The 62,839-nt window shown below is 36.1% G+C and overlaps 4 protein-coding genes across 7 annotated transcripts in view; 1 reads left to right on the top strand and 3 right to left on the bottom strand.

Annotated features, from left to right (window-relative positions):
- Positions 1-13,366: 13,366 nt before the first annotated feature.
- EMB2804 (tubulin folding cofactor B) lies at positions 13,367-18,226 on the top strand. Its single transcript, XM_086653487.1, has 8 exons — positions 13,367-13,958; positions 14,053-14,204; positions 14,715-14,833; positions 15,060-15,121; positions 15,578-15,619; positions 16,529-16,662; positions 17,075-17,144; positions 17,747-18,226. The coding sequence occupies exons 1-8, from the start codon at positions 13,857-13,859 to the stop codon at positions 17,792-17,794; spliced, it is 729 nt and encodes a 242-aa protein (XP_086509613.1). The 5' UTR covers positions 13,367-13,856; the 3' UTR covers positions 17,795-18,226.
- A 695-nt stretch (positions 18,227-18,921) lies between these two features.
- On the bottom strand, positions 18,922-24,912 carry LOC147566912 (SNF2 domain-containing protein / helicase domain-containing protein / F-box family protein). Its single transcript, XM_086653482.1, has 9 exons — positions 24,140-24,912; positions 20,917-23,457; positions 20,625-20,838; positions 20,346-20,537; positions 20,185-20,244; positions 19,980-20,110; positions 19,715-19,829; positions 19,347-19,498; positions 18,922-19,233 (listed from the first exon to the last, which is right to left on the bottom strand). Exons 1-8 carry the CDS (start codon positions 24,733-24,735, stop codon positions 19,349-19,351), a joined length of 3,999 nt encoding a protein of 1,332 aa, XP_086509608.1. The 5' UTR covers positions 24,736-24,912; the 3' UTR covers positions 18,922-19,233; positions 19,347-19,348.
- A 4,119-nt stretch (positions 24,913-29,031) lies between these two features.
- Positions 29,032-37,890, bottom strand: LOC147566911 (binding protein). Its single transcript, XM_086653481.1, has 16 exons — positions 37,404-37,890; positions 36,936-37,261; positions 36,655-36,815; positions 35,388-36,561; positions 35,072-35,263; positions 32,969-33,619; positions 32,579-32,755; positions 32,402-32,469; positions 32,067-32,289; positions 31,895-31,994; positions 31,689-31,804; positions 31,559-31,616; positions 30,992-31,143; positions 30,694-30,892; positions 29,457-29,739; positions 29,032-29,267 (listed from the first exon to the last, which is right to left on the bottom strand). The coding sequence occupies exons 1-16, from the start codon at positions 37,537-37,539 to the stop codon at positions 29,264-29,266; spliced, it is 4,020 nt and encodes a 1,339-aa protein (XP_086509607.1). The 5' UTR covers positions 37,540-37,890; the 3' UTR covers positions 29,032-29,263.
- Positions 37,891-52,437: 14,547 nt separating this feature from the next.
- Positions 52,438-62,839, bottom strand: part of LOC147566910 (glycoside hydrolase family 2 protein) — a 16,301-nt gene continuing 5,899 nt past the window's right edge. For all 4 annotated transcript variants that reach the window (XM_086653484.1, XM_086653486.1, XM_086653483.1 and 1 more), the window contains 14 exons: positions 62,278-62,356; positions 61,064-61,247; positions 58,642-58,707; positions 57,622-57,861; positions 57,085-57,291; positions 56,662-56,965; positions 56,423-56,582; positions 55,774-55,882; positions 55,336-55,471; positions 55,177-55,232; positions 54,748-55,047; positions 54,535-54,657; positions 53,654-54,340; positions 52,438-52,927 (listed from right to left, as the gene is read on the bottom strand). In XM_086653484.1, the coding sequence (XP_086509610.1) occupies positions 52,754-52,927; positions 53,654-54,340; positions 54,535-54,657; positions 54,748-55,047; positions 55,177-55,232; positions 55,336-55,471; positions 55,774-55,882; positions 56,423-56,582; positions 56,662-56,965; positions 57,085-57,291; positions 57,622-57,861; positions 58,642-58,707; positions 61,064-61,247; positions 62,278-62,356 (2,825 nt within the window). In that variant the 3' untranslated portion in view covers positions 52,438-52,753. The remainder of the gene's footprint in view (positions 52,928-53,653; positions 54,341-54,534; positions 54,658-54,747; positions 55,048-55,176; positions 55,233-55,335; positions 55,472-55,773; positions 55,883-56,422; positions 56,583-56,661; positions 56,966-57,084; positions 57,292-57,621; positions 57,862-58,641; positions 58,708-61,063; positions 61,248-62,277; positions 62,357-62,839) is intronic.

The raw sequence follows: 62,839 nt of genomic DNA, 5'->3' as shown, positions 1-62,839 counted from the left end.
TTTTTTTAAGAAAAACATTGATATCCTCGCTTTAAGAATAAGAACAACAAAACCACGCACGGTGCAACAATCTATCATTGAAAAAAAAACGAGAATATGGTAAAAGAAGAAATTTAATCCATTGAGCATCATGTTCTTCTAGGTTTTCTCCCGATGAAGACTAAAAAACTTAGATGAATGTTCGCTGTGATTTCTCTTGATTTTATCTCGGTGAACTAAAGAAGAGAGAGTTATATTGATTTTATTTGGGTCAAAAGATTAGGGAAACATTCCTTTAAACTGAAAAGACAACTTTTTGTAAGGATGAAAACTTCTTATTGAGGAATTATTTTCTTGAAACTGAAAAGATTATTTATATCTTCTAATCGGGCCGGTGTGGTAGGGGTGCGGGTCGTGCGCCCTCACTGGGCCTCCTACCACAAGGGACCTATTTCTTACCTACATCTTGTATAGGGAACACTCTTAATAATTTTACGGTTCCATTCTTGACAATGAATTATCAGTGGTGTAGTGGTTAATAGTCTCGGTTTCAGGCCATTGGTAATGGTAATGGGTCTCGCATGGTAATGGGTTCGAGACCACCAGATCTACCCATATCTTTTTTGTCTTTTTTTCTCAAAAGCTTGGTAAATAATTAGGTTTTTGTCGCAAATTTTTACTCTTTTTCTCACAAATCTGTCTATCTAGTTTCCCTCTCTCGATATATATATATATATATCAACTATCAATATATTTTAATTTAATAATTGATTGCAAAAGTGTTATATTTTCCTAATGAAGATACGCGGTTCGAACCTTACTATTTTCAAAGAAATTATATAGGAAGAGCCAAGTCTTTGGACAACATCTAACGGAGAAGATAAAAAATTTATATTCCAAAAACCTTACCAATACTAAATTTGATTTCTCATAAAAATATCTCTCATTGTGTAAAAACTTTCTTTCGACACATTTTAGTACAAAAAAGCCCCGACAAAAGTTTGCCACTGGGCCTCTAGATTGTCAGCCACGACCCTGTTTCTAATATCGGTAATTTTATTTAACCTGAGATAGGTTAGGTAGTAGTAGAGAAAAGAGAGGTTAGACGTGTAAATTACTCTTAATGGATTTATTTTCTATTTAATACTCCCTCCGTCCCATTTTGTTTGTTTGTTATTCCTTTAATGGATGTCCCAAAATATTTGTTCACTTTCCTTTTATAACATTCATTTAATTATTAAAATAATGAAACTTCCAAAACTACCCTTTAGTTTGAATACCATTCAAAGGTTCTAATTGATTCTACATTTCTACTAACGTTGTATTTAATGAAATACTCTATATTAAATGAGGCTAGTCTAGGAAAAGTCTTTATACTTGTCAACAATAAATAACATTCCTTAATAAGTTGAATTCCGCAAACCTACAAACAAAATGGGACGGAGTCACGGAGAGAGTATTATCTTTGGACTCTAAACCCATTGACCCTGTGATTTTGGACCTAAAACCCATCCCCTCATTTAGGTATTTAAATTTAAAAACTAAAACTCACCTAAAAATTTGAAAAAACTTGCCTAAAAAATTTTTGTATGAAACAACATACATAGATTGATTTTGCAAAAACTTGGCTAAAAATTTGTATGACAACTTACCTAAAAAAATATGAATTAAAAATCTAAACTATAAAGATATTTGATAACCGAAAACAATACTATGAAGGCAACCACTGTACAATTTTCTTTGCAAATTAACAATGTAATTTAACTGTTGGTATGACTTGTATTTGCTCGGATGCGTCACCTGACATTCTTATCACTCGAATCTTGAAGGTCAAATAGTTATATAAATTCTTCACAATGGTCTCGAAATTCTGTGCTAATAATTGGAGCATGATCTGCTGGACATGTATGTATGTGAGTATGTCGATTCGACATTTCATCCAACTACTTCAATCACCTTGGATTGATTGTCTTCATCTTGTGACCTTGTAATATGGTCATGGACAACTGAAAAAAGTAAAATACTATCATTGATGCTTGCAACTTACTAGCAATTTGACAAAATAAAGATTAAAAAGGAGAACGTGAAGCTGGACTGCTAAATCATGCAAGATTTCGAACACTTAATAGCGTTAACCTGCACAACTGAAAAAAAAAATGTTACTATTGATTGAAACTTCTTAGCATTTTGACAAAATAAAACTACAGATTAAAAAGGAGAACATGAAGCTGAACTGCTAAATCATGCAAGATTTCGAGCACTTAAAAACGTTAACCTAAATCAAGTTGAAAGAATTTATGAATTTAAGAATGGTCGGAACGTCTAGAATTTATGCATAAATGGTGTACAATAGTACCTATATATATATATTAGGCATAACCCGTGCCTCCGGCACGGTCGATTTTGCTGAGTATTTTATACATTACAAAGTAGTTGATTACCTCGTTTGCAAAAATAGACATCAGTATTGCTTCACAATTATTAGATCTCCTTTAAGCAGAGACAACCAAACTAATTAGAAAGTAAATCTTCGTAACAAATTCTTGTACACAAACAAATCTAATTTACCCAATTAAAATAATTTGTATAGGTAAACAGGAAATAGAATTTACGTTTCTATATGATAAACTAAAATTTGCTACACATTTTACGATTATATTATTTTCTTCACTGATTTCAATTCAAAATTATATCTTTTTCATACAAATCAAATTAACGTCGGTCCCAAGTTCAGATTCTGGTTCCAACTGTGCATCCATATATTCTCGTGTTCTCTCTCTTATCACTTAATTTTTCCTGTCTAGGTTACACCTTTTCTACAACATTTTGCAATTTACATCGAGTATCACATTTCATTATTTTATTTAGGAGAGAGAGAGCTGAGATATTCGTTGTTGAGAGATGTTAGAAGAATATGCAACCATTGTACTCTGTTATTTTTATTTTATGGAACTACACATGGTTAGATGTACAAAACAATATTTTCACCATTTAAATCAAAGTACCCTTTTAACCCAAACATAAATGCTCAAAAAAATTCATTATTTTGAACTTACAAATGGTTACAGGTAAGAAACTTACTTTGATCTAAAATTGGTATTCTCCATCTCTTTGGTTTATTTATGGTATTTCATGAGTGAAGTTGATTTGCAGCGTCCTAGACTATGGATGGTGCACAAAAAAAGATGACGACGAAACTGGTAATAACTTCGCCACCCATACTCATCTTTTCTAAAATCCATGCAATATATAGTTAAATAAAAGTTTCAGCAACGACTACCCGCTTTCACCTGGGTCAATTTGTTTTCAGAGGTCAATTCATAAGAAACACAACTTAATCAACTGAATTAGATGGTTTTTATAAGGCTGAAAGGAATTCAAGAACTATGTCTACATTCTTGTAAATAATTGTAAGAATTTATTTCAAAAATCAGATTTCACACAAAAATCTTCGTAATAAGAATATATTTGTTGGTCAAGAACTACAACTCTTAGATACCTTTGTAAGTCCAAGAGTTTGTAGTCATGAGTTCTGGCTACGTAGAATTTCTGATTAGGTTAGTACTTACTCTTCAAGAATCTAAAAAATACTTTGGGTTCTATATTAGGTTTCAAGGTAGTAAAATTAAAGAAACAAACACATGAAGGTTGTAAACTCCATTTTACCCTTAGCATGTGATCACCACCTACTATGACTTTACACTACGAATATGTTCACCATCATCAAGAAGCTTAAATCTTCCACTACTGGTTGTTATTGGAAGTCCATGCACAACAAACTACTGATGAAATTCTGAGGTTGATCCAGTCTGTTTACAAGAAGCCTAACCAGCTGATTGCATCAAAATCAAGAAATTCTGAGGTTGCTTGAATCTTCTAGCTGAAGTTCATTCCATGAAAATCGAGAAAAAACTGAAAATGATCTCATTCTAAAAAAAATATACTTGTTGAATAATTGATCTTACCAATAAGTGGAACTCTCTTTGGCTTGACAAATGAAAGAGTGGTGTGAAGACTTGGCCTCCGCAGATAAGTTCCTAACAAATGATAAAATGATAAAGAGTTATAAGCACCAAACACAAATGAGTTAAAGATGAGAAACTATTAAAACTTGACAAATCATTTATCTAAGGATACAACAGTGTTTGAAATTGAAAATGGTTTGATAATCACTTGGAACCATAACTACGATACGCTCTTAGAACTTGTGTCAACTTTGAAGCGAAGTACATAATCTTACTACTTTTACCTAATCAAAGTTGTTACATAATCTTGAATTGTGAATTTTGAGTTGGCCAAAAAATTCTTAGACATGCGGGCAATCACATAAAGTGTGAAAATCCTTTGCACAACAAATACATGAAACTCTGCAAAGAAAAACACAAAATTGAAATCACGAGTGATCAAGAAAACAATAACTTAAAACTTGAAAAGAGTTTCCGACATATATAGAGGAACAAAGACGTCATATTGATAAGAACATTGAACATCTATTTACGAAGAGCTTACCAGAAGAATATTTATGAGATAAAAAAGATTTATAGAGACTTACAATCTGATGTCAGTATATACAAACTTTGATAAAAACTTTAGAATATTTATCTAAAAGAAATATAGAGTGCTTACAACCTTAAATCAATATCCTCAGATTTTGAAACAACAATGTAGAGAACTCAACCATGTTGTTACAGAGAAGATAACTTTATGAGTACAAGAATTTGATAGTTGAGAGTAATTTCTCTAAAATGGGGAGGTTATAGTCTAGGGAGTATTACTGCTCAACTTAAAGGATTGATTTTTTTTTATGACTTGTGTCAAACCGAAACCGACGGTTACGATTGAAATCTCATTAGATTCGGGAGTTATAATATTAATTGGTCATTAATATACAACTTATTACTTTTTTTTATGACACTAAGAATTGGATGCAGATTTATTATGCGTTTATATAACAAATTTAGTGAGTAGGTTAACAAATTTTTAGTTTTTAAGGGAGGTAATAGTCTAGCGGCCAAGATTTGTAGAAAAACATAATTAACGACCAAATTTGTCTTTTAGTTTGTCCCAGTCAGCAAAAAATTTTGCGTTTTATTATATAGTTTTGATACAACAATGTAGAGAACTCAACCATGTTGTTACAGAAGATAACTTTACAAGTACAAGAATTTAATAGTTGAGAGTAATTTCTCTAAAATGGGCAGGTTATAGTCTAGGGAGTATTACTGCTCAACTTAAAGGATTGATTTTTTTTATGACTTGTGTCAAACTGAAACCGACGGTTACGATTGAAATCTCATTAGTTTCAGGTATTATAATATTAATTGGTCATCAATATACAACTTATTACTTTTTTTATGACACTAAGAATTGGATGCAGATTTATTATGGGTTTATATAACAAGTTTAAGTGAGTAGGTTAACAAATTTTTAGTTTTTAAGGGAGGTAATAGATCTAGCGGCCAAGATTTGTAGAAAAACATAATCAACGATCAGATTTGTCTTTTAGTTTGTCCTAGTCAGTAAAAAACTTTGCGTTTTATTATATAGACTAGGTATAGCCCGTGCCTCCGGCACGGTGAAAATCAAACTTGAATAAAATTTAGAAAAACATACAAAAATAAATGATACGCAAAATATTTAACACTTATTATCAACAAATGTAACTTTTCGGCTAATATTCTTTCTTTAGACTATTGTAAATAACAAAATGCTAAACTCCTTCAAGATCTAAGTCAATTGAATCAATCAATTAAAAGAGAAATACTAACATCAAATGAAGCAACCAAATACAAAACCCCTTCACAGTGTAGAGATAATTGACCTGAAATTGAAGATCTTTGTCGACCGACCACAGTTAAATTTATTTTGACATGCACACTTTACTTATCACAATTGATATAACCTCGTGTGCGGCATGGAGTTTATCCTCGTAAAGACGTAACTCAATCAACAATGATGTTGCAGATGAAAATTGTCATTTTATACATGACCCATCTTAAACCTAATTCTAACAATATAGGAGATAGATTTATTGAGAAGATAACCCTTTCGCTATCGATACCTCTCATTGTTTAGTGATAGTGATTCTAAATTATCTTAACCTCCTTTTCTCTATTTAATATGAAAAATGAGAGAATACGAAGTGTTATATCAATTAGATAAGTGATGAAGACAGAACTTACCAATCAAATAACTTTGAACACACAATATATTCTGAAGCATCTTTACTAACTAAACCAAACCCTGGATCACGCCGTTAAGTTATAGTCTCATAACAAATTTACACTCGAGTTGTTTGTCCCAGTTGGTTTCGAAATTTAACTTAAAAGTACCACATCTCCTTTGCTCCTCCTACCACTTATATCTGGTGGCATATGATAAATAGTAAGACAACCATTCCGCTAAATGTATGTATATAAATATGTGTATAACAAACTCATAGAGGGAATAATCTAAAAAGAATATCATCGAAAAGTTGTTGCAAAATTAATTATCTTGCAATGAGGAAAAGTTGTTAATTACATATATATGAAAAATCTAACTACACAGTTACCTATTCTTAACTCCAGATGTAGTATAGTAAAATATTAAAATGAGAATATAGGGAGCAACAAAACTACAAGCTCATCTTGCAACAGCAAAAAGAAATTTAAAAAGTGCACAGGGTGGAAGTTAAGTTATAGATATCACACACAAATTTTGATTTCTTGTCATCAAATTATGTAGGAAGATATGTGTTTTCTATATAATTTGGCGTGCTTCCTCTAAGATCTGGACTGCATGCCCAACATCAAAAGACAGTCTTTGAATGTTGAAATTCAAATGTAGAAAATAAAAATATAATTAACTTTTTGAAGATTTGAAACATACATTGATTGTCGTAAATAAGTTTAGACTATCAGAGTAACTTGTCTAAACTTTGTTTATGCAATTGCATCAAATAGGCCTGAAACACTCTTGGGTTAGCCATCAGGCACATAACCCAACATGATATCAAGATGAGTTTGCACCAATGTGAAGAAAAAGAAACAAAAATGAAGTTTCCCTAAAGGCAAATTGAAAAGGAACAATTATTGCTCTGCCCAACAGAACTGAATAACCCTAACAAGTATAATTCATAAATTTCAACTAAATTCAAACAAAAGATTTAGCTAGAGACATGTGTGCCTTTCCAAACTCTCATTCCAATACCCTCATTGTCTATTGATATGAGAGTTGCACACAGACAGATATTAACTAACATCTGGACCTCTAGTCCTTGAATGTGTAGGGACTATATGAGATCTCTTTTTTATTTGATTCAATAGAATATAAAAAGTACTTACTTTCATAGGAAGAACAAAATCAATACTTTATCTTAAAAAAAAATCAAATACAAACATATTGCAATCACAAGTTAAAAAAAAAAATCAAGATCACACAAACTAAAAGAAAATTCCTGGAATTTGCAGATATCTACAATTAAAGTATAAGATAGTAGTGAATATTTACAAATATGATTACCGTTACCAGACAACTCAAATTCAACTTGTCTATAAAGTGATACTAATGTGACCTTTCCGATTAACATTTTATATGTTATTTTATTAGGCCAAACTTAATCGTTGGACGGGAAGTAGACATCCATTACTTTCGAGTCCAAAACCAAAAAAGCAATTGAACATAAGGTCATTAAACATGAAAAAAAATGTATTCTTCTATGTCCCCTTACTTCCTCTTTACTACTTCAACACATTTTTTCTATCTGTTAAAAATAGAGAGTAATAAGTGAGGTAGTACTATATAGCAAAAATTGAAGGGAACATTGAAAGGGAAAATAATAGCAAAACAGTGAAAAAATTTTACCTTGTTAAATCTATAGGAACTTCTTTACATACGGTGTTATGCAGACCTATAAGTTTACTTGCAGAAACTAACGAGAGAAACTTCAAAACGTACACTGGCAAACTTAAATGAAGTACGGAAACATGCAAGTCATCAAGTGTGAAGTCGGAATGTTTGAAAGGTTCAAACAAAGTACAAACCGAAGTAAAGAATCACTTTGACAAGAGAGTTCAAGCCATCTGGTTAGATTGGAGTGGTGAAAACTTGAGTCAAACACTTGATAACCATCAAAGGAATTGAGAAACCGTTTCCTAACTCACTGCATGGAACACATCTGAGGGATGGTGGATTCAGTGGGAGAAATCGAACACTGCTATGCATGATTCATGATGGGTTTAAGCCAGTCTTCCGAATATTTTGGGACATAGTCTAGAAACGATTGTTTCACACATTTACCAACATCCGTCTGAAAGCTAAAATCTCGTGTAAAAACATCTACAGGGATACAAAATTAGCTTAAAAGTCTGACGCAATTTCTTTAGAAGAAATTTGGGCTTTTTCCACAAGCAATCAAGAGAGCCAAGTGTTTGTTGCTCATGATAGTATTTTTATAGTAATTAGCACACCTAGTAATCTGGGAGAAAAGTACTAATTATTACAAGAATAAGTGGGAGAAAAGTACAAGTCGAATTAATTCGACCATGAAAAAAGTCATGAAGAGTCATGAAGAACAATCATGAAAAATGTACGGGTCGATTAAGTTCGACCAAGAGCAACACAACTGTTGAAAGACAGTAAAACCGTGGTTCCTCGGAAAAGGAAAAGGTAAAGATTGGATCTTAAAAACCTACCGCACAAAAGCGAATGTAATTCGCAGGAGAACTCTCAAAGTAGTTGAAAGTGTCTCTAAAGGAATATCTTAAAGTTGTTGAGAACATTCCAAATTGTAGTTAAAAAGTCCTTAAGGTCAAAAGAAAAATCTCAAAGATTCAGAAGATAAAGGTTATTTCCGAAGAGATAAAAGACCTGCGCAGTGACGAAAACTGACTCTAGATTTTGGCTAGAAGCCAAAAATCATCATGGACTCCATATCTCATCAAGACATGTAGCTTGATAATTTAAGTTAACGGAAGACCTAAATTAGTTTTCCGGAATTGAAAACTGAGAAGGATGGAAACATTCATGTTTTCCGAAACCAGACAAGACGAATAAGATTCCTCTAGTCCAGTTGTGTCCATTAGCATGCTTCAGAAATCCATCGACGGATTAAAAGCAAGCAAGAGTTAGAACCTTCGATTCATAGAGGCAATCAAAGAAGTTTGATTCCTAAGGAATGAAGAAAAAACTTGAATCACGAGTTTCAAGAAGGTAAGTGGGAGAAACAAACCTTCCGGGTCCGTATGCAGAGTACATACAAAATATTGAGTGCGACATAGGATGTTGTATAACAGTAACAAACTGACTCAATAAAAGGACCACACACGTTGAACAAGTCATCATAGCAAACTTCCAGACATGGAAGGACAGTATGCTTAAAAGTGGTTAACCCATAACTGTTGCAAATTCTACATAAGAAATTAAAAGCCTTAACTCTAGTAAAGATTACTATAAATTATCAAGGTTGAAGGTAGCAATCTTCAAATTAATTGATAATAATCAAAGTTTAAAAACCGACTACCACGATAGTCAAACTAAACTGTCACCTAAGACACAGTATGAGATTCATACATAGTCTAAGGCATGAGGTAAATTTAGAATAAACCTCGACAAGTAAAACTGAGTGGGTAAAAAGAGTTTTACGGAAGAGGCTCAGATTTACAACTCTCGTTATCAGAAATAATAGAGTTATTTCGCAAATCGTCTAAATTTGGTTTAGTATTTAAACGACAGTCCATAGACAATAAAACATTCCGAATAGGTTTGTCAGATACGTGATCTGATGAATGAAACCCTATTAAGTGAACTTGGAATATTTATTGTCAAATCCCTAGTCCAGATCATTGCATGGACAACAATGATTCACGAAGACTAGCATGGGAGTCGATGGGATAGCGCAGTTTCATGGACTATATGAATAGTGTATTCGATTCGACTACGTGGGTGTGTAAAAGTTTTACACACTGGGTAACCCTCTAATGAGAAGTACATCACTCTTGATGAACGTCAAATACTTCTCAAAAGACAAGATTGGAGAGATTCCTCAAAACATGAGTGCTCAGCTCATCTAATGTAAGGAATGTCCGACTTTGGTTCCATTAAACGCCGCGCCGTAAAACGAGGTTATAAAAACGGATACTGGGAAGGACGGGATAGACATGAAGTTGAGTGGGAGCGCAAGAATGGATTATGTCTTCCTAAATATGTTAGGATACAGTGTCCTCGGGCCACTTGACGAGCAACAACTGAAAATGCATGGTCGTGCTCAAATGGATTAAAAGTTAATCATTTGTTTTGACAGTTGTACTCGAGATCAAGAAAGTCTGAATGACGTGACGTATCAGATGGGATACTAAGTGACATGGGAATCGAGCATTGTACTTGTTCTAAGTCCAAGTGGGAGTCCGAAGGAGTTGAAGGATGTCCTTCGACCAAGGTGACAATGCGAACAATTTTTCGGAAAGGACAATTGATGTGGAAGATCATCAAGTCCGATTGATTTAGGGATCGTAGAGTCGTAGCTAGAGACCAACTACGATCGTCGAATTACGAAGTAATTCGCGGCTAACTTCGATCGGATCCTACAACGGGTTACACATAAGAGTGTCAAATTGGTCTAGGATATGACTAGTGGGAGTGAGATATAACAATAGGAATGTCCCATAAACATATCTCATAGGCCTAAAAAGGAATTAGGCAAAGATAGTACAAAAGGGCCAAAAACAGGGTTTTTGGGCCTAGGCCGATTCGGGCACTTTTAGGGCTCGGATTGGGCTGATTTTTGGAGCGACGTTTCCTTATGTTATGAACACTAAATATGTCAATTTTGGCTGGGTTTGGACGTCATCTCCTTAGGGAATTGAGAAAATATCAATAGTTATTATTTTCGACAATTTCCTTAAATCTTATACTAAAGGGTGTTTTAGGAAACCTAAAAGGAGGTGGATTCTTATTAGAGAATAAGGTGTGGAATTTCTCTCTAAGCTTTCTTACTCTACCATATCAAGTAGAGAGGAGAAAGTGAGCTGATTCCCATTAACTATCTATCTAGTCAAGAAGAAAGAAGTTTTTCTTCCAACCACCATTGGTGTGCTAGCTAAACAACAAGGTGGGAGATCAAGTTGATTGCTCCTGTCCCAAGTAGAGGAGCTACGCTTGAAGCTCTTGGTCTTCTCATAAGCAATTGGAAAAGTTCGAGGGAAAACTAGCGAATAAGGTATTTATCTTTCTAGTTTTACTTAGTATTATTATGGGTTTATGCATGTGATCCTGGGAATACTAGTGTAGACATTAGATATCTTATTTCCGCTATAAACACTAGTAGAAGGGTGTAAAACCCAACAACCGGTTTCGTGGGAAGGTCGTCTAGGCCGACTTCTCTAAAGAACACATGAAATCGGAATTGTTCAGGGCCGAAATGAACACTACCGAGAACCCAAGTAGGTAAGGGATTAGCTGTGTGATAGCTATTTAGGTTTACAATTTCCAGGACTCAGTTTAAGACGATAAGTTCACTGTCGTCCTTGTAGTTATTCAATAGGAAAGGTTCAAAGTCGAAAGACTACCGTCTTCCGGTGCAGCGAAGTTCCGCATATGAGCTCTTCTAGTGTCAGTATATCAGTATAGTATGTTTGTATCATAGTAAACCTCGAATTTTCATTCATGTGGGGGATTGTTAGAATCAGAGCCAATTTGGGCTCGACCCGACTCGTCAAACTCAGAAATGGAATGTGTAATTGCATTCGTCTCTTCGAGCTCTTCAACTTAGAGCCAAGAATCACTCGAATCCGATTCCGGATGAATGAAAAATTCAAGTCTAAAGTTAGACGATGATCGATTGAAATAGGGACTATAGCGTCAAGTTGGAAAAGTCACTTTGGGGGCTATTTGAGCAAAGCACGCGCATCCAAATCTGGACGGTTGGCGTTCAGTCCGCGGGAATTTGCAAGATCTGACGGCATCGCGTTATAACGAGCGGGACAACGGTGGGATCACGCCACACGCGTTGGATCAACGTGATCCAAGGGCCTGCGCATCCTCCGCGTCGGGCACCGAGTGGGACGACTTCAATCTTTTAATCCAGCCATTACTTTCTTCATTTGTTAGGCACGGATTCGGGATTTGTCTAGCGCCATCTAACGGTGGGCGTTCCACCCGAGTGTTTGAGAAAGATCCGACGCTCCACTTTGCTGTCGACTCAAACAGAGGCAGTTATTTCAACTTAAGCCCTTTCTTTTGAAAGGATATGTCCCTTTAACCCCAACAGACACATATACCCATTCGATTCCTATCTAAACACCCCAAACCCACTTCATTTTTCACATCAATTCATTCTCTTCTTCTCTTCTAACAATTAGAGATTCTGGTGTGTCTAGAATATCTGATTGAGAAGTAATTCTGGTTCTGGTTTGCCTAGAATATCTAGAAAAAGGAAGAAAGAAGTTTTGTGTGAAGTGATAATCATAAAGCGTCTAGGACATCAAAATTCATTCTCTTCTTCTCTTCTCTTCTCTTCTAACAATTAGAGGTTCTGGTTTGTCTAGAATATCTGATTGAGAAGTAATTCTAGAGGTTCTGGTTTGCCTAGAATATCTAGAAGAAAAAAGAAGTTTCGAGTGAATTTTTAAAGCGTCTAGAAGATCATTCACATAAGTCCAAGAGCTCATAATACTTACGAAGGTTCGTCCGCTTTCAGAATATAGAAGTACCATCTTAACATTCTGAAAGGAAAGTCGTTGTATCCCGAAGGCATACACCCTAACGCTTGGTACTGTTACGGGGTGTAAAATATCTTAAAGAAAGAGAATTTATTCTCGCCTCGACTACATTAACGTTTGTCTAACTCGGTTAATCCGAAAGAAGGAATACTGATAAATCATTATTCGCTTACAGTCTATCTCTATACGAAGTAGAGAAAGGAAACTCTGTCTTACACAAGACAAGACAGAGACAAATCAACTTATCGACTGATAACCAGAGGAACAACAATAAATCCACCAATTGATCTCGTTACTCTCACCAAACACCACCACCATTGTCACTCCACCACCAACACTAACACTAACACCATTATGCTGCCACCACCATTACCACAACTATACTAACAAACCCACCGACCGAACCAACACTACCTTCATAATTCATTCCACCGCCTCCACCACCACCAATACCATAATTCCACGCGCCACTAGCGACTGCCATAACCGCCACAAATTCAACACCACCAACACACATGCATCACCACTACTCTATTATTGCCTCGGATTGTTCGGCCCGAGACTCACGAAAAGTGCCAAGAGTGAAGGCGGGTCTGAGTGAAAACTATAGACGCTTTTAGGGGCATCCTTACTCTCTCTCCCTCTCAAAATTCGTTTATATTAGGGGGTTTTAGGGTCTGTTTGATGCTTGCAAAAGTATCTGGACGTGAAAACCATGTTTTTCTTCCCGTCCAGATAAATGGAGCTGCTGAAATGTGGAATCAAAGTTTGTTCAACAGAGAAGTTGGAAAATCAGGAGAGTGCCTTTAGAAGGTTGTATAAGTTAGGCATTTAAAGAGCGCCTTTAGAATTTCGGCTTATTTTCTTCCCCGAATCACATTTTTTTTTCACAAACCGTATCTCTAGAGAGAGAAAGCGCAGAGAACTCCAAAGCAAAGCTCGGCTGAAGCAAAGCTCGGTCAAGTTAGGGTTTTAATCATTTTTTCTTCGTCTTGTTTCATCCTTGACCTAAAGCTCGGTTGAATTAGGGTTACAGAGTTTTGTAACAACACTGAAGGGTTACGATTTACAAATCTCAAGTTAGAAAGAGTGGAATTTTCAAGGGTATTGAAACAGAATTTCCACTCTTTCAAATCGTCTTTGTATTATTATTGCTTGGAAGGAAGGAAGAAGGAAGTGATGGCTAATAAGTTACAAATTGAGGGAGACGATTCAGTCCTTGTCCGAGTAACTCATTCTAATCTCAAGACCTTCTCATCAGATGTTCGTTTCTCTCTCCAGGTACTACTCTCTTCCTTTCTCTCTCTCTCTCTAAATATAAATCTGCAAACTAATTTGATTAACAAAAATGTTGGTATCTTGATTTGATAATCAGATGAGTGTGGAATCTGTGAAAGAAAAGCTCTGGAAAAAATGTGGTACTTCTGTTGAATCAATGTCACTTGAGCTTTATGATGAGACTGGTTCTAAAGTTTCAGATGTAAATGACATTTCAAGACCATTTGGGTTTTATTCTCCACATGATGGGTTAGTTAGTTAGTTACTTCATCTCTTTATACAAATTTACCTTATCCATTCAATGATCTAACATTTTATCATATAGCTTGCTTTGATAGGTTTATCAAGTTGTTTTTGTTTATGATAAAAAAGAATTGTGAGTGTTGTTTGAAATATCTTTTTCTGATATAGGAAACCATTTGGGGTTAGAATCAGTTTAAACTAGCACTCATTTTAAGTGTTCTTCCCATGTTTAATGCCATCAAGATATAATGAAAGTTTTGAAAACCCAAGTTCCTATTTGTTTTTTTCATGGAAGGGTTACAATTTACAAACCAAAGTGGCTACTGGCTATCATTTCGGAAATTTGATGTGGCTAAGTATAATATGAGTACAAGTCTATATCGTAAACTGTACGAATGGGAAGAATTTGGACTAGTGCCAACTTATACCCCAGTTCATGTTTAAAGTTTTTCTTAGTGTGGCTTCTTATGTGTGTTAAATGATCTTATCTGATCAACTTGTTCTAATCTATGGAAGGTTCCGATTACATATAGTAGATCTGGATCCCTCTTCAGTAACCTCTGGTGGCTGGCTGGAAGATACTTCATTGGTAGAGAAATACTCAATTTCTGAAGAAGCCTATGACAAACTAGGTGGTGAGTTTCATTTGATTAGGGTCAATCTTGAGAGATTATTAGGTTTTTGAGCTTGGGTCTTGGTCAGTATTCCTTGTACTGGGGAAATGTCTTTTTGTTTCTTTTCAACTTCTCATTTTCCTGGTCTTTCTTACTTTACGTAAAGAAAATGTTTTGTTTTCTAACTTTTGTGTACGTTGTATTTCTCCTTCTTGGATTTTTCATTAACAGCTCACGAATGTTTCAGGTACTTTTAGAAAATTCAAGGAAAAAATGGCTTCTCAAAACCCATCAATTGTACCGAGTAAAGTAAGCCGCTAAGTTTTATTGTTAGCATTCTTAAGAATCAAGATCATCTTATCTTTACTTCTAAGGTTGATTACCATGTGAACCAATTTTTTATTACTGCTTTAAAATCAGCCAACACTTTGTCCGTTCGATGTATACCATGTAGTAGCCTCTATATATTATGCTATCTCTTCACTAAAGTTATAAGTCGAAGTTGACATACATGATGCGAAATGGATGCACAAGTGTCGGTCGAAAGAATTTATAACAAGGTTCAGATATCATTCTGAGGTGTCTTTGGTAGGAACTCGTACCTAATCTCAAACAAATTCAGACATTTGATTGAGCAAAACATCTTTGAAACAAGTAAACACCCTTAGAGAGCCCCAGGTTACCACCAAAATATAAACAGAGCAGGAAATATGTTGAAGTTTTGGACCATGGTGTTGCATTAATTGATATGGATTTTGTCTGCAGATATCAGATAACTACATGGAAGACCTTTGTGCAAATATCAAGGTTAGAAATCTCTGTCAGTTCAATTTGTGTTCCTTTCTTTTAGTTTTCTTTTCCTTCCATTGGCAGCTATCATATCTACCATGAAATGTTTTGGGGATGTACTTGTTTGGTACAAAAAATGAATCTACCTTCACCCCATGCTGAGCGTGTCAGTGCTCATTTGTCAAGTATAATATTATATCCTTTATATATTAAATAGATAAGGGAATAGTAACAGACATATGTAAGTTGGTTACAACTATGTTCAACACTGATGTTTTATTAGACTATTAGTTTCTATTAACACTAATTTTTAAATATTAATTGGACTAGTTTTTGCTTGTGGCATTAGAGGTTGAAGATAAACTATATTGCATTAAGTGATGAGAGATTGTAAAAAGTATAATTAATGGATTAACTTGGTTTTAGAGAAAAGATAAGTAGCACACTGAGAGAAAATGGCAGTTCGGGGATTCATGTTACTTTGAATCAGAGAAATTTTTCAGCTCTAGTCTGCAGCTTCTTAGTTGATGGCCGTGAAAATCCTGAGCTAAAATAAAAGAATTTCGCCCTAGATAATTATCAAAAAGGTGCATAACATACATTGTGGTTTCATATTGCATGGATAGCCTACTTAAATGAGTTTATGGGTTGTTTATTTACTATCAGTTGTAATTCTATTGGAACTTCCATTATAATGAAGGAACTTGAAATTAAACACCTAAGCAGGACCAATGACATACCGACATCAAATCCAGCATGTAATGATTAGAAATTCATTTGACAGAAGGAAATAAATGAAAATGTTAGGCCTATTCTTACAGATAAACTGTATCTGTCGCTTACTAAGTTCTTCTTTAGTTTGAAGTATTTACTGTACCATTTTGTTTTTTGTTGAATATATTATAATGCAACTGTGTCTTCATATAGGTAGGAGATAGGTGTGAAGTTGAACCTGGAGAAAAAAGAGGGGTTGTCAAATTTGTTGGTAGAGCTGAAAATATTGCGCCTGGGTTTTGGATTGGAGTGCAATACGACGAACCGTTGGGGAAACATGATGGAATGTATGAAATGTTCTTACTCAAATTCTTAGTTTATATTTCTAGAGAATGTAATTCATTCTTATGAACTTCTTATGGAATAATCTGTATTCATTCTGCAATAGATGCTAGGAAAGTAGTACTGGTTAGGAACTTTTTTGAAACAACTAAACTCCCGTTAGAATTAGGATTTCACCTTCATGCAAACAAAAAGAAACCCAAACGAGGTTGTTCGTTCCCAGTCAAATACAGACCAGACCCATCCCCTTAGGCTAGACACCTCTTTATGAGAGATTGATTAATATTATTTTCCTATCTTCATCTGATGTGTATCTTGTCAGCCACCTTACGAATTTGCTTCAAGATTATCTTCTTTGCATTTTCTTCTCGTTGTTTGATAATTATACATACACAATTGTGATTTTTCATTTTGTAGGGTGAGAGGAAAACGCTACTTCGAATGTCCCCAACTTCACGGTGCCATGGTGAGACCAGACAAAGTAAAGGTCTGTATATCCCTTCCCTAGAAATACAGTGTACTTTCTGAGATATTTTATTACTTTTCTAGGTTAAGAGTAAGCCTGTTGTCTCAAGTAGGCAAACCTAACTCTAAACTCGACGAAATGAGGTATCCACTCCAATAAATTCTATAAAGATAATGAAGAACTTTGGGATGAACCCTGTGACGCAGCGGAAATCTCCAAAAAGAATTAGATCTTCGCCTAAAACTTTTTCAGAAAATCTTCTGAAAATCTCCCTGCATCACCCTGCACCTGAGTAGACGGTAAAGAACACAGTTGAGGGTATTTGGTTCTACTATGGCCTCACTTTCCCTAAGAGGATTCTATACGAGTGTCCGAGTGTGTCAAATAATTAGAGCTGAAGAGGAAGACAAACTAGATAAGAGAGAAACGAACCATCTTGTGACTAACCGCGTAGGAGTAATTGTGTGATAAGAACCCTCCTCTTGAACTAGTTTATGAATCTATGCTATCGAAAACATGTTCCCACTTAAATTAGAAGATGACATGCACATAATAAATGCTAAACTAGAATGAAGGTGTAGAATAAGAAAGAAGCTTATTATTCATGAATTATGGTTTTGCAGGTTGGTGACTACCCTGAGAAAGATCCCTTTGAGGATGATGAAATATGAAGATGCCATAAAAAGCAAGGGGGTTCATCTGTATCGCCTTGCAAATCGTGTTGTTCTTTTGTCTCTAACAGTATATCATTCTGACATTTGAAGTTTTCGAATATTTTAGTGTGAGATTGAAGTACATTTTTCCAACTTTAAAATACGCAGACACCATTATGATGCAGGTCTAACTTAACCTTCAAGTATACATAAATCAACATACTCGTACGTATTCCATGGTTCAAGTGTTTCCATTAGTAGAAGATCTATGTTTATATATTTTCTCAATGATTTGATTTTCCCTTTCTTGATTATGGAATGTCACCCACTTTTTGTGACCACCATAGATTCAAAAGGGATAGCTTGGCTTGTAAACCTGAAGTGATGACAATCTAAAGTTATGACAATCTAGTAAATCTGCTTATATGGAAGAGTTACTTTTTTTTTTCACTTTTACTATTCTTTTCATATTTTTTTGAGTTGTACTATTCTTTTCACTATAAAATTATCTACTTACCTATTTCTTTCTCTAGAAAGCTCATTAGCAGGGGTTCTGCAAAAACGATGGCACCCTTGACAAAATGCCCTAGATGTGTTTTTGGCATATTATATTAACAACTAACAAGTATTAATTCCTCATAAAAAAAAAACTAACAAGTATTAATTCCTCATAAAAAAAAAACTAACAAGTATTAAAATGCAACTTCTTCCACACTTTCAAATGAACTCTTTTAAGTTTTTTTTTTTTTTGTGATGAACCTCTTTTAAGTTAATAACTACAAAAACTTGGGATCACATTTGGTAGCCCTAGACAAGAATGTTGACATAAACTCTAAAATCTTTAAGGTCCTAGATTCGATTTCGGACTCTGATCTATTGAACTTGATTTATTAAAGTATAAATAATATACTTGAACTTGGTTTATTAAAATATAAATAATGTAGTTAGGTTTTAAATTATAGTTTAGTTGCTGGGCTTTAGGCCCATTCTTTTAAGAGTTAAAATTAGGTGAGATCATATCTTTGATGTATTAATACCATTTAGACTATCGGAGATCGTAGTTTTTTTTTTTTTTTTGTTGAAACTCGGAGATCGTAGTAAATTTCCTAAAAAAAAAAACTACAAAAACTTGTAATTGTGGCACCTTTTGTATGAAACTGTAACCTTAAATTACAATCATCTTCAAATAGAATGTTTACATTGCACAACTGAAAGACAATAATTAGCAACTTAAGTTATCCGCTTTCAAAAATATATAGCATTTCCTTCCAAGTAGGCATATGCATTACAAGAGAAAAAGAGAGAATCTTCTCCTTCAAAAATGAAATGCCAAATGCAGCATTCGTTCATGACAAGCACCACCAAGTTGACGCTCAACAAAAGCTTCTTCCAAAACGAGCAGCAAAAGATATTACATATCAATTCAAAGCATTCTTAGTGGCATTCCTGTGGTGAAACTTTCCACAAAGCAGCGAAGGAAGAGATCAAATTCAACATCTATAATTGCCCTCTTAAGATTGAAGAGATCAAAGAAATAAATGTTATATACTGTATAAGATAAGGAGAGTACCTTTAAGTCATAGAGTTTGTTTTTACAAAGCTAAGTTGAGCCAAATAATTGCTCTCTGCAAAATCATGCAATGTACGATGAGCCCGTGGTCCACCTTCACGATCGTTCCTGAATTCTTCCTTCAATTTTCTGCTACTACAATCATTTGCATCCTAAATGAACATGTAATCATTAATATATAGAATAATGCCCTTCTTAAACGAATTCGCATAATAAGTTTCCATATAAAAAATTTAAGCTAATCAATATTTGTGGGTCTAGTAGGATTCTAAATCTCAAGGTTGTGGTTATAGATTATAATGTCTACTCAATAGATCCCTAATCTGCAACAGGTTGAAGAATTATAATCTGTAAAGATCACACACTACCTGTAGGAATTCCAACATTTGCTCTTCAATAGTACCACGCATCGCCAAAGTTTCAACGTAAACAGGACGAGTAGCACCCATCCGATGAGCACGACTAATTACTTGTTCCTCCATGCTGATTATATCAAACAGGTTAAATCCATCATCAACAATAGTAATGCATATTTTGTCTCGAGATTGCACATAATTAAATAATGGATACTCTATTTAAAAGACGAATTAGTTTTCTTCTTTAAAATTCATCACTTGCAACCACAAAATATACCTTCTATCCCAAATTGGCTCCATAAGAAATACATGAGATACAAAGCTCAAATCAAGACCTAGTGCAGCACTTCCATCCATCAAAAGAACCATACAATGATCATCATATTGGAACATTGCTAGTGACTTCATCTGAGCAGTTAAAAGGATCAATCAATCCCAAATCGTATAGAAGAAAATCTAAGAGAAAAAAAATAAATGTGTACCTTGTTGCTAGAATGCATTGGACTATACATTCCCGTAAATTTGATACCAGCAATCGTTAACTACAACAACGAAAGCAGAAAGTACGTGCCATTTCAGTGATTTCAATCGGATAAAGAGAGGAAAATTGTTATGAAACGGTTTCAGAACAGAAGGTACATACCTGCTGTTCAATCACATGTATATGTTCGAGAAACTGAGAAAATATTATTACTTTCTCAGGGGGTGTACTGAGATTACTTCCATTTAAATTGTAACCTAGCTTCCTGTTAGCCTCCTGCAGATCTTTCAACCTTTTCACCAAATAAGAAACTTTGCTGCTGGATGTAGATTGCCAATCAGGATCCCAGTCATCCTGTACAAAATAATAGCAAGTGATAACTAGAAAGTTATTAGAGAAACAGAAGATGGAACTTCAAAAATATCAGAATAACAGACCTACCTGTTTATATGAAGGTTGTAACTCGATAAGATCCTTGGGTACAGGCCATTTTGGATTCGGGTTTTCTGGCCGAGTCAAAATTTCAGGATTTTGCATTTCATAGGAGTTCCCACAGCCAGGAAAAGTACATTTCTCACTGTCCATAGCAACACAATCGAGGCATAATAGATGTCTACATGGAGTGATGACCGGTAAGCGACACCATTCTTTGCACCTTAGAACAGGAGAAGTAGAAATAAATCAGTAATTGGGATACAACCAGCAGACTACAAGAGAGCTATTAGCCTTTTACCTAAAGCAGCTACACCCATACAGGAGAGAATGCCTAATGAAAACGTACTCCTCCGAAACAGACTCCAGACCTTGCTCGACTAATATATCCATGGTGTCCTGGATATCCTCACCTGCATCTGTTACTTTAATATGTCCAGCTACACAACAAGACAGTCTTACATTTCTAATAGTTGTACTTCGGAACTTCCACTGTTTAGGATTCAGAAGACTCTCGACATGAGAAGGATCATTCCAATCAGCCATTAGAATGTTTCGTCGAACCGTTACTACCAATTCATTGTAACTCTTTGCATGTTCTTCCATGAAATTGAGAAAAACCGCTTTCTTGATGCAAGGGGGAATAGTTCGCAGATCTACTTTTCTGGCACTAATCATGCACCTGCTAAGTAACTGCAACAGGCGTGATCGGCCTTCCTCCAACTCTGCCTCAAATGGTCTGAGAATGCCAGCTTCCCATGACTTCTGATTCTGTCCATACACTTCCTCATGAAGAAATCTAAGCATGGGTTGAAGATGAGAAACTTGACTGTTTGGTGTGTTTGGAGTCGGTGTCCCAGTTAATATCCAACGGCTGGAGGCTGTCAATGAGATAGCCATTTGCAACTTGTTTGTCAAACTGAGACTTGAACCAAGAGTGTGCCCTTCATCTAGGATCACTCTAAGCCAGTGAATTTGCATCAACACACTCCTCTTACGAGGTCCCCATTCAGCACTAAAACGATTGAAAGTGGTTACGACAACATCATAATCCCATGCCAGATTGTGAGCAGAGGGTTTCTTTTGATCAGTCCAGACAAACACGCGTAGAAGTCCAGGTCTGACATGCTTCCTGATTTGAGTCTTCCAGTGATCAACTAGATTTGCCGGGACAACAACAAGCGTTGCTCTTGACAAGTATAACCTAAATAAGTTTAGTGGCTTAGTGAGAGCAATTTGTAGTGCAACCACATCAAATGCTAAACTCTCAAGGTTCCGTGGATAGTACCATCTACTAATCCTCCTATCAACTCTCTTAACAAGTCCAAACGCTTGAAATATTTTATGGTATCCATGGGTAGCTACGAGAGAAGCAACAGGTGTTTCTAGGGGACGAATCATACCATTACGTTCCATTTCCAGGAGTTTTTTCTGCGGCAATTTAGCCAACCAGGTCAAGGCCTTCTTAGTTTCAGAATCTATCAGCGTATTGTGATCCTTAAGCACACCTGTGAAAAACGACACATTCTCCTTGTTTCCTCCAAGGGATCCTTTTGCACAGAAACCTGGTAAGTAGGTTATGGGCTGCTTCCAATCCGAAGATTCCTCCGGAATCGCACAATTTTGATGTAATGGGTCACTGTTCATGCTACAAAACCATGCTGAAGAATCATCTACTAAACTTGTCTCTAGTAATTTTCTCCATTTGTGGCAAGAGTCACATTGCGCCCAAGTTTCAATAGAATCAACAGAATCAGCATCAGACCTTGAAATATGGCCATTGGCTGCTGACCTTTTTCTTTTTTTCCTTGCAGTTGCAAGACTAGAAGCTTCCTCATATGCTTCAAAAAGATTTCGTTTAAGACGTCCTGAGCTATTTGTGCATCGGAGTACACGTGTCGCAGGAAAAGTACTGGAGGATGAAGTCCCTAAGTTACCCGGACAAGAATCAGTAACTCTCGCGTACAGTTCATCAAAAACCATTTCTCCTACCTTCTTCGGTGAGCAAGATCTTGGGTGTTCATCAAGAGTGGACTTATCCTCATCAGTCTGTCTGCGTCGAGCATTCTGACTCACAGATCTAGTCCATGATGAAAAGAAGTTACCGGGTGCCAACTTATCAGCACTAAGCTCATAGTAGCCACATTTTTTATTGTTATTATGACTACACCATCTCACTTCGACACCATCTGGTGGATCTGCCAATATTCCTTGTGTCTTCAGAATAAGAGATAGAGCAGTTATTGTCTTCCCCAAGCCTGGCTCATCACAAAACAACCCACCACAAAAATCCCTGATAGTAGGAGCTATTCCAGTAAATATATCACCAGAAACAGCATTCATGGAAAAATGCAACCCATCTTCGGTTAAGAAGTTCATATACAGAGGATGTGTCATTAGTTCAGCCTGTTGCTCCCGTTGCAACATCCATTCAATAGCCACCTGCTGGTGAGGGAAAAGCTTAAGTTTCATACACGGGATGATCGATAACGTCAAGGATCTTAAATGACGACATGTGGCGGCAACTCTATAAAGGTCCTTCGGTCCAAGAGTCGTTAGAATATTTTTCAGCACGTCATCTGAAAGCTCGCAAATGCCAGAACTAAGTGAGGCGTCATCTGAATTTATTCTTGTAGAATAAATTCTTCCCTCGTTAAAAGCACCAGGTAAACTTTTGAAAATTTCATGAAGCTCAAATAGCCTCTTCCTGGAAGATTTTAGTGAATCGCGATGCACTTTACATCCAAAAACATGACAATCAGAATGGTTCCATATGATCTCATCATCTTCAAGACTACTACACTTCCCCACAAGCATCAAATGTCTCCGCTCCCAGTTACAACTGTAGATAAGCATCCCTAAATTACATTAGCAAGTATTAAAGAATCTTGAAAACCAACTCAAGCAATTCAAAAGCAATGGTACTAATTAAGTATCATATCAACACTCATATCAAATTTTGAAGAGTGAAATTGGGATTCGGGATTAGATATTCACTAGTTGGGAAGAAAAACTTAGAACTTGACTGTCACAGAGTTTTCTTTACATAGATAACACCACGACAACTTCTTCGTTTTATTTTTCTTTTCCGAAGACTTGGATAATTTCTAACTCAAAAACAAAAAGCAATGGGATACTACATACTCCGGTCGCGCCAAAACGAAAAGATTCAAACACTGATTTAAAAGCGAAGTCCTCAGCACAAACCATTTATAGAAAGAAAAACAAATAGAATAGTGCTCGTGAAATTTGTTTGTCGAGTAAAGTAGTGCCACCCCAACCATTAGAACATCGATACACCGAATATCAGGTGTTTCTGTTTGAATAGAAGCTACAACGATAAGCACATTGATTTTGTACAACGAAATTAAAATTTGAGTGTCGACTAGCTATTTTCAAGTAATTTATGGGTTTGTTATTCAGATTCCTTCAGTTCAATTATGTATAGATATGTATTAGTGTCCCAAATGTGGAAGTCAATAAAGTACATATACACATAAATATATAGCCACAAAATGATATACCTTAAATGGCTAAAGAGGGAAGCAACAATGGACCCTGATTTGGGAAATTTCCAGCCTGACAAAAGCTCTGATGCCAAGTACACATCAACCAGCAAAACAACCCTAGAATTCCCATCGCCACTCTTCGAAACCCTAACAACCCTATAAACAAACTCGAAACACTTTTGCATTGTCAAAAGATGAAGCTGATTTATAACATTAACACTACCATTAACAAACCCCATTTTCTTTCTCTTTTTCATTGTCGAAGAAGAAGAACCACTTTCTCTCTCTAAAATCTTGTTTTCCTTCAAACTTGAACCCAATGCCCTAGAGTTACTCCCATTATTGTAGATATTTTGATGATTCCCTTCCACATTATCTGAATTATAATTGTGGTCATGTATTGGTGAAAGCACAATTCCATCTTCGGAACGAAATTGAACTGAATCAGATCCTAAATCCCTAAATATGTTAAAATAAGTACCTAGAGGTAGGGCATTAGAGAGATCATGTTTCTGGTTTGATTCAAGGGAGAGAACCACGCATAGAAATCCACATAGTTTGTGTTTATTCTGAAAGGGAACTTCATCTTCGTTCGGTGAATCAGTTGACATTTTCCGAAATTGAAATTTCTAGGGTTTTATAAGTTACGATGATTCAAAATCTAGGGTTTTATTTGAATACATTAGAAGGATGACAAAAGAAGATGAAGAGGAAAAGGAGAATAGAAAGAAGGAGAACTCTGAACTCGAGAAGGGACTCCGTTCTCATTGGTTCGTGACCTCACGAGTAACGAAAACGACAACCGACCTAATTTAAAGGGTTAATTCTATTTTGGCCCCCTAAAGATGACCAGCTTCTAATTTAGCCCCCTTTTTAATATTTCCGTCAGTCAAGAGTTGGTCAACTTTAACATCAGACTTTGCTTATCTTTTTTTTACCCTTATACTCAACAAAATTAATAACCACTCTGCCCTTGATCACTTTCTTGTCGGAAAATTGTCTCCGGCGAGTGGTCGGTCGGACACTTTACGGCGAACATCAACACAAAACACAATTTGTTTTAATTATCTTCTTCTCCTTAATCCTCCACCACCACCACTTTCCGGCGACCGCCATCATCAGATTTTTTCTCTCTCCCTCTCTCTACATCCCAGATCTAAGATTCATTTTTTTGATGGAATTAAGGGATTAATAGTTGAAGAATTCCTAAAACTAACTAAAATCCATTAATGGTATGAACTCTAGTTTCATTTTTCAGATGGAATTAAGGGATCAATAGTTGAAGAATTCCTAAAACTAACTAAAACCCATTAGTGGTATGAATTCTAATTTCATTTTTCTGATGGAATTAAGGGCTTTATAGTTGAAGAATAAGAAGAAGATATAACCGCAGCTGGAGTAGAGAAAACAAAATTGAAAATACCACTTGAGGAGGAACAAGAAGACCTAGCACTGAAAGAAGATGACGAGACAAGGGTTGCGGGGGTTTCGTCCATGAATCAAGCTTGGTGAATAATGATATTCATATCTTCATAAGTTTTCCTAACATACAATGGAACTATGGAAGTTGTTCTATGGATAAAGCTTATTCCATTAATTCTCTAGTATTAACCCTTAGAAGAGTACAAAAATGAAACCATTTCACATTTATATAATAAAGCAATTTAGAAGTTCAATTTCCCTCATTAAAAATCAATTAACTCAAACATTTCTTACATATTGAAATTTTGAATGCAACAAAAAACTCCAAACTCAAGGAATCATGATTCATGGATTTCTAAATCGAGACATCAATTAACTAACTACCTCAATGAAGAAATTAGCATACAAAATGGCAATTTCACAAAAAGTAAAGCAAGATCAAATAGAAATCATGGTGGTTCAACTCATCAAGTAATCAAGCTCTTTTCTTCCAACCCATATGGGGTCTTGTGCTATTACTAACTGATGAATGTGGAATAAGTCCATTCACAATTGCAATTAGAGCAAAACCCATGAAAGGTGCATAAATACTCACAAGCTTAGTTGAACCCTTTGGAGATTGAATCAGTTCTGATAAAATTGCTACCTGAAATAACAACATGATTGTCCCTGAATTGAGGTAGAAGGGGGGGGCGGGACACATGAAGATCAATTGAACTAAAATTAGGTAGAAGTTTAATAACATACCATGCCAGTAGAAGTAGAGACGCCATAGATCAAACAGGTAGTTTTGACCCAAGATTTGTTATTGAGAATACCGTGGAGATTGGCGATGCATAAAGGCCATTGGAGGAGGAATTTAACCCAACCGAGTCCAACGAAGAAATGGGGTTTCTCAAGTACTAAAAAAATTGGCGATGCATTAATCCCTTAATTTATTTTTTTTGTTAAGGACATTAATCCCTTAATTCCATCAGAAAAATGATTCTTAGATCTGAGATGTAGAGAGAGAGGGGGAGAGAGAAAAAAAAATCTGATGATGGCGGTCGCAGGAAAGTGGTGGTGGTGGAGGATTAAGGAGAAGAAGATGATAAAAAAAAATTTGTGTTTTGTGTTGATGTTCGTCGGAAAGTGGCCGACCGACCACTTGCCCGAGACAATTTTCCAACAAGAAAGTGATCAAGGGCAGAGAGGTTATTAATTTTGAGTAGAAGGGTAAAAACGAAAAGCAAAATCTGATGTTAAAGTTGACCAACTCTTGACTGACGAAAATATTAAAAAAGAGGCCAAATTAGAAGTTGGTCATCTTTAGGGGGCCATTTTGGTGAGCTGGTCATCTTTAGGGGGCCAAAATGGAATTAACCCTAATTTAAAAGTGGATTAAGTAGACCCGTGTGGCAATTGGTTCTACTTAACCATTTAATTGACTTCTTGTGTGTAATTTACTACAAATAGTTTGAGAGATGTTGTTGACCCACGTTTAAAATTTGTTAAACGAAATCGCAACATAGGAACCAGAAACGATCAACAAGGAGGAGCACAGTTTAGGTCCTTCTAACGGGGAGCTACTATGTATCAATTTGACTGAGGGTCCGTTTGATTCACGTGAAAATCATCAACTTCTGGTGGAAAAGAAAAACAATTTTTTTACATTAGAAACTCAAGTAAAAGTGTTTGGTAGGTTGTAGAAAAATTCTAGAGTGCCTTTAAGAACTGATATAGTTATTCAACTTTTGGATGGTGCCTTTAAAATATTTAGAATTTCCCAAACCAGAAATTGTTGATTCGATTCTTCTGTGATGTTTCATTGAAATTTGGAGAACCTTACCGTCATCTACTTGTATCACACTACCCCAAACTTTCTTTCTCCTTCGTCTTTAACAACAACCCTCTTACCAATCGGTTTTTGGCGCTCCCTTCGCCTTGTTGTACTTGCTCGCTGGCAACACAAACTGCTTCACCATACTCACTGACTCTTTCCGTTGACCACTCTGATCTTCAACAATGCTTCTGATTTATCTATTATTATAGGAGCAATCATGGAGATCTTATTAAGTTTAGTGTCCTCTCGTATACCATACACATTTGAAGACTTATGGTTTATCAAGAGCAATCATGAAGACCTGTTTTTGGTTTATCAAACTTGTGTACTCGTTTGAATATTTAGGTCTCTTCCCCAACCTATTTGGGTTTCACACCTATTGAGAGAGAGAGGACGAAGAAGTTACGGCAAAGATAAGGAGAGACAGTTGAGAAGAAGTTAGGAGAAAGATGAGGAGGGAGAGTGCATTGTCAAGTGAGAGCGTGAAATGGTTTTCACACCCTTTTGGGTGGAAAAATTTATCAAGCTTTTTCTTACTCTTTTTTTTACCACAGGAATTTAGTTTTCGCATCTTTTTATCCAACCAAACAGTAAAAAATTGATTTTCCTATGAAAATGATTTTCTCTATCTTATTTTCTCACGTGACAAACGGAGTCTAAATTACCTTTTTATCATACTTGAATACAATGAATACATTATCGTGAAATAATTGTTGTAAAGCAATCCTACATCAGCAGTGAGACGAAGTGTGGTGCTCCTCTTAAAAGGTTAAGCACTCTTCCCTTGTGAGGTCTTTTAAAATTGTGAGGCCCATATTTGTTCTGTGTCATCTTATAACAATAAGTAAGTTTATCAACAAATCATAAGTTTATATTTTTATCGGAATCAAACCTAAGATCTTCAGAATCAAAGAGTGGGTGCTCCAAATAGTGACAGACTACTCTTATTTCTTGTAAGATGGTTTTAAATGTATGACTTGAAAAAGACAAATTCGCATACAACTCTTAAGAATGACTTGGTAGTTGAAGGAAGCATTTTTCTTTTGAGATTTTTGTCTCTATGAAATTTTAATATAAATGTTTAACTACCAAAAGACTCGAAGGAAGATTTGACTTTGCTTATGGAACCACTGTATTAGGCGCACAGGAACTTCTCATATGCTACACCAAATACAAAGTTTCGGAAAAAAAATAGGTATAAACATTTATTATGCAGAAGTTTTGGTAAGAAAAAATAAACAGAAGGCGTCGCCATTATTACTAAACCACCACTGAGCTACACTAATTGAGATCGGTTAAGCTACTAACACTATGTGGGCTGATAAAGAGATATTGTGAATAATTATACTTGGAGGAGTTTCATTAAAGAGCTCCTTGATGTGAAGAACTTTTAGTGAATATGTTACTCTTTTGAAGAAGCAAGAGTCACAATGAAGGCATAAACCAATTTTCACCCTAAATTAAAGGAAGATCAAGAACTTTTAGTGAATATGTTACGGAAAAGTCCATACTTTCAATTTTATATACTGTAGTTGAGATTAAAAAAGAAAATAGCCGATAAAGTACTCAACGAAGAAAGATGTTACTTTAGCTTATAAGTTAAACTCCATTCTCCATGGTGTTGAGAAGCTTTTAACTTATATTGTAGATGTTTGTAATTCTCTTCTTCAAAGTCTGATTCTTGTTAGATAATCTTAAATTTTTGTTCAATAGAAAAAGTACAAGGAAGATTTATTATATTAGATAAACACTAACTCGTGATTAATAACACAGTCATCGATCATTACAGTCATCTTCACAAAATCATGTCCGGACGGCTAAACTTCTTATCGTATATTTTTCACTACCAACAGGCAACAGCACCTGAGAATGGTTGCAATAAACCTTTTGCCATGTTACCTGTATATTTAAAAATCAGATTTTAGTGTTAGTAGTGATATACAAGATAATGGTAGTAACTATACTTTTCTCTTCTAGTATTTTCTAATTGATGGAAGCAATGGGTATTCGTACTTTCGTTTGTTGACATGTTACAAATTATGTATATCAAGATATGAACATATAAAAGATTCACAAGAAGAAAATAACCTTTTTGTCGATCTTGTGTTGCTTCGAGTGGAAGCGTTCTCTTCTTTGTCTTTCACAACAGAGTTGCGACTTTTCTTGGATTTTGATTTGGAGGGACCCGTCCTCGGACTTTTAGGTGCATCAACTTCTTCAGTGTCACCTTCTTCTTCGTTGTCTGTCAGCTCACTCATTCCAATTGAAGCTTCCTCTGAATTTGTGGTGTCAGATTTTGATTCGTCGTCTGAAGATTCAGCTGATCCGTCTTCTTCTATAGATGGATCAATTACATTACCAGCTGTTTCATCTGCAATATCAAACAGTAGATGCCTTTGTCGTAGAGTGAAGTATAAAATCAAACAAGAGTCACAAATCAAGGGTTCCTTAACAACATAAATTACTACTGGTATATATGGTACATCTCGTGTGTACTTGCACGAAATCCTAGCTCGATATGACTAGTCGAGTAACTAGGCAATCAACTTGGGATCAAGGGTACAGTTTAACAATGGTTGATCAAGAAATATTATAGGCATTAATTACCAAGGAAAAATAAATAAATTATAATGAAGGGAAATAGATTGATAGTTATCCAACAAGTACATAGACAACTACATCAGTGATGCTGAGGGAAATAGATTGTCGTCTTTAAATTGAGTCCACGAAATTTCTCCATTTCGATTTATAGATAATCAACTTATTAACATGAAAATCAACTATTAATCCTCCACCTCCACAAAGCCTCTTAATTATTCTCCATCCATGTTCCTACTTGTGCTAAAATATGTCAACATGGAGGAAGGATTTAGCTGATGTGGTCATACTCTCTTGAAAACAAGAGATAACTACCAAGGCCTCATTTGCTACTATTCCCCTCATATTACTAACCAGGCTCTACTCAATATCCAATTTACTGATATAAAGGTTAAATATTTAAATAGGGATGCTTTATAAATGACCTGGTAACAAAAAGTTTCTTAGGCTTCAGTTCCTTCTGTAAAGTTTCTACAAGTTTGCAGATAGTATATAAGGTTTGCACATGGTTTGCACAAGTTTTACTGTTTTCTTAGGTTTGCATAAGGAACCGAAGCCTAAAATATTGGCATGTCTCTTTAACCAAGTGCAACAGGAAATTGGGTCTTTGGACCAGTTTCCTGATAATTCAACTGAAATGTGGATGTGAATCACCCCACAGTTCTTATAAGACAAGTACCAAAACTGATATTTAAGTAAATTTGTTACACAATGCAACTAAACATACCTTCAGCAGCATCTAGTGTTACATCTTCATGGTCACCCTTGGTCGCCGCAAGGTCTTCCAAGCTACTTAATTTTTGTTGATACATTTCAGCATTCCTTGCAGTCATCTCTTGCTCCTTTTTCTCCATATGGTACCTATTTAGTTTTTCCTCAAACTCCTCGACACAAGATTTAAGCTCTGGTTTTGCAAACTTTTTACCCTAGAGAAAATCAATAATAAAAATAATGAAGATATTACTCAATGAATCTTCCACAGAATACCCTTTTCTTTTTACAAGTAACTAAAGTTATTGCAGTACCTTGCTGATTATGTTCCTAAAGCTTTCCATAACAGAATCCTCGGATAGAACATGTTCATAGGTTTTGAAGGACTCCATAAGCTTTTTCATCCCCTTTTCAGTGAATGTTAGCTGAGAAAGACAATAGGCAATGTACTCCCATTGTTTAACATCTGCATCAAATGAATAAAATAAGAAGATAAATAACTTGCCACTGTTAATAGCAAGATTAGATCAAATCCTGATCCACTGATCAGCCTAGAAAAAAGTGGGTCTTCTCCCCAATCATTAGATCCTTCTGCATAGTCTCTCACTGGACAGTGGATATCTGGGACGGAGATCAGCACTGAAGGATTAGTGGATAGAGAGCAAGTTTATGGAAGGTTGAGGAATACTGTGATGGTGCCTCAAGACGAAACGAGACTTTCTTGTACCAAGTCATACACATAGAAATAGAAGTAAAAGACTTCGGATCACTTGGATTTTGTTCGTGAGATTCATGCACTTAAATCTCAAAGGAACACGAGCAGAAAAGCATATAGAGAAACACTAAAAATAAAAAAATTCAACTGCAAAACGTATGTCTACCTGTGACTCCACTGAATCTATTGCAAAGCTTTTCCACAAGTGATTCCATTTGTTTGTCCTGGTCATTTCCAAAAGCATTAATATGGGGCAATTACAATCTGTGACCATTATCCAATTATTCTCTTTATACCTTCTTAATTGAACCTATTAGGAACTGCATAATGTTGTGGAAAACCTCCTTCTTCAGGTTTTGGTTGGATAATCTACCCAGAATATCTGGAAGTAAATTATAGATCGGATTGCTCCCTGCAGGTATTAAGAAAGACAAAAATCCATTTTAGACAAGCATGCTATAAGTATCCACACTGAACCATATAACAGGTCGTCAGATGTCACCTTTCTTTGACAACTCATGAAAGAAGAGCTTGGCAAGACTTGAAATCCTTTCATCTTCATCTTCCAAACGTACAGCCATTTCATTTATATGACCTTTGACCTGGTCCAAAATTAGTCTCTAAAAGATATAACATCCTTAATAATAGAAGAAAAAAAGAGAATTTTAACCAACCTTCATCATATCATTCAATATGAGGTGAGAAAGCACGAGAACAGCATTTTTCCGAACAGAAATCGAGGGATCTCGTAATCTAGCATACATGTTCTCAGTCCATGGCTCTAAGAGATTAGGGAAGCGAGCGGCTAGGTCTCCCAGAGCGATGGTGCAATTAGACCGAACAGTTTCTGATGGTGCACTTTCCACAACTGTGAAGAGAAGCTGAAGATTTGCTTCGCTGGACAATCATTTATAGAGCATTCGTATGTTAACAAGTTAGCTAATTAAGTATTCACGCAAACGAAATAAGAAATAAAAATTAAATTGAAAGAAGCAGCATTATGTCTTACCAATACTTCGCGTCAATGATCATGAACCGACATAGGGCAAGCATTGCTGAGGCTTGCAACACAGGATACTACAGAAGGCAAAATGGTCATGTGAGTTACAAGCTATAATAGCCAATCAAAAAATTATCAAAGTATTTTCGAAAGGACCCCATTTGAGGAATTATTGAAGCCAATCACCTTTTGCATCAAACCGAAATTTCTACAAAGCTTTGACAAGAAAGGTGCACAGTGTCCAAATAAATTCTTCTCAACACAACCACCTGAAATAATTTCTTTCTCTGCTCTTTCAGAGAGTGAATCAATTATGGCATCTTGAGAAACAGCCAAACCTAGTTCTGCATTTATACTATTCTCCTGCAAATGGCCTCCAAGGGATGCAAGCTTCAGTAAAAGTTACATCTTACAAGTTAAATGGAAGAAATCTTGACAACCGGAAGAGTACTAGAATCTAAAATGACAAATAATGTCCAGAGTTCTCTTCGAAAAAAAGTAACAAAGAATAGTGCCCATGGAATCAACCATAGCATCAGCACTGATATTAATAAATAAAAATTAGTCTTTTCTGACCTTTTGGGGTTCATCAGCTGCGAGGTCATTCCCAGCATTCTGAGAATCTATGTCTGATTTCTGTATCTTCGCTTTCTGTTTCTGAATCTTCAAAACACAAGCTTCTATATAAACCAACTGATTTAAAGCCACATGGCTTACAACAAATAGAAATCGACTGAGCTTGTCTACTTGCACCATGGAAAGGACACTAGAGTTATTTGGCATCTGATCTGTGTCATCTCCGCTACATCGAGACACAGAACCAAATGTCCTTTTCACCACATGAGCAGCCATTGTTTCAGGTGCTGGATGAATAGCATATATGGCACTTATGGCTTTTTCTGCTGCAGCATACCATATGCTTTGCGGTAGTGAAAACCCCGTGATCAAGCCTTCTAGGAGACCAAAAACCCTGTTACCACTATTAGTAATTAATTTTTCCTTATCTTGTTTAGATAATCTTTGCAAGGCAACACATGACATCCTGGCAAGCAAAGGTTCCTCCTTTGCCCATCGACCAAAACCAATATCAATAATGTCTTGCAAGTGAGAACCAAGAATTCCAGTAGATGACTTTGCTGCCATGCAGAGAACAGACAGAGCTCCACGGCTTTGCTGAGCTGTGACCCCACTAACATTAAAGCTAAAGATATCCCACAGGGCAGATATCTGCATAAAAAGCAGGGGGCCTTGAAGTTAAGTTCATGTAAACACGACACAAGTACATGTTTTGTCGTTAAAATCTGTATCTATCACCTATGAATGTCACCCTTCATTAAAAAATGGATTTACCAAAACAAAAGAATAAATTTTGACAGTATAAGCTGTACTGCGCTATGAATTTCACTACTCTTAAGAAATATGAACTAATATTGACATCAATCTTCTCAACTTATTAGCGTCCATCTTACTGAGCATAATAACAGTATAGGGCACTAGCTCATAATCCTTGTGTGAGACTCTTTGGGAACAATAAGACTATATATGTCAACCAAGGGTGGGAATGATAACACCAGAACAATAACGAACGTCACTATGAAGTTGGATTACAGTAACTCATTCCTATCCTTCGACTCGAGAAATCTAAACCTAGTTACATGTGATGATTGATTACAATTCAATTATAGCTCCATTATAATTCTATAATAACACTATCTCCCTCTTCTCTCATACATCTATTTCATATCAGTGCTCTCTTCATTTCCATATGAAACATGAATAAGTTTGTTGGTGTTCAACTCAAAACCAATTGAAATAATCAATCAGAGACATCCTAGATATTATTTACCTGGTCATGAGACTTTCTTGTCAATGTGTCACTATCCTCACACGCCCCCATACATGGCCTTTTTTGAGCCTAAGATTTGTCATTTGGCTAGCCCTCTACCATGTTAAAGTTCGTGGCGCTCAAACTCAGAACCAATACGCGATGAGGAAAAGGGTTTATTTACTCGGTCATGAGACTTTCTTTTATGCACGTGCGACTATCTAATTCCTCACAAATATAGGTGATTAATAATCATGCATTGCATCTTGCTTGCCCTTAACATTTTAGATATACACGTGAATCCTCAAATAACTCCATTGTCATGGTTGGCATGCTCCACACCTTATAATTCGTCATCAACAAGCAACTTAAGGTTCAGACACGAGAAAAGAAGTGAGGATAAAAACCCACGGTGATGCATAACCATACTCTTTGCAATTAGCTGTACAGCCACGATGCTCTAACTTTTCTTAATTTGATATCATGACGTGAACAAGTGCAGCCATGCTTATGATATTGCACATTAATACATGATTGAACTCAAAACTTAAGTGTGTGATCTGATAAAATGAACAAAACATGTTTAAATGTTTTGGTTTAGTTTGTTTATCACACATCTAGAGCATGGAAATATCATAATGGTATAATGCAGCCATACTTCTACAGAAATCCACATGTACAAGATCAAACTCACTAAGTGGGATTATGAATTTAAGATAAAATAAACAAAGCGTGTTCCAGTTTAGTTTTTTTACACTCATCACAAGCATGGAAATACAAAAATCTACATCACTTTTACAACCTAAAGAGTAAATAATGGTAGGAGTACATCCAAAGTGAACTAAGAAACATACCGTGCTGGTAGAAATATCACACTTAGAAACCAAGGCAGCTACAATAAACTCCAGAGCTGCAAGATCACCCATACTTGAATCTATAGCAAGGCTCAACAAATTCTTAGCTGTTTCCATGGGGCTTTTCCTTATATAAATGGTGATGAATGCGCTTTCCACAGCTTCATAAATTGATTTATCCTGCGAAAATACCTGCATAACACCAATGTATAAAGGATAGAATACCAAACTTTGTAGGATTCCATGAACGAGCATTACTTCCTTGGAAATTTTAGCTTTGTTAAAGAGTTACAAATTAAGGACTACGAAGCATTACCAGAGGCAGCATCTTGCGGAGGCAGGCCTCCGAGCCATCAATTTGAAACTGTCTGCACCTCATTAGCAATAAAATTGTATTCTCGACATCAGTGGCAGTTGATGAAGCCATCAGTTGAACAAGAGTTGGCATCGTGCCTGATAAACATTTCGAAAACGTTAGACCTGCCTTGAGAGAAGCAACCAAGGCCCTGGTCTGTTCCAAATTACCAATATTTGACATGGAGGAAGGCTCCTCACAGTTGTCACCATTAGGCAAACAACTGTCACTAAGACTATCTTGCTGCTCTTCTGGTTTCCTATCAGTACTAGTATGATCAATCTCATTGCTTACTTCACTATCAGAAGGTACCCCGTCCAAGACACTCTCTGATGAGACTGCAGGTTCCTGCTCAGGTAAGCTATCCTTGTACTTATCCAAGGTTGCTTCAAAAGAAGCAATTCTTAGTTGAGGACCAAATGGGTTATGCTGCAACATTACAATGAGTAAATTCAACGCAGATTTCCTCACGATTGCACTCTTATCCTCCAATCTCCCAGCAGCAATCATCGCAACCTCATTCCACAAACCAATAGAGACCGCATGCTGTTCACACAGTTCACCCCACACCTGAAGCACCCGACTCCTCGTATAGGCTGAAACATCACGACATCGTTCAAGCAAGATTTCCACCATGGCTTGCTTGCTCCGCAGTCGAATAGATTTTGAACTCACGTCACCTTCAACATCCTGAAACGCCTTTGTGACCAACTTTCCCAGCACCCCAACAAGAGCATTCCTTATTTTATAAGATTCTCCCCCAAAATGAGGAACCAAAATCCCAATGTTTGTAGACATCAACTTGGGTAGTCGGTCGGCAAGCTCTACAAGGAACCGTCCTATATTCTCTGCTCCAGCAGTATCTCTGACATAGTCTTTTGGATTAGCTCGTCCAATCTCTCTGATGAGAGAGATTGCCAAACTACCATCTCCATATTTTACCTCCATTGCAGCAACAGCATCAGCCAAATGGATCACGACAAAATCATATTTGTGAATAAGATGCAACATCGAAGCACATGACTGCGCCTTATATTGATACTTAGTGGCACAGCTGCCTATTATACGGCATAAAGCATCTTTCGTATCAGCGTCCCTCAACAGTACTGTTTTCTCAAACAAAGAGAACATATTTCTGCAGAAAAGAAAAAGCAAAAAAAAACAACATCACTTCATTCAATTATAATGAACAAAATAAGAAACCAAAGAAAAAACTTGCAGGACTTACTTTGCAACAAAAGACAGGTAATTCTCGTCAGGACTAGATGATCCAAAGAGCAATCCCAGATTTATCTCAAGAGAATTAGCTATCAAATTTAGTATTTTTCCCCTTTGTGGCTCCCAATCCCACGACTTCATAAAATGCTTCTTTCGATTACCCGCACCCACCTAAACCCAGAGAAATAGAAGAACATCACAAACAAGCATATACACAAAAACCCAAGTATATTAGTGCATCAGATACAAAACTATGTAATCTCAAATCCAAGGGGCAAATGAGATAAATACCTTGGAATTATTCTCAACCAGCTGATTGTTGGACTCCTCGGCAAGAACAATAGATATGAGAAAGAACGTATAGATTTTGAAAGCATTTCGATGTGAAGAAATCCGATCAACAACAAGAGATGTGTTATCATTTTCATTAGAAGCTCGAGAAAGTGATTCAATACTAGGAATAAGAACACTGAGGTTGGATCTTAGGGTTTCAACAAGATTAAACTTACAAGATGAAGTAAGTTTAGTAAAATCCCTAACGAGTGAATAAACTCGATCAAACACTTGTTGTTCCTCTATGCAGAATAATTCTTTGTCGGAGAGATCGAAAGCAACCTCTATTGTTCCCCAACAAAAAATGCAAAATAAAAACTCAAAATTAAGAACTAGAAATCAAAAATGAAAAGGTAAGTAGAAAATAGAGAGAGAAAGAGAAATTAGGGGTTTTGAAGATGGAAAAAAGAAAGTGGGACGACTAACCTTTGACAAATTCTTCGAGTTGAGAGGTGTGGAAAGAGGAAACGTCGATCGGTGATATAACGGAGAGCCTATCTTCGCTTTGATCTTCTTCTTCTAGGTTTCGAAGATTTGAGGGGAAGATGAAAGTTGGAGCCATGTAGAGAGAGAGAGAGAGAGAGAGGAGTGAGAATTCGAAAAATGCTTTCAAATGGAGTTCCTCAGAGCAAACAGGCGGGAAAAAGGATAAATTGAGTTTTGGGATAATTTTCACGGCCCGGTGTTTCTTTTTTCTATTTGAATCTGTCAACGGGTTGAAGGCCGGACGGACCCTTTACAAAGAAAACCAAAAATTCTATATAACAAATCACATAGGTTTTAGTGTCATATCATAACTTTGATTTATAAATCTCGGTCGTACAATTTTCTTTTGTAAATCATGGCCCTTCATTTTAAAAGATAAAGACATAAAATCAAAATAAACTACCCACTTCCTATAAAATCTCACACTGTCTCTCTCTCCCTATTTCCTCTCTTTTTAAGTTTTCACGAGTCTCTTTCTTTTCTCTTTCTTTAAATATCACATTATTACAATTATCATTTTTGTTTTATCGACTTGAAAATTTCTTAATGAACAAAATATATGTCGATAATTTAACGTAAAATACTTATAGAAAACTTCGTGCCCTACGGGCACGGGTTATACCCTAGTCTATATAACAAATGACATAGGTTTTGGTGTCATGTCATAACTTGCAATCATAAATCTCATCCGTCAATATCTATAGTTCAATTTTCACCATTGGATTTTTCCCCACTAATTTAACTACCTCCAACATATAACTCCCACTTATTCTTAAATAACTACCTACAATTTTCATCTTAAATTTGTGTTGGTCATGTTAATATTGAGGCAAAAATAATTTTATTTTGATTTTCAAGAGACGAATTTAGTAGGAATTTGATCGACATTTTTTTTTTATGATTGTAATTTGTCTTCATCTACTAACATGATCGACAAATTATCCCGTGGCGGAGACACGGGCTATATCCTAGTGAATTAATAAACCAATAAGCATAAACTAAAAAAAACCAAAAGAATTGACCGACATGCAAAGAATAATAACAATGTTGAAAATCAATTATGCCTAACTCTTATAATACCACTTTTATCTCTATTTACTACCTTCTCCAGATCTGCTGGTAATAATTCATTCTCATTTCACAAATTTCGTCTTAGGTTTCATTTTCGAAAGGTAGTCAGTCGCTTGATTGATTTTGCGGTACACGTGGGTAATGACACATTCTTCAAATCGCCTCCACAGTGCATGGATTTCTCTGACCAATCGGATAACCTGTCAAGGAGGTTTCCTCTCCCCATTCTTCAAAATTAACACTGCTAGAGACGAATCGGTTGCAATCTTCACTCGTCGTTTCCCGAATTTAATGGCTAGTTGTAGCCCCAAGGCATCGATACATCATAAAAGATGTGATGAGCACGATAATCGCCTAATTTAAACCATAATGAAAGAGGCCTAAAGCCCGACAAGTTTATTATATAATTTACTTATATATTGTCTAAATTACATAGGATAAATCTTGATGGCAAACTGCTTCCACCGAGACTCGATCCCACAACCTCATGGGCTTAAGAAGGGGTGTCCAACCGCTACACCAAAGGGTGGTGGACTTATTGACTTGGTAAATCGTCATTGACCTTGTTTGGTTAAAGCCCCCCCCCCCCCCCCCCCCCCCCCCCCGCCCCCTCATGGAATGGGTTAAAAAAACTCACATTAAGGGTGTATATCACCCAAATTAACAATCCACTTATCACAACCCTAAATCTCGCCAAAACTCAAATCCCTGGACATTCTTCTTCTTCCACCGAAATTTTCATCCATCACCCGGTAATGGGGCAAGTTCACCGAAATTATGCAGCATCTCACATTGTTGTTGCACTCATCTCTAAAGTCACGAAGTATCTTCATAGTTGGAAACCACCATGGATGAATCCACTTCCAAAAATGTTTGGGAAATAGCAAAGGATCCCAAAAAATCAACTTCTGGACAAGATTCAGTCTCAAGAGGTATATGGTCAAGATTCAATCTGAAGAGGTGTCGTTCACATCTTAAGGCAGGAATAATCCCCAAAACAAAAGAACCGTCAAACAAAAAGAGAAAAAAGATTACTAAGAAATGCAATTGTCCATTCAAGTTAAAAGGACTACAGATGGACGGAGATATGTAGAAGGTGGAAGTTGTGTGTGGGATCCATAACCATCAACTTGCAGTGACCTTAATTGGCCATGCATATGCCAATAGATTGAAGGATGAAAAACAAGTTGTTGTTAAAGAACTACTTGATATTATTACAAAACCACTGCAAATTCTTTCTCAAATACGTGGTAGATTCAACGATAATACATCGACAATGCATACCATATACAACGAAAAGGTACGAATCCGACATATCCAACAAGAAGGTAGAACTCCTATCCAACAATTAATGAAGTTGTTAGTTCAACACAATTATGTTTATTGACATTCAATGAAGAATGAAACATGGGAAATTACTAACTTTGGGCACACCCGAAATCTATCCAATAGCTGAAGTACTCCACACGGTGTGAATGCTTGATTGTACATACAAAATAAATTGATATGGGAGACCATTGCTTGAGATTGTTGGGATGCCTTCTACTATGAAGTCATTCACCGCTGCAGTGGTCTTTAGGATGGAGAAGCAGAATATCTATACACGTGGGTTTGAATCGTCTGAGGACATTATTTCCTCCTAACTCTATGTCAAAATATTTTTGACTGATCATTGCAATATGTGAAGCATTCCCACAAGCAGATCGCTTATTATGTCCTTTCCATATAAATAAGTGTGTGGGGGAAAATGTTAAAGGGAACTTTAATATCAAACTATTTCGAAAGTTAATGGCAATGTTTCGACTAATCATGTTTGCAAAAACTGAGGCAGATCATAATCGCGTTGTTGAAGATTTCGTCACAACATGATCGAAGAGTAATGTCATTGACGTTATTTATGTTCAGAAGAATTGATTGCCACTTAGGGAACATTTTGTGACTGCATGGATCGACAATGTGATGTATATGGGCAATATTACAACGAATAGAGTTGAAGGTGCACATGCGAAGCTGAAGAGAAATTTGGGTACATCCAACGATAACTTTGTCACATGTTGGGAATCCATACATGTAATGACTGAGACGAAGATTGTTGAGATTAAAGCTACATTCAGGAAATGTCATACATCGGTGAAGATGTCTCCTCAAATCAACGTTTATAGGAAACTGAGGGGTTATGTCTCACACAATGCACTTGATCTCTTGGTGGATGCGGTGGAACAAGAAAAAACTATAGGAATTGATTCAAATTTGTGTGGATGTGAAATAGGTATGTGTATGGTCTCCCTTGTGCTCACCAGATGGAAGTCATTATAAGGCGCAGTGAGGTAATATCTTTGTCATTCATTGACCCAGAGTGGACTAAACTCTATATTATTCCTACTCCTGAGATATATAACGACCTTCATTACTCACACGAATTGGAATTGGTGTACTCCTTGTGGTATATGTCGACCGGTCCAAAGAGAAAAATCGCATTAGAAATGTTGAGGTGTATTTTTTCTCCTTCAATGACATCCAGGACAGAACTCTTGACAAAATTGAAAACCTGAGGCGCCCCTAAGAAACCAAGGAACAAAAAAGAGAAGGAAGTAGCCATATCTACTAAGAGAGATCCTTCTCGTTAGGAATATGCACAATGTATTCCCGAAAAACCGGCTCTGTCTGCTAGAAGTGCACGGAGAGCCAATAGAAGGTCTCACCGTAGTGGTAATCCATTTTTACCTGAAATGTCTGAGGTGATTTATCAGTTTATAATTAATATTACAAACGTGGCAGGAGACGGTCATTATGGTTTTAGAGTCGTCGCTCATGGTCTTGGGTATCCTTCGGATGTGGGTTGGATGGAGATCCGAAAATGTGTCTTTAATGAACTCGAAGCACCCCCAGAGTTATATAAAGCCATGTTTAGATCTCATTATGGTCGATTGTTGGTTTCAGCTAACAAGTTTTATACACCAACTGAAGAAGAATTTTGGTATACTCACGAAGAGACTAGCTATTTAATTGCCACTCGTTTTAATATAATGTTGATTCATTTGGGAAAATATGATTCAACAATATTTTTACCTTTAATCACCGATTCACCACTACCATCTTCTGAAGGTTTATCTCAACCACATATAATGGTAAGCATTGGTTTTATACACAACTGTCATTTTGTTCATGTTAGGCTACAAAGCCAAACCATACTTCTTCCTATTGCTGGGCAATGGTTTAGGTACGCAACTTTAGATGCAAGAAGGTTGTTGACCATTTGTGAACATAAAATTAATAGTGGCGATAATTTCAATCCGAAATTGAAAGAAACTCCCTCAAGTACAAAGAAGCAATGGGGCACCTCATCAAATGCAATAACAATAGACGTCGAATGAAAATTTCCTACTAGTTACCATTGCTATCTTTTGTAAAGTTTGCATTATATATGGAGCTTAAAGGGAATTTATATGTTTTTTTTGTTTATTTACATGTAAATGTTATTTTGAAGTTGATCAATACAAGCAAATCTTGCAATTTAAACTGAATTTTCGGTTATGCATCAAAACGGTGGGTACAACCGGTATATTGTACAAACTACGGTAGGAAGGAACCATATCATGCCGATTATTCAGCTTGTAATGGGCGAATTCTTTCACAGTAAGCTTGGTTTCCAACTTTTAATCCACGCGGTGGAGACGAACCGTATTTTGAACAACTTACGGTTTGTAACGACCGAATTTTTGCACAGTAAGCTCGATCTTCATCTTTAAATCCCTATGGTGGGGTTGAACCGTATTTTGAACAACGTACGGTCTTTAGCAGACGTATTTTTGAACAGTGAGTTTTTGTTTTCAACTTTTTAGTCCTTGCGGGGGGTCGAACCGTATTTTGAACCACGTACGATCTATAATGGCCGTATATTTAAAGAGTTGTTTTTTTTAGATTGTAAAGGAAACTTTTTGAACATATCAAGAGATAACATTTCCACCATAAAAACTAACTGTTTTAACATATCAAAAGATAAGATTTTCGAAACTAATCCAACAACTAACTGTTTTTTAACTCATCAAAATACAAAATATCCAATATCCAAAGAAATCCTATGTCTAGGTCCTCTTCTTGCAAAGTGCCTTTGATTTTGATTTCGCCCTCCTACTTCTATTTCCTTCGTCCGACATTGTGGGTGTCTCTGGCAGTTGCCAACAATAAATATTTTCCCGTAATGAAATTTAAAAGAGAAATTGAGGGCTTCATCCAATTTTTTAGGGTAACACACCTTCTTATATATTATAATAACGGAAATGCTAGGGTGACTTAGAGGATGCCCCGTCCAGTCACCCTCGTGACGTGGCTGGTTGAAAATTTTGACCGAGATCTGGCCGTTCAATCTTGAATGGACAAGATTTAAAAAAACCCCAATACCCCCAAATCAAATCATTCGTTCCTCCCTCCGACAGTCTCTCTCTCGTCCATCTCCTTCTCAATCTCTAAGCAACATTTTCAATGGGGATTGATAAGCAATAAATCAAGACTTTCTTCCTCTTTATTTATTTTGCATTTTCTTACAAAAATTTTACTCTATTGTTCCTGAAATCAAACTCATAAAGAGAAACCCTAGATGACAACTTCTGACTTTGAACTAGAAAATCAAAGTGAATTTATAGTATTTGGAGGTGAAACTCAAAGCTATTTATCAGATTTTGGAGGTGAAAGGTTTTCAAATGGTGGAACTGAATCTGAAAGTGATTTTTCTGATTTGGGTTGTGAAACTCAAACACCTAACTCCGACTTTGAAGGTCTGTAAGCATCATTATTTTTCTTATTCATCCCTTACTTTTGAGATTTATATATATGTATATGTTATAGTTATCTTGTTTAAGATTTTATTTTACTTAGTTTTATAATCGATTAATGTAGCTGAAGAAGAGTTTCACATTGATCAACATGTTGAAGAAACCACATAAAAAGAACCATTGGTTCCACTTGAAATAGGAATGAAATTCAGTACTGATGATGAGGTATTCGAGTTTTACAAAAATATGTTAGAAAAAGAGATTTTCTATTAAGAAGATATCAAGAGTGAAAAATCTCGATGGGGATGACACTTATATAACAATTTCGTGTTCTAGAGAAGGCAATAGAAAAATTTAAGACTACTAATTCATTGAAGCCTAGGCCAAGTTGTCGAGCAAGTTGTCGATGGGGATGACACTTATATGTGCAAGGTTTGAACTAATTGGATATTAGAAGATTTCAAAAGTTCATCTAGGCCACAACCACGACATTAGTCCTACATCATCTCGGTACTTCAAATGTAATAGAACTATTATTAATCCCGTGAAGAGGCAACTCGAGTTATGTGATAAAGCAGGTATCATAGCGAACAAAAATTTTCATCGACTCGTTGTTGAAGCCGGTGGGTACGATAATGTCTTATTTACAGAAAAAGATGTTCGAAATTTCTTAGATGAAAAAAGAAGGAAATGATTTGGTAAAGGTGATGCAGAATCATTAAACATTTTTTTTCTTGAAGATGGTTGAACAAAGAAATGGGTTCTTCTTTAAAACTGTTTTGCATGAATATGGTCGGCTAAAAAAATGTGTTTTAGACGGATGGGCGAAGCAGAGAATCATATAAGGAATTTGGTTATGTTATCACATTTGACACCACCTACAAGACGAATAGAGATGAGATGCCATTCGCACTATTTGTAGGTGTTATAATCACTATGAACAATCGATCCTTTTTAGTTTTAGCTTAATCACAAAAGAAGATACAGAATCATTTGTTTGGCTCTTTACCATTTGACTTGAGTGTATGGATAATGTTGCCCCTAAAGGCATTATTATTGATCAGGATGCAGCTATGAAACTCGCAATTGAGAAAGTATTTCTTAATACTAGGCATAAATGGTGTTTGTGGCATATAATGAAAAAGTTGCCTAACAAGTTTGGTAGTTACACTAATTATGAGGTAATAACTAAAACTTAAAAAAAAAAATGGTATTTGAGATCCAAAATGTGGAGGAGTTTGAGAAAAAATGGTATGAGATGATAAATACTTTTCATTTGCACAATAATGAATGGTCAGATGGATTATACGGAGAGAGAGAGTCTAAGATGAGTTCTGTGCTTTGTAAAACAATATTTTTGAGCAAGTATTTCTGGCACTCAGAGAAGTGAGAGTATCGATGCTTTTTTTATGGCTATCTAAACTCAAAGACGACACTAAAACAATGTGTTTATGCTTCCATGAAAAAATTTGAAAATGAGAAATTTGCTGAATTCAAGTCTTTCTCGCAAACGTTCCATGTTTGACTACATTATCAATGGAGAAACAAATTCAAAATGTATACACAATAGCAAAATTTCTAGGGTTTCAGTCAGAGATTACTAGAAAGATATATTGTTATTCGATTTCAACCCGTGAGACGTACATAGGGGTAGAGCATGATATAGGAGAGGAAATTTCGGTAGGAGGTTATTCAATAAATGTGACATTTGTTGTGCTCTTCATGGAACCTACTACTGAAGTTTGACGTTCTTGTCATTTGTTAGAGTTCAAGGGAATAGTATGTAGGTATGCCCTACTAGTGTTTCAACAAAACCAGATCTCTTTATTACCCGAAATATATATTCTTAGACGATGGAGAAAAGATGTAAGTAGGTCTCACACAAAGATGACGATTGAAATGGATGACCAAAAGGGGACTGTAGAGGAATTGCGATATATTATATAGTGTCGCAAACTTAATAAACTTGTAGGCTTTGCTTCAGAACATGAAGACCATTTCTTGAGTCTTTCAGAGTGGTTGATAGTGCGTTGGAGATGTATAAAACGAGTCAACCAACTGCTTCATGTGTGAATGAGAAGACATTTGAGCCATTTGAAGAAAGTAACGAAAACATTAATATCCATGATCCAGTAGTTACTACTCGCAAAGGACGTCCGCGAGAAAAAAAAATTAAAACCCATCAAGAGGACGAGCAGAAAAAAAAACAAAGGGAGGACACTCTCCCAACACATTGAAATAAGTTCCTGACCTAATCTACTCATTCATTCCTTGTTATATATTTATAATGTCTTCATGGATGGAATTGGTTATTGCTTTGTTGTTTGGTATTTTGATTTGATGTTTACTTTGTCGTTTATAATCAAGAGGATCCAATAGTGTTATTGATTTGTTGTTTCATAATTTGATTTATTGTCTGGATCATATGTATTGTGTTTTGATTTATTTTTTCATGAATATTATAGGTTATACTGGATGAAGCTTTTCATGGGAGTCATCATTTTGTTGTTTTGTGCATATAGGAGAGAACAAGTGCAGTTCATGGCATCCCTCATTTTTGTTCTTTTGACATTTTTAATGTAAACAGACTCATTTAGTTGATCTTTACCCTTCAGCTCAGTACTCAATTGCACCTTAAATTGATGAAAAGAGATTTTATGCATTGACATAAGTTGTATATGTTGTTGACAAATCTTCCTAATCGTTATTACCACCTTCTAAAAGCATATGATAGAGTTCTAATTTTTAAGTTAAATCACTTTTTGGCACCTGTTTCTTGAATCCTCTAGTAAATCTCATACTAGTGTGTGTACTTCACAGTTTGGTGAACTGAGATTTTACCAAATTGCTCATCTTTTTGCAGTGGTGATGAGCATTAGGCTCAGGAAAGAATTAATAAACTACCCAATTTACCACATTGAGCTCAAAATCAAAGTGGACGCACAACTACCAGCCATCAAAAGGTAGAAGTAGCGACAACAACATCTGGCGTTAGGGGGACAAAGTTGTAACAGGTTCAAAAATAAGTAATCAAATTTCACCAACTTAACTTAATAAAAGATGACAGAGACAACTGAAAGGTTAGGAAATTCAAATCAAAATCAAACTTTTATGTTAAGTTATCTCTCGACTTACCGAAGGAAGCATTGGAGAAGTACATAAACCCTTGTTCTAAAACAACATATTTGAAAACATAAAACACTTACAATGACCATTACATCAGTTTAGACAAAACTACTAACACGACTAAACCTTGAATAACTACTAAAACTTGCGATAAAACCACTACATTGGATAATAAATCTTCTATTTTCGTTAACTCTATCTTTTTCAGCGTTGAGGTTACTGCTTCTTCTTTCAATCTTGTTGAATTTGTCGGAATCGTAGATTGGGAGCTCTCTGAAAGAACCAATTCGTCCCATATGAAGTCATTTGGATGTTCTTTACCTACTGGACACTTGTAGTACTTTCGCCCTGGATTTCTAACTGTTTTAGACGTCCTGATTTCCATGTTGTCAGCTCCACGAAAGCAGGGTATCTGCATATAAGATCGTCTCTCTATAAACTACAAAAGTATAACATAATACAAATTTATAAGTATCCCAATAAATGTCTAGAAATATTTTCATCAAAAGTGAATAAACAATACTCTAAAACCAACTACATTCTAGAAAAGTAAAACAATTGCTATGATCAAACAATATAGTAAATGTATCAATTGTTATGGACTAACCCTAGAAATGCTATGATCAAAGCCCTAATTGTTATGTATCTTCTAAAACATTACAGTAAATGTATCAATTGCTATAAACAAACGCTAGAATTATTTTTAGTAACTACAAAAGAAACCTAACATCTCTTGATCTACTTTGAAAAGATTACATAACTACAAAACCATCTCTTGATCTACTTACATTCGTCTTTGATTCTAGTTTAAGCAACAACTCACTTTAAAAGATTACCAAACTCAAAGCTCCTGGCTTCAATCTCTCTTTGGTTTTTGGGTTTTCAATTTCAAAGTTGATTTACAGAGAGAGATAGGGAGAGGGAGAAAGTCTTGATTGTTGCTTATCAATCCCCCGTTGAAACTGTTGCTTAGAAATTGAGAAGGAGAGGGAGAGAGACGAGAGAGAGAGAGACTGTCGGGAAGGAGGAACTAATGATCTGATTTGGGGTATTGGTTTTTTTTTTTCAATCTTGGTCGTTTAAGATTGAACCACCAGATCTCGGTCAAAATTTTCAACCCGCCACATCACGAGGGTGGCTGGACTGGGCATCCTCTAAGTCACCCTCTAAGGCACCCTAACATTTCTGTTAGGACTAAACCGGTCAAGTTAACACTTGCTTCCTACAACTTGGTGTAACAAAACTCACACACGGTTCCTTTGGGATTTTGGTGCTGTTAATTGCCATAAATTGTTGCTAAACCGGTTTAGGGTTTGAATATGAATTGTTATCCAATATTGGGGTTTATGATTGCATAGTTTATATTTTTGTGTAACTCTTACTGAATTGGTTGAGTTTTCTGTAGAAGAATTGATTTGTGTTAAATTATAAACTCCTCATCAAGTAATCAGAAACTAGTAATGAATCTTATGTCAACCATCTAGGTATTTTGGGGCTGGATCGATGAAAGAAATAGAGATGGAGAATTCTTATGGATTATAGGACTTATAAATAGGTTCGGGATTCATGGTTCATGATGGAAAAGATATAGATGGGTTAGACGTCATTCCATTACACAAGGGTGAAACACTTTGTTCTCCACCAAATGGAATATTTTGTCTAAACTCTGGGTACCCATCTGACTTATTTCCTGTTCGGAATGCAGCCAGAGCCTTCGTAAGTAAATCACTGAACCTAATTTTCGTAAGTTATTGAGAATTGTATGTTATATTTATTAATTCATGTTTGAAAATATTGTTATTGATTTGACTTGATTATTTATTTCTGATAGTGTGTCGAGTATCGTAGGACGCACGATTATGGTCTATCTGTAAAATCGGTTGCTAGAAACATAGCAACGTCATTTCTATCACTGGAAAATGCACAAGGTAAAGTAATCATTATAGTTGCTGGCTATACTCAAGTTATTGAAGATTCCCAAAATAGTCCTAGATTGTATTATGTTTCAAGATTTCACAAAAGTCCGAACGACGGTAAAGTTTTTTGTCAGAAGAAGATGTTTTGTTGTGATGGTAGTGGTGGAGTTTATGCATCCGACGTTGTGCAGAAATATAATTTTTCAGATGAAACTAATTTCGCCGACTACATCATTGGTCTTAAGGATGCAATGGTTGTAGCAACCAAAGATGGTCATTCAAGATACGAAATTCGGGTTCGTTTTCTCGACTTTTTGTATAATGTTATTCTTTAATCTTGTTCGCATGAAGCTTAAAAAAGAACATTCAAAACTATATCAATACTATCAATAAAGACAATAAAAAGTTACAAAAATTGGTTACGAAATTGATCACTATCCATTTTTATGATGGGGCTTTGATTGTTATTAACTATTTCTTCATGGCTCCGTTGTTAGAGAGAAAAAAAATAGTTATGTAAGTGGAGTGACACAAATCAATGACAAAGAGAAACCAATTTGATAAAGATCAATTACAATAAAACAGGTCAGGTCAAAAATTCTTTGCCCAAGTAGTTGAAAGTGTTGACATAAACTCCACAACCCTCGAGGTCTCAGGTTCGATTCACAGGGGAGGTGAATTTCATTGTTTATTGAACTTGGTTTTTTTTTTCTATCCAGAACTTGGGTTATTAAAAAGGTATAAATAATGTAATAAATTTGTCTCTTTCATGTTTACAGGATTCATGCCTCTTTTGTTAATGGTTTAGCTTAGGCGGTTATCGTGCTTATCACATCTTCACGATGTAGCAATGCCTTGTACCGAATAACGTAGATCGTAGTTGATTTCAAAAAAAAAAGACAGGTCAGACGATTATAGGAGGGATATGTCTGATCGTCTATTTTGTTGGGAGTTTGATAAAGATCACATCGAACGACCCATATAAAACTCCCTTCGTTGTAAACCCTTTCGTCTAAGATTTCAAACGAAACATTAAATCAAACCATTAGTCTACGGTTTCGTGGTAAATCGACCTCGAGATGTATGTGCTACATCTCTTGGTCGTGCAACCATGAAAACATCTCGTGGTCGGGCTTGTGGCCACCAACCATGAAAGCTTCCTAAGGTTTCATTCGAAACGTTCATCGAGGGTTTTAAGGGTTTCAGGTAAAAGCCTCACAGGGATCGCCTGAAGCGTCTTCCTTCATATGAGAAGAAGCAAGTTTCGACAAAGAGAGCCTTCTTTCCAAACAGTGAGGATAGAGAAAAAGAGAGTCAAACTTTTAGAGAAAGTGAGCAAGAGAAAAAGATTTTGCATATATGAGAGAGATTTGGTAAAGGGAGCTGAAAATTGTTGTTGGGGAGCTATAAAAATTAGTAAAGGGAGATAAAACTTTTGGATTATTATTTTAAGGGTTATTTCTCAAAAGACCCCGTACTTTATGACCAGCTTCCCGCGTAGCCCCCTACATTATAAAAAATACCCAGATGGCCCCTTATTCTGTTACTGTTAAATGTCCATTAACTCTCTCCTCCATCTCATAACCTCTTCTGCCACGTCATCTATCTAACCATCTCATCATCTTCTCTGATAAGGTCGTTGGCTTGTTAAAATTTTCGGCGACCTTCATACTTAATTTTTTTTATTTTCTCTCTGTCTCAACCTCACCTCTATCTTCTCCGGCGAAGGTCGGCGGCTGGTAAAATTTTTTTAAGTATGAAGGTCGCCGGAAATTTTGACCTTCCGACGACCTTATCGGAGAAGATGATGAGGTGGCGAGAGAGATGACGTGGCAGAGAGAGGTGATGAGATGGAGGAGAGAGAGTTAACAGACATTTAACGAAAAAATGGGGCCATCTAGGTATTTTTGATAAAGTAGGGCCTACGTGGGAAGCTGGTCACAAAGTAGGGGGCCTTTTGGGAAATAACCCTTATTTTAAAGACCTTATATGTTATAGATTTTAAATGTGAAACTAATGATTTGAAGGACCAAAATGTAAAAAGGTCAAATTAATAAGAAATAATAAAAAAAAATTTCTTTTTCACTTGGTTATCTCTTTCGATTTCGGCTTCTCGCAATCCCCCCTCCGACTTCTCCTCTTCCACTCCCTTCCCTTCACTAACAACAACATCTATGACGACTATTTTTACCGAACATTTTCCTCAATGAAGAAGACATATGTATGTAGTTCCATGGGGAAAACTTACTTTTTTCACCTTTTTTGTCATATTTCCCTCGGTTGGGAGGAAATTTGTTGAAGAAAATAATTATATATATATATAGTTTCCTAGGGGAAACACACTGTTTTCACGTTTGTTCACCATATTTCTCTCTACTGGAGCTTACAATAATTTCTTTAGGGAAAGTTTTAGACGATCTTGAAAGACTTTGCCTCTTTCTGGCCATATTTTGAAAGTTGAAAGAAGAAAGACAAATAAAATTTAACTGGAAATATATGTCTTGCATCTTGATAGAGATCTTCATCTATAATATCATTGTTTGATGGAGTTCTTAGTTGTCGGTTCGATTGAATAATATCTCTTTCCTCCATTTAAATAACATTAGAAATATCTTGAGACATAATATATGTAAGTATCCTGTAGAAGAAGAAAATAAGAATAAATAAATTAGTTGTTAGTGGTATTGTCGTTATATAACTTGATTGTGGAGAAGAAAATAGAGGTAATGTTCTTAGAATGTTTTGGGGTTTGAGGAAGACGACAAAAAAAGAAAAATTACTATTGAATTTTTTAAATTTTTAATGGTTCTTTCTAATCCCTCCATATCTCACTATTTGATTCAATCCAAAAAAATAGCTCCTAAACCAATTTAGTATATGGATGAAAAGTACAAAAAACTGATTTTATACTATAGCTCCCCAACAAGAATACCTAATTCCTCTTACCAAAGGCCAGAGAGATATTATGAAACCAGAGAGGGAGATGAAAAAAAAAATTATTGGCCCCCGTGAGAGCCACTTGTAAGAATTTCAAATGAATTATTAATTTACGAAGATTGGAAAAATGAATAAGCAAATAGAGAACCTCATATTTTCGTTTCCTTTTCTTCTTCCTTGAACCATACTTTCATTCTCTACAATCAACTCACTCCATCCACGACTAATGAACTAATAAAGATTTCATTGTGTTTTTTTTTCTTGTATCTTTTTGGGTCCTCATATAATATCATGTTTGAAGATATATTAGTGGAGAAAGATGACATCTTCCAATTTAACAAAATCCCAACACTTCACTCCAAAAATAGTATTATAATTCAAAATCTGTCTCAAGAAATAAGTAAATAGTATTTCTGTACTTTTTCCCAAATAGCTTGTAGACCAAATTTCAGTTTTTTCTTTGAAGTTTCAAATTTTATATTTGTGCCGACTCCTAGAGAAATCTGAAAAAGGAAAAAACTATTACCCAATATTTTCTCCAAGTTGTTCGAAATTTGGTAGCATGTAAAATAGGAGTTGACGGATCAAATATTTTTTGTGTACACACGGGCCCGGGGGAGATGAGGAAGAAGTACATGTTTTGTTGCCTCTGAAAGTTTGATAAAATTCCCAATTTCCTTTTAAATTTTGATTTCTAGAAAATTTTCTTTTTCTCTCAAATTGTCTGTCGAGAATCTGTATCAAGAAGCAAATGTGTCGAAGAATTCTTCGCCTTAATCGAATATCTTATATTGGATGCATAACAAAAAAAAAGTGATTGTGATTGTTCCAGCAAAATGAAACAGAAGACTGTATCACCTTCTACCTTTTTTTTTGTTGAAACATATCACCTTCTACCTGGTCCTAGACAGAGGTGCAGAATAGGTGTCTATGAACATCATAAACTATCCCTTAAATTCAAAATCAGTTGATGATGCACTGAACTTTTGACTTCGGCTTCAACTGGTTAGTTTGAACGAAATTCGAAGCAGAAGTTGTAAGCAGAACAATTTTGTGAGGGTCCCCAACCATTGAATGATATAGGTAAGACAAATTTCATATTCAAGGTTCCAGCGAGGAAAAATATTCTACATTAGTGTTTCATAAAAGTGATTTTGTACAGAAAACAAAGAAATGTATTTCACGGAAATGTTTGAGACACTTGCCATCACTATTTTAAGTTAATGGGCCAATACTAAAATGGATATTAAATTGTAACCAAACCACCAAAAACTAACCTATCATCTTTAACACTGCCTATTTCCCCGAAAATGAAGGCAAGCTATCAAACACAATCCAATTGTAATCAGGTTCGAAGGCCATCATTGTTTGGACATAATAAGGTGATTGCTCGAGAGTTAAATATTAGAAACAAAAACATACATGATAATAAAGAAGTAACCTTGTGTTATCTGAAGATGAAGGCTATTCAATTTGGAAGCTGAGATTTGTAGATATCATAGCAAGAGCTTGTTGATGGAGTAAAGGGGAACAATCTGAGGGCGAATGAGTACGGAATTGGACGAATCAGATACTCATCGTGTACACACGGGGTCCAACTATTATCTCCCCCAATACCCATGTGTTTGTGGTCAAGATGCACCTGTAATACAGAAAATACAGTTAACAAAACCATCAGGGATATAAGAACAATGGCGAGTAGTTGATTGATCCTGAGCAGAGAACGGATATTTGGCCATTGCTTATGGGTATCAATCAAATGCTAGCTAATGTGTGTTTCAACCTAGGGCTAGCATAGTGCCAGGACTAGACAAGCATTCCCAAGACTTGGACCCAAAACCCAACTCTAAGGTACTGTGTTTTTTTCCTATCGTCTGAAGAGTCAAACTTATCTGAATCTGACTCACTTGGATCTGGCTTGTTTCAACCAGGAGCACAATAGTTATTTCAGAAAATGGTCTCTTTCTCCATACTTGTTCTATGTCTGATTCAAATGGACCTAAAATCATCTTCTCTCAGACATCTAGACAAGTCAGAAATCCATATCAAGAAAAGCAAGCCATCTAAAATGTGACTCTAAGTAAATTCAAATCTCGTTTCCAATTTCATATCTGAATTCGACAATAAAACAAACGTCAAGCATGTTCAGGGCAATCATGTCCAAGACCTAGATTGGTTGAATTTGAAATCATATGCCCAAAGCTCACCAGAAGAAATCTTTGCTCAACCAATGACTTCAATTCCTAGACAGGGGCATACCTCAGTATATCATGGGACCCACAAGATCCCTATACATTTCATGACTAAGCTGTTTCTGTTATTGTTTTTGTGTTTTGAATTTTTAATAGAAAAGGAAAGAAGAGCTTACTTCTATAGTTTCTCCTTTGACAAGCTCTTCGTTATGTGTGGCTCTGTCAAGCTCCGTAGTGCTGTAATAACTAGCATTTAGTTGCATAGGAGGAGAAGTCCCGTAGGTGGAAGCGAAAATGCCAAAACCATCCTTGTTTTGAAGTGCCATCCATCTAACATCTGCTCTTCCACCAGATTCTACAGGAAAAATGTAAGGCACATGCATATCACCCACATTCTGCTCATATTCCCCAACATGGGCAGCCACTTTTCTATCTGGATAACATTCAAATGGTCCTCTTCCATACCACTTGATCCGGTCTAGAGATTTTTCCACCTGAAATTCAACTCCAATTCGTGGCAAAGGTGGGAGATCGGCGCTTGGGTGTACATTACATTCTACAATCACATCTCCTGAACCATGTATTGTATATATCATGTAAACTTTGAAAAGAACGTTAGATCCTTGACCGGAGATAGTGTTCGGTTCATCTCTTGGTGTACCAATGTAAACAACAGAAATTGTTACAGTATGAGCTGTCTTATTCTGTATGGAGCAGCTCTCAGTGTGAAATGAGAGTTTATCAAGAAGGGCGGCCTTCCACTTGGAGGCATAGCTATTTTCTTCTCCACCTTTGTCGTTGTCTGTAATTGCTCTATAAAAGCAAGGGAATATTCCTTTACCCATCAATGGAACTCCTTCAACCTGACATTTCCACGAAATACTTAGAAACAAATAAATAAAAATCCACTATGTATGAAAGATGCCAATACAGTGCAAGAAAGGGGGCAAACACAAGAAAGGCTATATTTGGTCTTTTCTTTTGAAGGACAAGTCAACCACTGTCCCTAATGGGGGGGGGGGGGGGGGGGGGGGGGGGGTGTAAAAGTCGAGACTACCTTCCAACTCTCAATAGTTCCCGTTTGTGCATTCAATTTTATCTCCCAAGCACCCTGCTTACAGACCACGATAGTATCACCAAGACATTCGCCAACAATAGCACTCTCTGTTGGTTTAATTTCCTGGAAAGCAAACTTTTGCTTAGTTCTTATTACATGATATCCAGAAATAAAATAAATTAGACGTTGTTCAGATTTGAAAAAAGTGCATACATGAGGTGCAGACAGTCTTTTCGCAGGCAACTGGACTTGTGTGGAAGCCAGAATATGACCCGAGTCAGTCCAGCGAGTGGAATTCAAAACTTTTGTTGTGATTGTTAGAAACACTTCTGTTGCAGATGATGACGACCACAAAGGACACCAAGGAGAAGATTCAAATTCTATTTCGAAACTATTTTGTGGTTCTATGACTGGAAGAGATAGTAACCCTGAACCGAGAATGCATCCATCACCATGAAGTATCCAGCTAAACTCCAACCCTTTTGTCGTGTCGAAAAAGTTGTCGTTTTTAATCTGTTAAGCATTAAAGTAGTTATACACCTCTGTATGTTTAAATTCGCTAACCAATGTAGTAAAAGGAACTACCTCGAGATCACTCAGAAGAAAAAAAAAAGGAAATTAAAAGGAAGAAACGGTACCGACCTTGAGTTCGCTATCATCGGATAAGACCTTTATTGGCTGATGAACATATTTAACTTCTGAAAGAAAGGAAAATACTGACAGAGTGAGTAACACGAGACAAACTTATCGAAGAAGTCTAATTCTATTTCAAATATGAAAGTACAATTATGTAGTAGTTACCATTGATTGCGGGATGAGGAGTTCTATCTGGCCAAGTAAGACCATTTAAACAGAAATTCAAATCATTGGGGGTGTCCCCAAAGTCACCCCCATATGCCCAGTGTTTAATACCATCTGAACCTTCCTTCAGTAGTCCCTACAAAAAAAAATTCCAAGGTTAATTACTTAATATACATAACGATTTAGCTCTGAAACGAAGCGAACCTAGTAACCTATATTTTTCCCTAACAAGATTTAAAAATTGTACATCTAATAAACATAAATGCGACCAATAGTTTAAAAGATGCAATGACATTCGAACGTGTTTTTTGCACCTCATACTAGAGAAAAATTTTGGCTCGTGCATAGAAACTGCTCACTGGGGGAGCTAATCTCTAGCCAAGCAATAGAAAATCTTTCGCATCATGTACACTAAAGGAACTGAGATGTTTTATACACCTGATCAACCCAATCCCAGATAAAGCCTCCTTGAAGACCAAATGTACTATCAATTGCTTCCCAATATTTATGAATATTTCCGTTGCTATTCCCCATTGCATGAGAATACCTGCAAAAAATTGCAAGTTATAACCATCAGTACAAAAAGAAATATGACGAGAACAGGCCCACATAAACAAGCATATCTCTCATAATCAAGAATGTAACATCGAGGGTCTCTCCACTGGTAGCCAATTGGTTTTGGGTTGGTAACATGGTGTAGCGCACATGATAGGCCCAACGGCCACACATGCTCCACCTCACCTAACAAAAAGAGCCGTGTTAGGCTGAAAGAATGCCGCACGTGGAGGGGCACGTGAGGACCCCACATGGACAAAAGGATCTCCCATTATCAATAATATAATATCTAGGTTCTACTCATTGTCAATTGGTATTGAGTTGGATGTGCAGAAACTCAACAAAATTGGATGCAAATATGCAATACAACCTATTTACGAGTACTTCAATGTCAACATGAAAATAGAAAAAGAATGTATGAAGTTGAGTTAAAACTATCACTATATAGAAATACACTAAAACGTTACACGAAGAAGAAAGAGACTTAGAAAGTGTTTGTGCATGGCAAGATGAAGGTACAAATAAGACATACTCGCACAAAATTAGCGGTCTAGTTTCAGTTGGATCCTTGGCAATCTTAACTATGTCCCAGACACGCATATACATAGGACAAATTATATCAGTCGATGAAGTTCTTGATCGACCTCCTTCATAGTGCACAAACCTCGAAGGATCCCTTCCTCGAATCCAACCTGAAGTTAAAAAAACTTGTAAGTAACAACAAAATAGCATATGAGCATTGCTGAAGAAAGTCATAAACAAGAAGTTTACCAGCTGAAGCAGCATGATTAGGTCCATAACCAGCCTCGTTTCCCAATGACCAAGCTATAATGCATGCATGATTTTTATCTCTCTCTACCATTCCTATTACACGGTCCATCATAGCAGAAGCCCATGTTGGTTCTAATGCAGGATGCTTTAGATGTCCAGAATAATCAAAACCATGCGTCTCAATATTGGCTTCGTCTATCATATAGAACCCAAATAAATCACACAATTCATACCATCGTGGATGTTGGGGATAATGGCTGTTTCTCACAGCATTAATATTGTGTTGCTTCATTACAATCAAATCCTACGAGCAAAGAACATAATCTCAAGACGAGGTAACGCAGAACTATTTCAGAAAACCACAAACATTTGTTGCTTAAACAAAGAATATTTGTTTCAAAAGTAACAGGCTTGAATGATCACCTTAACGATACACGACTCAATAGTCGTCTTTCCTAGACGTGGATGATGTTCATGTCTGTTGACACCCCGTATGGTTACTGGACGCCCATTAACCAATAGCTGTTTTGTTGCTTTTGATATTTCTCGTATGCCTACTTGGCAAGATTCGCAGTCTACTTGGTGTCCAGATGCATCTTTGAGGATGATAACAAGAGTGTAAAGGTTTGGCTGTTCATGGACACAAAACACACAAACAATTAGAAGAAAGAGAATCAATTGTAAGCTGGAGAAAAGATAATGAAGTTCACAAAAAGTTAGGGGCACTTCATTGGATTAAAATCCCAGAAAACCTCACAAGAAACATCAATAAATTTATTATAAATAAGTATCAATCACTAACAAAGAGAATCAATTACAAAGGAGTACACAGCTATCACATAAAGTAGACAAACATTTTCTGCGATTGAGAATATCAATATAATTAGTTGATCAGGTAAGAAAAGCTCAGACTCCTTAAAATCTACCAACCACTTCAAGAGATGAAGTATGATGCTGTACCTGTTCAGCTGACCAAAGCTTGGGTGATTCCAGTTTTCCGCCAAGTACATATCCATGAAAACCAAGACAGGGACCACGGACTTGCTGAAGTTTCAAGTGCGCAACATCAGAGGATAACAAATCGACATTCCCGTCACACTCATACCATCTCCCAGTGTCATAAATCACAGCGTCTATGGAGAAGTTGGTAAGCAAGTCACCGCAGTCTGTGTCCTTCGAGGGTTCAATTTTCACGTTAACCTGCCCAATTTTTGCATACATTGTAAATGTTCTCCAAAACTGAATGGTCAAATAAACTCAATAGAAGAAATTACAAAAATAATTACATATTTTCAAACTTTAAGAAATAGTATTAACAGTATTTTTCCAGTTCGAATTTCCAACACCATATGATTACACCTCGTAAGTGCCTTGGTCACTTTGTAATGTACACGGCAAATGTATTAGAAGAACGAGTTGAAATCTGGGGAAGATATTGCTTGGTATCATAAAGAGTTCCAATTTACAGTATGTTCTTTATATGTGGGTTAGAGGGTTACCACTTACTAATGTCAATATCAAGGTATATAACAACTTTAAGTTTGAAACATGCCGACCATGCAAAAAGTCTCACGGGGTAACCTCATAAAGCATAATTTGATGACACTGACTTTGGGATGAATATGGTATTTCTGCATTTAAAGTGATGCGCCTTTAGTTACTGTGTACTTGTTTGACACATTAGTATCGCCAAAAAGAATGTTAAGATAACTAGAAGAAGTCCTCACCATTGGAACAAGACATGTATGGAAGAAACTTAAGGAAGAAAAGTGCAAATTAGAGACAAAGAAACTAATGAGTTAATTGGATATTTTCCGCAAACACATTTAATTTATTCTTCAAATGAATCCAATGAAATGAGGAATGACAACAAAGCTCCAGCTATGAACTTAGATAAATAGCACCATACCTTGGACTTGAATCTTGATGTCAAAGAAATACATGTTGTCAAAATACATTTTCGGACTTATTTTACCCTACCTGTACATCTGCAAATGAAAAATCCTCCGTCAAGCTTGAGTTGAAAAAGTAATCTGCAATGAATACCTACAGAACCAATCATGTCTCCATTAAAGATAGCGTAATACAAAAATATCTTCTACAGGTATGTTTGTATAGGTTTCCTTCCATATATTTCAAGAAATAATACACAGAAGGAAAAATGGCCAAAACTCCTAGGACAAGTTATCCTTTGTGAAAAAAGATTCATCAATTACTTTAGGCTGCAGCTCTCTATGTGAGGTTTTGGGAAGTTTGCACAGGGAGCCCAAGCCTAAAATATTAACATATCCTCTTAACCAAGACCACCAGGGAATTGGTTCTGCGTCGAACATTGGAAATAAATTGTGTTTTCAATAGAAACCATGTACAGTTGTAATTTAAATTACTGCAAGTCTAAATTAGTTTTTTTTTGGAAACGAAGGTTTTATTTTTTATTTTTTTTGAGAAACAGATTACGATCTACGTTAGTCGTTACAAGGCATTGATACATCATGAAGATGTGATGAGCACGATAACTACCTAATTTAAACCATAATGAAAGAGGCCTATAGCCCGACAACATGATAGAGGCTTAAACCCCGACAAATTATTATATTATTTACTTTATATATTGCCTAAATTACATGGGATAAATCTTGATGGCAAACTGCTTCCACTGAGACTCGATCCCATGACCTCATGGGGTTAAGAGGGGTGTCCAACCGTTGCACCAAAGGGTGGTGGACGGAAACAAAGGTTTTAGATCATGAATGACACCTTACTTCCTGTGGCCGATTTAGTTGCTAAAAATCTAAGGATAATGGTTCTAAAGCAGTCAGAAACTCATGAGGCCATGAGGGGAGTTTTGGTGTTGTAAACATGCTGGCCTGCAAAAGTCTACAATCTCTAAATTTCACATCACTAGGACCTTAGTCCCTAGGGAGAAGATTTATAATACTCCAAGGCTTCTTTTCCTAATCTAAGAGTCTAAGACAAGTAAAGGATTCAAGTTTCTTGTTTACAAGAATTCGTAATCCCTTATGTTTTTCATATACCACTTACCCAAACACAGCACACGTCTTATTTTATTTTTCTTTTTAAAGTTTGAAGTAATCTTTATTGAGAACGAAAAAGAATACAAAGGAATTGGAAAGAGATTGTGAAGAACAGGCTACAACATAACATCCTTCCAATTCAAAATAAAATCCAAGAAAGTTAAACTTTTGGCCCAAGGCAAACTTCTAGACCAATGATATAACAGTCCTAGAACATCCTCTATTTCAATACTGCTGGGCGGGTTACACTCTTTGAAAGTGCAAGAGTTCCTAAACTTACAAATAGACCCCACTATCGCGCTTGGAAACATTCCAAAGATCTCTTTTAGTTCCCCTTTGACCCATTCTGCTCCATTGTTCCAGGATCTTACAAAGAGAGTTTCGAACCATTGGATCCCCGCGTTATTCACGAAAAACGACCAGATCTTGGTTGTCTCTCTGCAGTGAATGAAGAGGTGATCAAACGACTCTTCTTGGTTTTTGCAACAAATGCATCTACTTGGAAGAATCATCCCACGTCTTCTAAGGTTGTTGAGGGTTGGTAATTTCCCCAGTGCAGTAGCCCACACTCCAAGCATACGTCTTATACTCTTATTAGATGCTTGTGAACGGAGATGACATTATTTATTACTTCTCAAATGACATTATAGTATTCTTGTTGAGTAACTCCAATCAAAGAGGAAATAGATGTAATTTTAATGGGCTTATTTCTCGAGCCATCTTGAATGATTTTCCTTGCATGCAGCAAGTTTTATTTCAGAGGAATAATGATCCAGGAAGAGCTTAGGTGAAAGAACGAAGATAAATACTAGATGGAAATCTTTTTTTTTTTTTCATTTCTTCCTTTTCGCTGTTCTATTTTTCTTTTTATTTATTTACTATTAAATATTTGTAAGATTTATTAGGTGAGATTTGCAAGACAAAAACTTGATTATTCAGTTTGGCCATCTAATACAACAAAACTAGCCTGGCAATCATGCACCTTTTCTCCTTCATTCAGTAGAAATTATTGATAATTATTATATGCTTTTTTTTTTTTTTTTTTTTTTTTTGAGAATTCGACTACGATCAACGTTAGTCGTTACAAGGCATTGATGCATCATGGAGATGTAATAAGCACGACAACCGCCTAATTTAAACCGAGAATGAAAGAGGCCTAAAGCCCGACAACAAAGAGGCCTAAAGCCCGACAAATTATTACATTATTTATAGCCTACATTACATAGGATAAATCTTGATGGCAACAACTTCCACCGAGACTCGATCCCACGACCTCATGGTCTTAAGAGGGGTGTCCAACCGTTACACCAAAGGGTGGTGGACATAATTATTATATGCTAACTGAAAGAAAAAGGAAGGAGACCAACCGGTGGCTTAGAAAGAAGAAGCACATCCCTATGAATACCAGACATCCGCCAATGATCTTGATCTTCAAGGTAACAACCATCACTCCACCGCATCACTTGAACAGCAAGCACATTCTCCTTTTCAGAACCAAAAGGATGACAGAACTCACTGATTTCAAACTCCGCAGGAAGTCTACTATCCTGACTGCAATAAATTTATTTGTAATTTATTAAATCATGTCGTCAGAATAATATCAATATGATAAATCAGAACGTATTATTCATATGCGCTTCACATTTTCAAACAAAGAGATAATATTTGTTATTCATACAAACTCAACAAATTCAAAAGAGTCATTAGAAGCTAGAAGCAAGGCTTCTTTCCAGACACCATGTAAAAGGATGACATAGACTACTAGTGAATCAATGTGGCAATGCACCAGTGTCTGGATAGATGTACTTTGTGGAAATATTAAGGTCTAGTACACCGTAAGGGATATCCATATTCGTTGACATTAAGAGAACACATAGCAACCGGCTTTCGCCAAACCTGCCAAGCAAGAACAAAGAGTTTTGGCATTGAAACAGAGTTCATACTTGACATGAGTTTTTTACCAGCTTTGACCAAACCCAGTGCCAAGCATGATTACGAAGTTCAGATCGTTCCTTGTCCAATATACGATCATATGAATATGAAGTCACTTTTGTGTCTTTAGCAACTAAAAATGCTATAAACACTCCTGCCAATTGATTAACTCATAAATGCTGATTTCCAATCGATGCAGACTGCTCTCAGCTGCATATAGTACACGTCACTTTATGTAACTGCAATACCTAGTAAAGTCAGGACTTGCTTCACGTAACCAAACAGTACACAAGCTGAAGGCATAATATGGTAAAAAGATTAATGAACATTTTCAGAATCATCCCCTTTCTCCGAAGACCAGATCTAACTTACGAAATTTAGTAACTGGCCAACCCTAGTTTCTTTTCTTCTATCCCCATCTCTTCCAAATGTACCATATGCAGAGTCATGATACTGCACCTTGATGAGTGGCTTCAAATGGAAACTATTCATGAATATGCCAAAAGGAGACATATGGACTTGTTTGACTAAGAACATTCATCTACTCAACAAAGGTTAAATTAAGAGAATGAAAATAGGTTACATACTTATAAAAGAAAAGGTTACATAATCAGCGTACAACCGAGGTACCGAAACTTAGACTACAGACCTGTATCCAGTAAGAATGCCATTCACCCACACAAAAAAGGCAGAATCAACAGCTTCAAAGTGCAAGAAGATGCGACGACCTGCCAAATGAGAACTGATATAAGAGGATAACGAAAAAAAATATTGAAAGCATAGAGAATTTACATAGAATGGCATAGTTTATGAATTTTATTTTATCTAGCTCCACTTAGACTCATAATACTGAAATAACCAACAAAGAGCAATAGAAAATCTGACACAATAAACACTAGCTTTTAAGCAAAGGATGTTTGCCATTATTCCAGAGAATGACAAGCCACAGAAGGTGCCTTACAAGGTCCAGTTTCTCATAGGACATATCACCAGCAAGAACATATACGCCAACAATAAGTCAGACCATCCTTTCAACCCTCTCATCCCTGCCACCACAACAGACTGTACCTAGGGATTCCAGCCCAGTTTGCCGAGGCAACCGGCCAACTGGCGGAGTACTATGCCTATAAAGAAGAGATGCCAATGATGACAGAAATGGTATTCAATGATGTAGAAGAAGTTTACAAAATCGACAGGTTTTACATGAGTTT

Source organism: Eschscholzia californica, unplaced genomic scaffold, assembly GCF_041429995.1.
Source record: "Eschscholzia californica isolate CP2 unplaced genomic scaffold, dmEscCali1.0.p SCAF_1, whole genome shotgun sequence".
NCBI lineage: Eukaryota > Viridiplantae > Streptophyta > Magnoliopsida > Ranunculales > Papaveraceae > Eschscholzia > Eschscholzia californica.
The sequence above is the reverse complement of the archived record's forward strand: the minus strand, read 5'-3'. Positions and strand labels throughout refer to the sequence as shown.

Excerpts from the sequence above, each read along its gene's own strand:
- EMB2804 (XM_086653487.1), top strand. The coding sequence starts at position 13,857 with ATGGCTAATAAGTTACAAATTGAGGGAGACGATTCAGTCCTTGTCCGA. Across the intron at positions 15,620-16,528 it reads ACCTTTGTGCAAATATCAAG|GTAGGAGATAGGTGTGAAGT; the intron begins GTTAGAAATCTC and ends GTCTTCATATAG. Across the intron at positions 17,145-17,746 it reads TGAGACCAGACAAAGTAAAG|GTTGGTGACTACCCTGAGAA; the intron begins GTCTGTATATCC and ends ATGGTTTTGCAG.
- LOC147566912 (XM_086653482.1), bottom strand. The coding sequence starts at position 24,735 with ATGTCAACTGATTCACCGAACGAAGATGAAGTTCCCTTTCAGAATAAA. Across the intron at positions 20,839-20,916 it reads TATGGGTGTAGCTGCTTTAG|GTGCAAAGAATGGTGTCGCT; the intron begins GTAAAAGGCTAA and ends TCCTGTTCTAAG. Across the intron at positions 20,111-20,184 it reads CAATGCATTCTAGCAACAAG|ATGAAGTCACTAGCAATGTT; the intron begins GTACACATTTAT and ends TTAACTGCTCAG.
- LOC147566911 (XM_086653481.1), bottom strand. The coding sequence starts at position 37,539 with ATGGCTCCAACTTTCATCTTCCCCTCAAATCTTCGAAACCTAGAAGAA. Across the intron at positions 32,470-32,578 it reads ATTTCGGTTTGATGCAAAAG|TATCCTGTGTTGCAAGCCTC; the intron begins GTGATTGGCTTC and ends TGCCTTCTGTAG. Across the intron at positions 31,144-31,558 it reads TAGATTCAGTGGAGTCACAG|ATGTTAAACAATGGGAGTAC; the intron begins GTAGACATACGT and ends CATTTGATGCAG.